The sequence below is a fragment of the Eptesicus fuscus genome, unplaced genomic scaffold, assembly GCF_027574615.1.
Source record: "Eptesicus fuscus isolate TK198812 unplaced genomic scaffold, DD_ASM_mEF_20220401 scaffold_71, whole genome shotgun sequence".
NCBI classification, from domain to species: domain Eukaryota; kingdom Metazoa; phylum Chordata; class Mammalia; order Chiroptera; family Vespertilionidae; genus Eptesicus; species Eptesicus fuscus.
Window position 1 is genome coordinate 25,053 of NW_026557635.1, and position 71,576 is coordinate 96,628.

A 71,576-nucleotide genomic window follows, 5' to 3' on the forward strand; every position below is an offset into this window, starting at 1 on the left:
ATTATATTATAAATTATTATATATATATTGCTTAAAAACACAGTAAGTAGGTACATAATTACATGAACATATTTTATTGTTAATTTATAAATTAAATTGATTTTTATAAAGTAACTATATTTTAAAAGTTATTTTAATCCTATATTTCTTTCTAAATAATAACAATACTAATTTTATTATTTTTCCTCTGAATTTGCCATAACGGAAGTTGTAAGTGTCACTTTCAAGGCCCGGCGCTAGACTATATAATATAAATAATACAAGTACTGTCTGCTAAATTCAAGAAAATGTATGTATTTATGAAATAAATAAATAAATAACTTACCCAAATTATCTGAATAGCTGATTTGTAATGACATCACTTGTTTAACTAGCTTACTAGCACGCAGTACGATGTGTATCATCTGAGAGACAGTTACAAAATGTTTTCGTCATTGCCAATCCCCAAAAATGCCATTTTTCATTAAGTCCAAACAATGGTCGTCGAATTCTAACAACTGATCAACAATGCGAACTTTGATAAGCAGTTCTCGATAATCAGCTCTCAACAATTATTTGTTACTATTAAAGTTTAACATTATAACATTAACAAAAATAATATAAAACTCATATCCTGGCTAAATAGCCACATGGCCGCCGAAAACCGTATATTCCCTTCCCGTTCTCCCGCCGTTCCCTTGCTTGTCGTGCATTCTTTCAAAAAATCGGGACTTTTTTAAAACGCCGTGGGACGCAGGACAAATTGTTAAAAATCAGGACTGTCCACCCAAAAGCGGGATGACGTCTGGTCACCTTAAGTATATGGTGTCAGAGAGAGACTAGATTTTGGGGTGGTGAGTGCACAACCCACTATACAGTGATGTGGTAATAGAATTGTAGTGTGGAAACTTGTGTAATGTTATTAACCAATGCCAGTCCAATAAATTGGAAAGAAAGGAAGAATAAATGAGTACCGGTGTGACAGACAGTTCACTACTGCTTATTTCTTTGTTTTCACTGGAAAACGAATGTCTTATCATACATGAAAAAACAGTAACCAATAGGGCTCATTCAAAGAACTGAATGTCTGGCCAGCCAGGCTTGGCCCATCGCTCATGTACATAATCAGAGCCACAATAAATTCTATTTATTAATAAAAAGTATGTAAAAAAATATCAGTGCAGAGTACTAAAAGTAAGCAGAACTCTGCTGTTAGATACATCAAAATTTCATGTCATGCTTTTATTTTTAAATATAAAATCCCAAGTCAACTTTTTCATTATTTACTTTGAAATTTGGTGTCTGATTTAAAGTACATGCAAATACATACAAAATGTTTAGGTGGTTGTTTAACAACAGACTGATGACTCTCAGAAGGAAGGAGGGAGCGGGGAGGGTGGGAAGAGATTAACCAAAGATCTTATATGCATACTTGAGGCCCGGTGCACGGATTCATGCATTGGTGGGGTCCCTTGGCCTCGCCTGCGGGGACCAGGCCAAAACTGGCAGTCAGAGATCCCCCGAAGGGTCCCAGATTGTAAGAGGGTGCAGGCCAGGCTGAGGGACCCCACTGGTGCACTGGACCTCTAGTAGTATATAAAAGCATAGCTTCCATAAATTGAGCAGCTCTCCTAAGTTAGGTTATTTTTCACCCTATATAATTAATTTCAGAATAACTCTACAAGTTAAGTATTTTCCCTCCCATTTAATGAGAGAGAGAGAGAAAGAGAGAGAGACAGAGAGAGAGAGAGAGAGAGAGAGAGAGAGAGAGAGAGAGACCTTATCTGGTATTATGGATATTAAATGGTGTTTCTTGATATTTCCTACCCGAGAAGCAAATCTGTTCATCAGCTACAAAAGAGCTGTAGCTAGAGTTCATGGCAGGTAAGAAAGTTTTTAACATAGCACCCTTTGGAACACTAAACCTGAATGGAGGTGCGACTATGGACATGCCACAAAGCTGAGAGGGACTTAAGGAGATTAGTGAATGGCTGTATCTTTCAGTAAAGTAGAGGTATTGGTGGCACCAGTGTCATGATGTCACCCCCTGCTGCACCCCAGGACAGAACAAGATTTTTGGGTATTTACAAGTCCCTGTGTCAAAAGGGAGCACATTGCGTCAATTCCTATAACAACTGTGTCAGGTTGGCCAGGATGGTATCCTAGGGGACTGTTGTAGTTCCTCCTGACTACAAAACAGACCTGGTATATGATTACTAACAACTCCAGCAAGATGGCACAGGCCATCTCTTTTACCTGTTATACTTCCTGAATCAGGTATTTTGCTTTCACAGATTACTCACATGATTTCTGATGAGAGTGCCAGTTTTATTTTTTTCTTTCAACTTTTGGTTTCAAGGCTAACCAAGTATGTTTTCCTGTCTATAATCCAATAGCCAAACAGTTGATAAGAATCACATCCCCAAACACTCTCTGCCTATTTTGCTACTCAATTCATGTTTAATATCTATCTCAGTGACCTCATTGCCCAAAGACATACTATTTTATGTCAGGTATGGCTTCTAGCTTATCACAGACTATATTTATTGTACATGTTGAATGGATGCTTAACAATAATGTGTATTTGGATTCAGGGTTCAAGGTTTATTCATTAAGTCATTTTTCATATGTTGCTTAAAACTTCTACATTGAGTCCATCTGAAATAAGAGGTGTGGGTGTGAAGGCCAATACTCATTCTAATACATCTGCCTGAGCTGGTTCCCTTGCATGGCAAAGTGAAAGGCTGTGTGAGACAGTTTTATCTCCTGCTATTTGGTGGTACAGAAGCAATTGGCTTTTTCAATCTTGTGAGGACACAATTCCTGGTCTCTGCAAACATCCCTTTATCTCCTTGTTAAATTGTTTTCCCATCTTCTCCAAGCTGCTATGCAGAACTTCTCAAGAGAAGACTAACATTCCTTCTTGCTCTTAGGTGCCCTTTTAGGCTTTATAGAGAAAACAAAAAACATCTGGAGGGAACACCTCAATTTCTCTGATATACTGTACACCTTCCAGAACAGTCTTTTTGTGTAAGGCCAATTCCCCAGTACACTTAAATTTCTCTAAATTTAAAATAATAATTTGAAAAGTCCCTGAAGTTCTTTTAAAATTAATTTCTGGATAAATTCAAAAGAATTGAAAACAGGGTCTCAAAGTGATATTTGAATGCCCATGTTCAAAATTGTCAAAAGGTGGAAGCAACCCAAATGTTCCTCAATAGATGAATGGATAAGCAAAATGTAGTATATCCGTACAAGGGAGTATTATTCAGCCTTAAAAAGAAAGGAAATATTGTCACCTGGCAGCAACATGGGTATCTATCTCTCAAAAAATGTATATACAGTTTAACAGGTGATAGCTCAATTTTGAAAATGAAATATATTTTAATAAACACTGCCTTTATAATTATTCAAAGTGTGTGTATATATATCCTTGAGGACATTATATTAAGTGAAATAATCTGGTCACAGAAAGACAAATATCACTTATTTGAGGTATTTAAAGTAGTTAAATTATAAGAAAAAGTAATATGGAGGTTGCCAGGGGCTGGGGGAAGGGAAAAATGGGGAGTTGTTTATTGGGTGTAGAGTTTCAGTTTTCAAGACAAAAATGTTCTGGATGTCTATTGCACAGCAATGTGGAGGTACTTAACACTATTGAACTGTATACTTAAAATGGTTAAGATGATAAATTTTTATTTTATGTGTGTTTTACCACAATTGAAAAAAGTACCTGGATCTCATGTTTCTTTTTATTTTGCAAGGACATTCTATGGTCATTGTCATCTGTCCTTTAACTCTCACTTCCTTTTGAAACCACTGTCATCTGACTTCTGTCCTCACTGTTCCACCAAAACTAATTTTTTGTTTGTTTGTTTGTTAATCCTCATATGAGGATATTTTGTCCATTGAGTTTGTTTTAGAGAAAGTGGAAGCGGGGGGGGGGGGGGGAGAGAGAGAGAGAGAAATGTGATGTGAGAGAAACACATCTCGCTCCTGCTCCACCAGGACGGGGATCAAACCTGTAACCCAGGTATCCCCTTGGCCTAGAATCTAACCAGAGACCTTTCCAAGTGCAGGATGACACTCTAACCAACGAACCATACTGTCCAGGGCCCAAAACCGTTCTTACTAAAGTTGTCAATGACCTCTTAATATTTCTGGTCTTAGTGTACTTAACCCAGAGTATTAGAGACTGTTCACCACTTCTTCCTGGAAGTTCTCTTATTCTTTGGCTTCTGTGAGACTCTCCCTTGGTTCTTTGCTGACGTCTCTCTGACAACTCTTTTTGCAGCCTTTTTTCCTTCATAAATAGTTCTGTCCTTGGCCTGAGCCTCTTTGTGTCTTTAGAGTTCGGCAGTCTCCTTGAGACAGCTGAATTAAACCTGAAGTATCAGCTGCCAGATTTATATCTCTGATCAGATTTCCCTCTGACTAGTCAACTCTATATTAGTGTCCCAGATTCTTCAAACACACCTTCTCAAACTAAATTCGTCATCCCTGTTGTGTTTTCTAGCTCAATGACATTCATCCCCGAATTCTATTCTGAAACCTGGAAGTAATACTGGAATCCTAATTCTTTATTATCCTCCATATCCAATAAATCAAAAAGTCCTATTGATTGCATTTCCCTTATTAATTCTCAAAATTCATCTTAACTGCCAGCACCTTGGCTTAAGTTTGCATTATCCAGTGCCTTTAAGTTGATCTTTCTGCCTCCAATTTTGCCTTCTGCAATTTTGTCATGCACAGTGATCTTCTTAGAACTTGTTTGATTGTGCGGTTTGTCTACTTAAAAGGCTCTCAGTAGCTTGCCATTGCTTTTAGGGTAAGTCTTTTTTTTTAAAAAAAAATATTTTTATTGATTCCAGAGAGGAACAGAGAGAGAGAGAGAGAGAGAGAGAGAGAGAGAGAGAGAGAGAGAGAGAGATGATGGGAGAGAATTATTGATTGGCTGCCTCCTGCACACCCCCACTGGGGATCAACTCTGCAACCGGGTATGTACCCTTAGGGAATCGAACCTGGGACCCTTCAGTCTGTAGGCAGAAACTCTATCCACCGAGCCAATCCAGCTAGGGCAGGGTGAAGTCTTTTTTCTTTTTTAAAAAAATATATTTTATTGATTTTTTACAGAGAGGAAAGGAGAGGGACAGAGAGCTAGAAATATCGATGAGAGAGAAACATCCACCAGCTGCCTCCTGCACACCCCCTACCGGGGATGTGCCCGCAACCAATGTACATGCCCTTGACCGGAATCGAACCTGGGACCTTTCAGTCTGCAGACCGACGCTCTATCCACTGAGCCAAACCGGTTTTGGCATGAAGTCTTAACTTCTTAATATTTAGCATACAAATCCCCTCTGCTCCTCCAAGTCATATATTACTACACTCTTAAAAAATTATATATATATTTTATTTTTATTTTTCAGAAAGGAAGGGAGAGGGAGATAGAAACATCAATATCAATGATGAGAGAGAGGGGATGGGGATCAGTCTGCAATCTTGGCAAGTGACCTGACTGGGAATCCAACGTGACTTGCTGGTTCATAGGTTGATGCTCTACCACTGAAACACACTGGCCAGACTTACTGCACTCTTTATCCAACTGTGCGCCAGTATTTGTTTGTGTCTGCATTTACAAATAGTGTGAATTCGATTCGCTGCTAGTATTCAGTGCAATGGGACCGAAAGCTGTATTATTTTTACTCAGGTTTTTCCCATGATCACAGATTTACTGAGTATTTAGGCGCCTCAGATCCCTCTAACAGCCCAGCCTAGCAACTAAGCAGCACTTTTGAGGGCGTGGGGTGCGTGAGCAGGGTCCAGGGACTACCGCCTCCAGGCGAGGGAGGTTGCGACTTGGCGCAGGCGCAGGCGCAGGCGCAGGCGCAGGCGCAGGCGCAGGCGCAGGCGCAGGCGCAGGCGCAGGCGCAGGCGCAGGCGCAGGCGCAGGCTGGTGAAAGCCATTCTTGCCCCGCCCTCCCTTCCCAGCGGACAACGGAAAGAGCTCAGGTAAAGTCATTTCCGGGAAGTGGAGCGGCGCTTTGTTAGCTGCAAAATGGAGGCGACTGGTGGAACTGAAAAGCCGGTGAGGCACTGCTCTGCGGTTGGGTGAATGGGGAAGTCGAGCTGACTCTAGCCTTGAACTCTCCCTCTCCTCCTCCTTTTTTCTTCCCAGGTTTCCGGGGAACTGGTATCAGTGGCACATGCTCTTTCTCTCCCAGCAGAGTCTTATGGCAACGACGTGAGTATGACACACACATTTTATCCATTTTGAGTTTATTCTTGTGTATGGTGTAATTTGGTGGGCTAGTTTCCAATTCACCTAGTCTGTGATGTCTGCAGGGCCTGCCACGAAATTGTAACCCCCTGCCCTGATATCTTACGTGTGCGCTACAAAATCGCGCCTTTCAGATCATTCTGATCCGTTTGGTCCACAAACGCAGGACTAATACCAATGGAAGTAGTTCCCAAACTTTGCTGCACATTAGAATCCCGTGTGAAGCATTTAAATATCCCGATGGCCAGAGCACAATCCGTTTCAATTAAATCAGAATATCTGGGACTGAGAGCCTGGTATCCATATTTTTAAAGGCCCTCGAGTGATTCCACTGTGCAGTAAAGTTGCACTGGCTTATGGTGTGTCTTGTTTAGATTCTTAACGAGGAAGCACATGATGTATTTGAGGTTTTATTTTGTTTTGTTGTTGTTGTTAATCCTCACCCAAGGATATTTTTGTTTTGTTGTTGTTAATCCTCACCCAAGAGTGGAAAGGAGGGAGAGACAGAAACGTCTCTATGAGAGACACATCCATTGGTTGCCTCCCACATGCATCCGGACCAGGGCCAGGGATCAAGCCTGCAACTGAGGTATGTGCCCTTGACTGGAATCAAACCTGAGACCCTTCAGTCCACAGGCAGAGGCTCTATCCACTGAGACAAATTGGCTAGGGCCCATGATGTATTTGAGATACAAAACGCAAGGTTATGAGAACAGTAGTAACACTCAAATAAGAATGTGATCTAAGCTAGATGAGTGAATCAGGGCATAAGATACAAAGCAGTTTAGTTCAAGAATAAGCATATAGAACCTAGACAGTAGATGAAGACTTCACTGTGATAGTGGATCTCAAATTTGATCCTCAAAGTGTAGGTTGACAAAGGACATGAATTAGCAGTCAGGCAAAGGGCCTGGAGATAAAACTGCAAAGGGATTCTTCTGGGATCAATGAAATAGATCCCTCCAATTTGAGTGGGAAATTCTAATGGAACAGGTGGTGGGTGCTTGGTAAGGGGTATTTATATATTAACCTGCTTCATGATACTGTTTCATTTCTAAGTGTTATAGGGTGGGAAATTGGCTATCAGATAAACAAGTGATGATTATGAAATGCCACACTCTTAAAAGTGAAGAATAATTTCACTTCCATTATTTTGTTGTTTCAAGAGTTCAGTTCTATATGTGTGTTTATTATTTCAATTTTGCAGTGATTTAACTCAGTCTTTTAAAAATGTTTTTAATTTACTGATTGGTTTTAGAGAGCACCCTATTTGTTGTTTCACTTATTTTTGCATTCATTGGTTGATTTTTGTATATGCCCTAACCAGAGATCTAAGCCACAACCTTGGCTATGGGAGACAACGCTCTAAACAGGGCCTAACTCAGTCTTGAGAATATTATCTACTGTTTTATTTAGTTTCTAACACTTTCATTAGCTTCCAGGAAAAGATAGTCCCTGGCTCATTCTATTTTTTAGACTGTGTAGGTAGTCTTTTGTTTGTCATAAGGACAGAAGAATTATTTTATTGCCCAAACCCATTAGTCTAGTTTTTATCCTTTAACGGTAACATCAGGTTTGGTAGCTCTCCTGAGCATACATAGGCTTCCTTAATTTGTTCTCTAATGGCAGGATTGGGAGATTTCAGACCTGGCATTTTTTTGACATTCCAAGGGGTGTCCAGGCATGGGTAGTTTTATTTTTTAAAAATAATTCTTTATAGTTGAAAGTATTACATATGTCCCCCCTTTTTCCCACATTGACTCCTTGTAGCCTGCCCCCCAAACCCTGCCCAGACCCTCAGGGCCCCATTGTCTGTGTCCATGGGCCAAGCATATATGTATACAAGGTCCTTGGTTGATTACTTCCCACCCACCCACCCTTCCTGCCTTCCCTCTGAGATTCCACATTCTGTTCCATGCTTCTGTCTCTGGATCCACTCCCTTCATCAGTTTATTTTGTTACTTAGATTCCACATATGAGTGTGATTGTATGATACTGGTCTTTCTCTGACTGATTTATTTACGTAGCATGATTCTCTCCAGGTCCCTCCATGCTGTCTCAAAGGGTAAGAGATTCCCCCCCCCCCCCTTTTTTATTTTTTCAAAAGTAGCATCTCCCTTGTGACTGGTTTCTAGTTTCTTTTTTTTTTTAATATATTTTTTTATTGATTTCAAAGAGGAAGGGATAGGAGGGTGAGAGAGAATCATTGATCAGCTGCCTCCTGTATGCCTCCAACTGGGGATGGAGCCTGCAACCTGGGCATGTGCCCTTGACTGGAATCAAACCTGGAATCCTTTAGTCTGCAGCTGACACTCTATCCACTGAGCCAAACCAGCTGGGGCGAGGTCCTCCTTTTTTACTGCTGCATAGTATTCCACGGTACAGATGTACCACAGGTTTTTATCCACTCATTTACTATGGGCCCTTAGGCTGTTTCCAGATCTTAGCTATTGTAAATTGTGCTACTATGAACATAGGCTGTGCATACATTCTTTCTGATTCAGTGTTTCGGGTTTCTTAGGATATATTCCTAGAAGTGGGATCACTGGGTCAAATGGCAGATCCACATTTAATTTCTTGAGTAAACGCCATACTGTTTTCCAAAATGGTTACACTCCCACCAGCAGTGTACTAGGGTTCCCTCTTCTCCACATCCTCGCCAGCACTTGTCATTTGTTGATTTGTCCTTTTAATTTGCACCTCTCAAATTATCAGTGATTTTGGGCATTTTTTCATAGGTCTTTTGGCCATCTGTATGTCCTCTTTGGAGAAGTGTCTATTTAGGTCCTTTGCCCATCTGTTTTAATTGGATTATTTGTCTTCTGTTAACTTTTATGAGTTCCTTATATATTTTGGATATTAACCCTTTATCAGGTGTATCAGTACTGAATATACTCTCCCATACAGTGGGCTCCATTTTTGTCTTGTTGATGGTTTCTTTTGAGGTGCAGAAGCTTTTTATTTTCATGTAGTACCATTTGTTTATTTTTTCCTGAGTTTTCTTTGCCCTAAGAGATGTATCCATAAACATATTGCTACGAGAGATGTCTGAGATTTTGCTGCCTATGGTTTCTTCTAGGATTTTTATGGTTTCACGACTTACATTTAAGTCTTTTATCCATTTTGAGTTTATTCTTGTGTATGGTGTAATTTGGTGGGCTAGTTTCATTTTTTCCCATGTATCTGTCCAATTTTCCCAATACCATTTATTGAAGAGACTGTCTTAACTCCATTGTATGCTCTTGCCTTCTTTGTCAAATATTAATTGAGCATAATAGCTTAGGTCGATTTCTGGGGTCTCTGTACTTTTCCATTGACATATATGCCTGTTCTAGAGCTAGTACTAGGCTGTTTTGATTATGGTGGCTTTTTAGTATAAATTGAAATCTGGTATTGTGATTCCTCCAACTTTGTTTCTCTTTCTCAAGATTGCTGTGGCTATTCAGAGGTCTTTTTGATTCCATATAAATTTTTGGAGTATTTGTTCTAGATCTATGAAATATGCTGTTGATATTTTAATAGGGATTGCATTGAATTTATAGTTTGCCTTGGGTAATATGGACATTTTAATGATGTTGATTCCACCAATCCATGAACACAGTATATTCTTCCACTTGTTTATATCTTCTATCTCTTTTTTCAACATTCTGTAGTTTTCCAAAAACAGGTCTTTTTTGCCTTCTTGATTAAGTTTATTCCTAGGTATTTTAAACTTTTTTGTTACAATGGTAAATGGTATTTCTTGTTTAGTTTTCTCTTTCTGAGAAGTCATTATTGGTATATAAAAAAGCCATCGATTTTTGGGTGTTGATTTTGTAGCCTGCTACATTGCCAAATTCATTTATTAAATCTAGTAGTGTTTTGGTAGAGTACTTATGGTTTTCTATGTACAATATCATATCATCTGCGAATAATGAGAGTTTTACTTCGTCCTTTCCAATTTGGATGCCTTTTATTTCTTTTTGTCTGATCACTGTGGCTAGGACTTCCAGGACTACTAGTATGTTGAACATACTAGTAGTGAACATACTAGGAGTGGTGAAAGCAGACATCCCTGTTTTGTTTCTGTTCTCAGCGGAAATGTATTAGTTTTGCCCATTGAGTATGATGTCCATTGTAGGTGTGTCATATATGGCCTTTATCATGTTGAGCTATGCTCCATTTCCACTTTGCTGAGAGTTTTTATCAAAAATGGGTGTTGGATTTTTGTCAAATGCTTTTTCTGCATCTATTGGTATGATCATTTGATTTTTCTCTTTCAGTTTATGTGCTGTATTACATGTATTGATTTGCAAATATTGTACCAGCCTCACATCTCTGGAATAAATCCCACTTGGTGATGGTGTATGATCTTTTTAATATATTGCTGGATCCGGTTTGTTAATATTTTGTTGAGGATTTTAGCATCTATGTTCATCAACTATATTGGCCTGTAATTCTCTTCCTTTGTAGTGTCTTTATCTGGTTTTGGGATTAGGGTAATGCTGGCTTCATAGAAAGAGTTTGGAAGTGTTCCTTCCTCTTGAATTTTTTGGAATAGTTTGAGAAGTATAGGTGTTAGTTCTTTTTTGAATATATGTTAAAACTGCCCTGTATGGGGGAGGGGGTTGATGACAAATATGTGATACCTTAATCAATAAAGTAATTAAAAAAAATAAAATAAAACTGCCCTGTAAAGCCATCAGGACCAGTGCTTTTCTTTGCTGGGAGTTTTTTGATTACTGCTTCTATTTCATCAGTTGTTGGCCTATTCAGAGAATAGGATTGGCCTATTCAGGTATTCTGATTCTTCTTGATTCAGTTTTGGGAGACTGTATTTTCCTAGGAATTAATCCATTTCATCCACATTGTACAGCTTGTTGGCATATAGTTGTTCCTAGTATTTTCTTTTTTTTTTCAAGTTTCTTTTTTTTATTTTAATGAATCTTTATTGTTCAGATTACAACTGTTTCTCCTTTTTCCCCCCATATCTCCCCACCACCCAGTTCCCACCCCTCCTCTGCCCTTACCTCCCCCCCGCTGCCCTTATCCATAGGTGTATGATTTTTGTCTAGTCTCTTCCCATACTCCCCACACAGACACCCCTTTCCCCCTGAGAATTATCAATCCACTCCCATTCTATGCCTCTGATTCTATTAAGTTCACCAGTTTATTCTGTTCCTCAGATTTTTAATTCACTTGACTTTTAGATTCACTTGTTGATAGATATGTATTTGTTGTTCATAATTTTTATCTTTCTTCTTCTTTTTCCTCTTTTTAAAGAATACCTTTCAGCATTTCATATAATACTGGTTTGGTGGTGGTGAACTCCTTTAGCTTTTTCTTATCTGTGAAGCTCTTTATCTGACCTTCCATTCTGAATGATAACTTTGCTGGGTAGAGTAGTCTTGGTTGTAGGTTCCTGCTATTCATCACTTTGAATATTTCTTGCCACTCCCGTCTGGCCTGCATGGTTTCTGTTGAGAAATTAGCTGATAATCGTATGGGAGCTCCCTTGTAGGTAACTAACTGTTTTTCTCTTGCTGCTTGTAAGTTTCTCTCTTTGTCTTTTGCCCTTGGCATTTTAATTATGATGTGTCTTGGTGTGGTCCTCTTTGGATTCCTTTTGTTTGGGGTTCTGTGTTCTTCCTGGACTTGTAAGTCTATTTCTTTCATCAGGTGGGGGAAGTTTTCGTTCATTATTTCTTCAAATAGGTTTTCAGTATCTTGCTCTCTCTCTTCTTCTGGCACCCCCATAATTCTGATGTTGGTTCGCTTGAAGTTGTCCCAGAGGTTTCTTACACTATCTTCAACTTTCTGAATTCTCTTCTCTTCATGCTTCTCTGGAGGAGTGTCCTTGGCCTCTTTGTATTCCAAATCTTTGAGTTGATTCTTGCGATCCTCTAGTCTGCTGTTGGGTCTCTGTATAATATTTTTATCTCAGTCAGTGTATGTTTAATTTCTAGTTGGTCCTTTTTCATATCCTCGAGGGTCTCATTGAATTTATCGGCCTTTTCCATGAAATTCTTGAAAAACCTTATAACCATGGTTTTGAACTCTATGTCCAGTCGCTTGTTCTCCTCCATTTCTTTGGTTTGTGATCTGTTACCTTGCCTCCTCATTTTCTCTGCTTCCCTGAGTTGGTAGGGTAGTTTTGTGTACTAGGTGTCCTATTGGTTCAACGGGTCAGCCTCCCAGTTACTTGAGGTGGACACTCTTGGTGTACCCTTGTGTACTGTGTGTCCCCCAGCAGGAGCTACAGCAAGAACTAGTTTTCTCCTCCTTTGCTTGGGCGGTTTTGGAGCAGTCTGACTGGAGCTGCAGTTAATTTGGTTGAGCTGCCACAGAACAGGCCATTTATATGCAAAAGCCGTTGTGTGGAGCCTGGGCGGGTTTGTAGAATGTGCGGGGCGGGGTCTCAGGGCGGGGCGGGGTCTCAGGGCGTCACTAGGCTAGGGCGTGGCCAATGGCGATGGCTGGCGTCAGCCGCCTCTGCCTTTCCACGTTTCCAAGTCCCTGCGCCCCGCGCTCCAGTGCAGTAAAACAATGATTGCTGGGCGCACCTCTGCAAAAAAGTCACTCTCACTTTCCGACCTGATGGCCGAGAGTCCAGCTTCTCCCCATAGGTGTCTGGGTCCCCCGAGTGTCCCCAGAAACTGGATTTCAGAGTGATCGGGAGCTTGTCTCCCTTTGGGTTGAAGAAAAGCCGCGCACCCAGTCGCCCGCCGCCAGCCCGATTCTCGTGCCTCCGTACCTCACTCAGCTTTTCAGCGTTTGTGCTCCTTTCTCTCCTTAGTTGTAAATCTACCACTTAGCCAGCTTTCCCGTGGTTCTGGGTGGTAGACGTTTTGTCTTTTAGTTGTATTTTTGAAATTGTTGTGTGAGGCAGCAGATTAGTTGTTTAACTATGCCGCCATCTTGGTTCCTCCTGTTCCTAGTATTTTCTTACAATCCTTTGTATTTCTGTATTGTCAGTGGTTACTTCTCCACTTTTGTTTCTGATTTTATGTATTTGGGTCCTCTTTGTTTCTTGATGAGTCTGGCTAACGGTTCATCAATTTTGCTTATCCTTTCAAAGAACCAGCTCTTGGTTTCATTAATTTTTTTGTATTTTTTTTTTTTAGTCTCTATGTCATTTATTTCTGCTCTGATCTTTATTATTTCCTTCCTTCTACTTACAGTGGGCTTTTCTTGCTGTTCTCTTTCTAGTTCTTCAAGTTGTCGGGTTAAATAGTTTATTGTTAAAAAAATAAATAAATAGTTTATTGTTGATATTTCTTGTTTGTTTTTTTTAAATATATTTTATTGATTTTTTACAGAGAGGGATAGAGAGTTAGAAACATCGATGAGAGAGAAACATCGATCAGCTGCCTCCTGCACACCCCCTACTGGGGATGTGCCCACAACCAAGGTACATGCCCTTGACCGGAATTGAACCTGGGACCCTTGAGTCCGCAGGCCGACGCTCTATCCACTGAGCCAAACCGGTTTCGGCAGATATTTCTTGTTTTTTGAGGTAGGCCTATAGTGCTATGAATTTCCCTCTCAGGATGGCTTTTACTTTGTCCCAGAGATTTTGGGTTGTTGCTTGTTCATTTTCATTTGTTTTCAGGAAGTTTTTGTTATTTTCCTTGATCTCATTGGTAACTCATTCATTGTTTATATGTTATTTAGTCTCCATGTGTTTGAATGTTTCTGGGTGTTTCTACTGTAGCTGATTTCTAATTTCATTCCACTGTGATCTGAGAAGAAGCTTGATATGATTTCAATCTTCTTGAATTTGTAGAGACTTGTTTTGAGTCCTGACATGTGGTCTATCTTTGTGAATGATCCATGTGCACTTAGAAGTATATATATTCTGCAGCTTTGGGGTGAAAAGTTCTGTAAATGTCAACTAAAACCATCTGATCCAGTGTATCCTGTAGAGCAGTGGTCGCCAGCCGATGGTCCCCGGACCACTGGTGGTCCGTGAGGTACAAAAGGTTGGCGACTGTAGCATTAGTGTCACTGTTTCCTATTGACTTTTTGTCTGGAATATCTATCCAGTAAAGTTGTTGCAGAAGACCAAAGAAAAACCAAGCAACGCTTTTAGAGAAAAGGAGTTACACTGTTTATTTACGCCGGTGTACCCAGAGAAATAACTTCCCAAATCTGAGTAAAGTAACATGCAGGGAGCGTCTCTTTTATATCTTTCTGGGGTCTTTGTCCCGTAAATATGGATTATGCTTCTGGTCTTTTTGCGGGTTTTGCCAAAAGGCCCCATGTGTTGGGGTCTCCAGACCATATCTGATGGTCTGGCCTGGCGCCAGCACTAATAACCCCCCTGCCCGGGCAGTGCACTGTTCCCAGTTTTATGGCCTCTGTATTTATTTAATTTTATTTTAATTTTATTTTATCTTATTTTATTTTTATTATTTAAAGTATTAAATATAGTAGTACATATATCTCCTTTTTTTTCTCCCATTGACTTTCCCCCAGCCTTCCCTACCCCCTGTCGCATGCCCTCATCCCACCCCCCCAAGTGTCTTGTGTCCATTGGTGTGCTTATATGCATGCATACAAGTCCTTTGGTTGATCTATCCCCCCCCCTCGCTTCCCCAACACTCCCCAGCATTCCCGCTGTAATTTGACAGTCTCTTCGGTGCTTTACTGCCTCTGTATCTATCTTTTTTTTTTTTTTAAATATGGAATGCTTCACGAATTTGCGTTTCATCCTTGTGCAGGGGCCATGCTAATCTTCTCTGTATCCTTCCAATTTTAGTATATGTGCTGCCGAAGCGAGCACTGTATCTATCTTTTTATTCATCAGGTTATAATGTTCATTATTTTCCATAAATGAGTGAGATCATGTGGTATTTTTCTTTCATTGCCTGGCTTATTTCACTTAACATAATGCTCTCCAGGTTCATCCATACTGCTGCAAATGGTGAGAATTCCTTCTTTTTTATAGCAGCGTAGTATTCCATTGTGTAGATGTACCATAATTTTCTAATCCACTCATCTGCTAATGGGCATTTAGGCTGTTTCCACATCTTAGCTATAGTGAATTGTGCTGCTATTAACATAGGGGTACATATATCCTTTCTGATTGGTGTTTCTAGTTTCTTGGAATATATTCCTAGAAGTGGGATTACAGGTTCAAATGGGAGTTCCATTTTTAGTATTTTGAGGAAACTCCATACCGTTCTCCACAGTGGCTGCACCAATCTGCATTCCCACCAGCAGTGCATGAGGGTGCCTTTTTCTCCGCATCCTCGCCAGCACTTGTCGTTTGTTGATTTATTGATGATTGCCATTCTGACAGGTGTGAGATGATACCGCATTGTCATTTTGATTTGCATCTCTCAGATAATTAGTGACTTCCAGGATGTTTTCATATGTCTTCTTGGCCTTCCTTCTGTCTTCTTTCAAAAAGATTCTATTTAGGCCCGTTGCCTATATTTTTATTGGATCATTTATCTTCCTTTTATTAAGTTGTATAAGTTGTCTGTAGATGTTGGAGATTAAACCTTTATCAGTGATAACATTTGCAAATATGTTCTCCCATACAGTGGGCTTTCCTGTTGTTTTGTTGATGATTTTTGTTGTTGTGAAAAAGCTTTTTATTTGGATGTAATCCCATTTGTTTACTTTCTCTTTAGTTTCCATTGCCCTAGAAGTGGTATCGGTGAAGAAATTGCTTCGGCACATGTCTGAGACTTCTCTGCCTGTGGATTCCTCTAGTATTTTTATGGTTTCCGATCTTATGTTTAAGTCCTTGATCCATTTTGAATTTATTTTTGTGTATGGTGTAAGTTGATGGTCTAGTTCAGTGCTCGGCAAACTCATTAGTCAATAGAGCCAAATATCAACAGTACAACAATTGAAATTTCTTTTGAGGGCCAAACTTTTTAAACTTAAATTTTTTCTAACGCCACTTCTTCAAAATAGACTCGCCCAGGCCATGGTATTTTGTGGAAGAGCCACACTCAAGGGGCCAAAGAGCTGCATGTGGCTCACGAGCTACAGTTTGCCGACCACGGGTCTAGTTTCATTTTTTTGCATGTATCTGTCCAATTTTCCCAACACCATTTATAGAAGAGACTGTCTTGACTCCATTGTTTGTTCATGCCTCCTTTGTCAAATATATATTTTTATTTATTTTATTTTATTTTTTTAAAATTTCTTTATTGATTAAGGTATCACATATTTGTCCTCATTCCCCCCATTCCCATCCCAAACCCCTACCCATGCATGCCCCCACCCCCCTGTTGTCCGTGACCACTGGTTAGGCCAGTGATGGGCAACCTTTTGAGCATGGTGTGTCAAACTTTGCCAAAAAGCTGAGCATAACTCGGGTAGTGTGTCACTTTGAGGAAAAAACTAACTCCAAGACTCTAGTCGCAAATGTTTCATCCTCAGGAGCAGCAAATGTTTCATCCTCGGCATGCAGCCGCGTGTCATCAGAAATGGCTACGCGTGTCAGTGCTGACACGCGTGTCACAGGTTCGCCATCGCTGGGTTAGGCTCATATGCGTGCACACAAGTCCTTTGGTTGATCTCTCTCCCTTATCCACACCCTCCCCTACCTTCCCTCTGAGGTCCGACAGTCTGATCGATGCTGTTCTTGTTCATCAGTCTATGTTGTTCATCATTTCCCCTAGATGAGTGAACTCATGTGGTACTAGAAATACACTTACAAGAACCGAAAATGAGACAAGCAATAATGGTTATGCTGACAGGCAAATGAATCATTCTATAGTAAGTTTCTTTCTGGGCCAACAGTTCTTTTGAGTCCCATTTTCTATGTCAAACAGTTCCTTATGTGTACATGTCAGCAATGATATTTCAGTTATGGATGGTGGACAAATGGTGGTAATGTAGGTCCGACCCTCTCTGGTTTGGTCCTGGGCAACCTGCAGTGACACACAGCTGCTGACTGCTAGTATGGCAAGGCATCATCAGCGTCTTCCATCTCTGGACTGTTTCTCTTCTGTCTTCATGGCTGGAGCACTCCTGTCAATTGCTCTCTGTTGCCAGAATCCACATGGTCTGGGAGTTGTTTTCTGAAAATATACAAACATATTCTCGACCAAAAATTAATAAAGGAATCTTTTCTATAAATTTGACTTGCGATCCTTTTTCATTTTTTGCCCAAACGATTTTCCTTTGGCTTGTTTTGACACCATGTATGTTTTATATGGGTGTCTTGCTGTTAGTATTACAAATGAAAGTTAATTTTCTAAAGTAAAAATTTTCTAGATGTAATTTACTTACAGCAGTGATGGCGAACCTATGACACGCGTGTCAGCACTGACACATGTAGCCATTTCTGATGATACGTGGCCGCTGAGGCGGCCGCATGCCGAGGATGAAACATTTGCTGCTCCTGAGGATGAAACATTTGCGAAATAATGTTTTTTCCTCAAAGTGACACACTACCCGAGTAATGCTCAGTTTTTTGGCAAAGTTTGACACACCAAGCTTAAAAGGTTGCCCATCACTGACTTACAGGATATTTTTCCTTATATGATATTCTTCTACTATCCTCCCTTTTTTGATTTAAATATTAGGAGGCTTTTGGAAATTTTATAATGTAATCTTGATAGCTTTTAAATTTTAATTTTTTGCACTAAAATGTGACTGCTTTAGGTTCATAACATGTTGCACAATTTTACCATGAGATGAACTACCAATAAAAATTTTAGTTAACACTTTAGGAACAGCTTTTTTGTCCAGTACAATTGGTTTTTCTAGAATATTCTCTTATTTCAATTAGCCAATTTAAGTTAGCTTGAAAACTTGACTACTATTTTACTGTCAAATTTAATACTCTAACAACCATCTTATTTTACCCTGTAAATATTAGTGGAAAGGATTATTTGCCTTCTTGAGTAGGCCCTGAGCATTCCTGGTGCTAGGCTGGGTTTAGATATCAAAAACCCCAGTTACCTGCACCATGGGTACAAGACATCTCCATCAAGTCTTGTTGCAGTGAGAGGGCAGCTGCTGTCGGCCAAGTCTCTGTCTGTTACCTGGGTCCCGATTTGAGCTGAGCATGGGAAGTTAAACAGCCATGGGGGCAGGACACCTCCCTCAGCAGGGGTGAGGGTTCAGGCCCCTGCAAAGTTGGAGGGGTGAAGGTCTGTGCCCCACCTCTGTTAACCCCCAAGTACTCTCCTGATGGCCCCTCTGAGACTGTGCCTGTCTTAGGTTGTTCCTTCCCCGAGGAATCTTACCTGTTTCTGGCTAACCAGCCATCCTCCAGGGCCAAGCAGGGTGATGTGAGGTTCAATTCTGTCTCCTCGGTAGCCTACGCCCCCGTGGCCTCCATGCCCAGCACCTGCCTTGGGATCCCCTCACCTGCTGGGAGGGCCCTAGCACTGATCACATATCTTGTGAAACCCAGGTTTCTTCTCCAGCGAGGGACCAGCTCACCCGACTGGGCGAGAGACAGACCCATGGTACCAGCCATCACGAGGCTTCAACCTCGGAATGAACAGAAAGCTCAGACAACAGCTGTGGACAATTGGATTGTGAGAAGGGCAAGAGGGGCCAATATAGAATGCTCAGGTGCCTTCCCAGGAAGTCCTCTACACAGTGGAAGGGATTAAATCCTTTCATGTCCTTTTAAAATTGCTGCCAGACATTCAAAGAATTAGTAAGTTTGTTTGGGATAATTGTACATTATGCTGTTGTAATTCTAAAATATCTAGAGATATGTTACCTTTGTCTCCAAGCACCAAAAAGATGATTTTTTATTGATACCCAAGGGTGCGAGGTACTATTATAGGTAATGGGGATAACACAAATCTGGGAAAAATTATAATGACATTGTAGAATAATATCATGTAAAGATATTCTTTGCTCTAGGCCATGGCTATTCCATTTCAAACTGGCTGCCAATATCTTTTTATATAGACAAGGTCTTAGTTACATTTTCTCTCCCAGGAGAAAGTAGTGATATTCCCTTTCTTTGGTGTCCACACAAGCCAAAAACCTCTTTAATTTTACATACAAAGGAGCAATGGTTTGATTTTGTGTCATACAAAAGGGAAGCTGGGTGGAGACCCCTATTTAATTATACATCCTTGTGCCACCCATGGTCCTCCTGGATGACCAAGGTGTTTGGTATTATTGGTGACTACATTAGGAGGGGGATCAGCCCACGTAAGGGCTCTTACCCATGAAGGGTCAGGAACATAAGTCCAAAATACTTCCCCATTTGCCCCAGGTAATATTACCATACAACTGATGACTGCTAGCATGGTAAGAAAGATGTTCTCAGGCATCCTTGGGGTTCTGGTTACCTCACAATTTCTTTTTTATTTTTTAAATTTTTTATTTTTATTATGATTATGATTTTTTATATGTGTCCTTATTCCCCCATTACTCCCCATCCCCAATTCGTGCCCCACCACCCTGTTGTCTGTGTCCATTGATTAGGCTCATTGCATGTACACAAGTCCCTTGGTTGATCTCTCCCCCTTTCTCCTACCGATCCCCTCCTTCCCTGAGGTTTGAGGTTCTGATCGACATTTCTCAGTCTCTGGATCTGTTCTTGTTCATCAGTGTATGCCGTTCATTATATTCCACAAATGAGTAAGATCATGTGATATTTATCTTTCTCTGCCTGGCTTATTTCACTTAGCATAATGCTCTCCATCACCATCCATGTTGTTGCTAATGGTAGGAGCTCCTTTTTTACTGCAGAATAGTATTCCATTTTGTAGATATACCACAGTTTTTTAATTCACTCATCTGCTGATGGGCATTTGGGTTGTTTCCAAATCTTAGCTATGGTGAATTATGCTGCTGTAAACATAGGGGTACATATATTCTTTCTGATTCGTGTTTCTAGTTTCTTGGGATATATTCCTAGGAGTGAGATCACTGGGTCAAATGGGAGTTCCATTTTTAGTTTTTTGAGGAAACTCCGTACTGTTCTCCACAGTGGCTGTACCAGTCTGCATTCCCACCAGCAGTGCAAAAAGAGTTCCTTTTTCTCTGCATCCTCGCCAACACTTGCTGTTTGTTGATTTGTTGATGATAGCCATTCTGATAGGTGTGAGATGGTACCGCATTGTTTTGATTTGCATCTCTGATGATTAGTGACTTTGAGCATGTTTTCATGTGTCTCTTGGCCTTCCTTCTGTCTTCTTTTGAAAAGTGTCTATTTAGATCAGTTGCCCATTTTTTCATTGGGTTGTTTATCTTCTTTTTGTTAAATTGTATGAGTTTTCTGTAAATGTTGGAGATTAAACCCTTATCGTTGATATCATTGGCAAATATGTTCTCACTTGCAGTGGGCTTTCTTGTTGTTTTATTGATGGTTTCCTTTGCTGTACAAAAGCTTTTTATTTTGATGTAGTCCCATTTGTTTATTTTCTCTTTCGCTTCCATTGCCCTAAGAGCAGTATCAGTGAAGAAGTTCTTTAGGCATTTGTCTGAGATTTTGCTGCCTGTGGATTCCTCTAGTATTTTTATGGTTTCCAGGCTTATGTTTAAGTCCTTTATCCATTTTGAGTTTATTTTTTGTGTATGGTGAAAGTTGGTGATCTAGTTTCATTTTTTTGCATGTATCTGTCCAATTTTTTCAACACCATTTGTTGAAGAGACTGTCTTCACTCCATTGTATGTTCATGCCTCTGGGTTCTCTATTCTGTTCCATTGATCAATGTGTTTGTTCTTGTGCCCGTACCAGGCTGTTTTAAGAACAGTGGCTTTGTAATACAGCTTGAAATTTGGTATTGAGATCCCACCTACTTTGTTCTTCTTTCTCAGGATTGCTGCAGGTATTCGGGGTATTTTTATTCCAGATGAATTTTTGGAGAGTTCTTTCTTTTTTTTTTTTATTTCTTTATTGATTAAGGTGTCACATATTTGTCCTCATCCCCCCATTCCCATCCCACACCCCTCCCCCCGGATGCCCCAACCCCCTGTTGAACTTAACCGTTGGATAGGCTCATATGCATGCACACAAGTCCTTTGGTTGATCTCTCCCCCCTCCCCCCAACCTCCTCTATCCTCCCTCTGAGGTCCGATAGTCCAATCGATGCCTCCTTGTTTCTGGTTCTGTTCTTGTTCATCAGTCTATGTTGTTCATCATTTCCCCTAGATGAGCGAGATCATGTGTCACTAGAGATATACTTATAAGAACTGAATGTGAGACGAGCAATAATAGTTATGCTGACAGGCAAATGAATCAGTCTGTAGTGAGTTTCTTTCTGGACCAACAGTTCTTTAGAGACCCAATTTCAATGTCCACCAGTTCCTTATGTGTACATGTCAGCACTGACCCCTCAGCTCTAGATGGTGGACAAATGGTGGTAACGAGGTCCGACTTCCTCTGGTTTGGTCTCAGCCGGACCCAGGGGCACGGCTTCATCCGGACTCAGGGGCACGTGGCAGTCATTCTTCAGTTGACCTCTGTTAACCTGAATTTTCCTCTCTGTCCATTCCTTGGACCTTGCCAACTACTTTGTCAATACTCTTTAACAGCAACACAGGGCCTTTGGTTCGTTTCATCTTTATATTCCTTCAGCCGTCCATTGATATTCAATAAATGCTTATGGATACTATCATGGTTGTCCTTTTTGATAGTCATATGGTCATCTCCCTCAAGGCAAGGCACTAAGAATTAACTCTATAAACCTCAGCAAACACTCAGTTTTCATCTCAGACACGTCTGTGCAGGCCATGTGATCATCTGACTTTGAGGCCTGCACTTTCTCCCTCACCCTCTCCTTCACCAGGAGTCCAGCCTCCAACCATTAAGCACCTGAAATCCCACCTCTTCTGAGGATGAAGTCTTATTGCTTTTCTGAACTCATTCGACATGGAACTCCAGGCCAAGAATCTACACTGAAAATTTTGTGTGTGGATATAATGCATAAGCAGATTTCTATCTTTGGGGATTTTTAAACACCAGCATCTTTAGTATTGATTTCTTCATAATCACAGAGTACAGTTTACAAAGCAGTTTCAACATACATTAACTAGTCTGATCCTCATGATAGCCTTGGAGGTAGGCAGCCTTTGTTATTATCCTCAATTTTCAGAAGAGGAGATTGAGCCTGAAAAAAGATTGGTGAGTTTGGAAGTGTTCCTTCCTTTTGAATTTTTTGGAATAGTCGGAGGATAGGTTTTAGTTCTTCCTTAAATGTTTGGTAAAACTCTCCTGTGAAGTCGTCTGGCCCCGGGCTTTTGTTTGCTGGAAGCTTTTTGATGACTACTTCAATTTCTTCCATAGTTATTGGCATGTTGAACTGTTTAGATTCATCGTGATTGACTTTTGGAAGGTTATATTTTCCTAGAAATATGTCCATTTCCTGCAGGTTGTCCAGTTTGTTGGAATAGAGTTATTCGTAGTATTTTTGAACAATCCTTTGTATTTCAGTGGGATCGGTAGTTATTTCACCTCTTTGATTTCTGATTTTGTTTATTTGGGTCCTCTCTCTTTCCTTCTTGGTGAGCCTGGCTAGAGGTTCATCAATCTTGTTTATCCTTTCAAAGAACCAGCTCTTGGTTTTGTTGATCTTTTGTATTGTTTCTTTGGTCTCTATGTCGTTTATCTCCGCTCTGATCTTTATTATTTCTTTCCTTCTGCTTACACTGGGCTTATCTTGTTGCTCTCTCTCTAACTCTTTGAGTTGTTGGGTTAGGTAATTTATTACCATTGTTTCTTGTTTTTTGCAGTAGGCTTGTAGAGCTATGAACTTCCCTCTCAGGACTGCTTTCGCTGTGTCCCATAGATTTTGGATTGTTTTGTTTTCATTGTCATTTGTTGCCATGATGTTTTTTATTTCTTCCTTGATGTCTTTGGTAACCCAGTCATGGTTTAATAGCATGCTGTTTAGTCTCCAAGTGTTTGATTTCTTTGGGTTGTTTTTATTGTAGTTGATTTCCAGTTTTATGCCACTGTGATCTGAGAAGATACTTGATATGTTTTCTATCTTCTTGAATTTGGAGAGACTTTGCCTATGTCCTAACATATGGTCTATCTTTTAAAATGACCCATGTGCACTTGAGAAGAATGTATATTCTGTGGCTTTGGGGTGAAATGTTATGAAGGTGTCGATTAATTCCATCTGTTCTAGTGAGTCATTTAGGATTGATGTTTCTTTGCTGATTTTTTGTTTAGAGGATTTGTCCAATGGTGATAGTGGGGTATTGAAGTCTCCTACTATGATTGTATTGCTGTCAATCTCTCCTTTGATATCTTCCAGGAGTTTTTTAATGTATCTTGGTGCTCCTGTATTGGGTGCGTATATGTTTACCAGAGTTATTTCTTCTTGTTGGATTTCTCCCTTTAGTATTATGAAGTGGCCTTCATTATCTCTTGTTATGTCCTTCACTTTGAGATCTAATTTGTCAGATATAAGTATTGCTACCCCAGCTTTTTTTTCATTTCCATTCGCCTGGAAAACCTTTTTCAAGCCCTTTACTCTCAGTCTGTATGCATCCTTTTTTTTGAGGTGGGTTTCCTGTAATCAGCAGATATCTGGGTTTTGTTTTCTTATCCAGTCTGTTACCCTGTGTCTTTTGATTGGGGCATTCAATCCATTTACATTTAAAGTTATTATTGATAGGTACTTATTTGACGCCATTTTTATTCTATACCCCAGTGTTCCTTCATTGCTTCCTATTTCTTTCTTTTTTTATTTTTTACAGCAGACCCTTTAGCATTTCTTTCATTGCTGGTTTGGTGGTGATAAACTCCCTTAGTCCTTTCTTGTCTGTGAAGCTCCTGATTTCACCTTCAATTTTGATTGATAGCCTTGCTGGGTACAGTATTCTTGGATTTAGACCCTTCCTTTGCATGACTTTGTGTATTTCATTCCATTCCCTTCTGGCCTGATGAGTTTCTGTTGAGAAATCAGTTGCTAGTCTGATGGGGTTTCCTTTGTATGTAACTGTCTGTCTCTCTCTGGCCGCTTTTAAGATTCTTACTTTGTCGTTGGTGTTTGCCAACTTAATTATAATGTGCCTTGGCGTCGGTCTTTTGGGGTTCATTTTGCTTGGAACTCTGTGAGCTTCTTGGATTTGTGTGGGTTTTTTCTTCCCTATATCAGGGAAGTTTTCTGTTATTATTTCTTTGAACAGGTGTTCTATTCCTTGCTCAGTTTCCTTTCCTTCTGGCACCCCTATTATCCTGCTGTTGTTTTGTTTTGTGTTGTCCCGAAGTTCCCTTAGGCTCTCTTCAGTCTTTCTAATTTTTGTTTCTAGAAGCTGTTGTAATTGGGTATTTTTTTCCATCTTGTCTTCTAGCTCACTTATGCGGTCCTCTGCTTCTTCTAGTCTACTCTTGATGCTTTCTATTGAGTTCTTTATAGCAGCGATGTCATTTTTCATTTCTTCTTGGTTCTTCATTTCTTCTTGGTTCTTACTCATATTGTCGAATTTGTCTTCCATCCTTTTCAGCCACCTTATGACCATTTCTCTGAATTCTTTCTCTGATAGGTTGTTTGCCTCTAAATAGTTTACTTCCTTTTCTGGTGATGCCTGCTTTTTCCTGTGGGGCTATTTCTTTGTCTCCTCATGGTCTCTCTTCTCTGGATGTCTGGTTATATAGATCTCTCTCTCTGGCGTTGATTTAAAGGTACAAAATACAACACAACCAGACACAACAGACAAGGCACTGAACAGAATTGTATTCATGATATTAATAACCTCCAATAAAGGTAACCACCAGAGAAAGACAAATTAGGGAATAGGAGTGGAAGAGGGAGAGTAAAAAGAAAGAACAACAAAAAAAAGTGTGAATCTGAACTTGGGAAAGAGAAGAAAGAACGAAAAAAAAAAAGAAAAGAAAAAGAAAAGGAAAAAAAGTAAGAGAGACAAGAACGATACTAAGAGAGAAAAGGGGAACAAACTACATATATGGGGAGTAAACTCCACTAGAACAACCACTATTCCCAGCAAATTCCAGCAACACGAGCCTGGAGATTAATACAAACTGCAACACCAGCTAATATCAAGTGAGGCAAGGGAAAACAACAGTAAAAAACAAACAAAAACAAAGCAAACAACAGAACCGACCAAACAAACAAAAAGAATAATCAAAACAATCTCATAAAAAAGCATAAAAGTTCAATCTAATCAACATTCAAGCAAACAACAACAATAGGCCAGAGAGAAAAATAATTTTTTTAAGGTAGCGTAGAGAGAGGTTTGTATGGATTTGGAGCAGGAGGTTGGGAATTAGATATATAAGTAGGGTGAACTTTTAGCAGAGTGTAAACTGAAAAAGTAGGGAAAATCTAAAGCCAGAAAGGGTTAAGATAAACAGGAGACCAAAAGGGGAAAGGTTAGGAGGAGAGTGATGGCATAATGTTAGCTTTGAGATAGGGTAAAACGATTGTAAGGGAAAGATGCAAATAGAATGTAGGACACTAATCCAAAAATAAAAGAAAGAGAAAATCAAATGAAATTAAAAAAAAAACAAGTAAAATAATAGTAATAATAATGCTGATTGAAAATAAAAATGTAATAATTAAAAAGGTGAAAATCGAGTGAGGAAAAAGAAAAAAATTTAGTTTCTTAAGTAAAAGATGCAAAAAATGAAAATAAAAAAAATGAGAATAAAAAATTAAAAAAATTTAAAAAAGAATTTAAAATTAAAAAATAGGAAGACTAAAATGTGCAGTAGCAGCTGTCATTCACTTCCTCTATTATTCTGTTTGGTACGCCTGTTTCCCAGTCTGGGCGGTATTTCAGTTCAGCTTCATTCCACGGCTCCTCAGTGTTGGAAACCAGTCCTGCTTTTTAAGCCGGCCATGTCTTAATTTCTCGTATTTATTTTTTATTACACCAGAGACAATTAGCGTTTCAGCCCCTGGGTGGCAGTGTTTCTGAATTGACTTCCGGGCCTCTCTAGCTTTTTTTTTTTTTTCCCCTCTATGGCACTCACTACAGGTTTGTGGAGGTGTGCGCCTCAGAGCTGCCTCTCCGATGGTCACACCCAGCTCTGCTCCCAAGGTTCCGAAAAAACAACTTCCCCCTGCAGTCTTTCAGGGCCTTTCCACCTGGGTTTTCCTATGTATTGGGCTTAGCAATCAGAGTCGGAAAGAGCCCAAGTGTGTGGACAGTGGGTCTGTGCGTCAGACTAAGGATCCTGCACTCCTTTGAAAATTCTTAGTCTGACCCTCCTCGTCAGATTAAAATGAGTTGCTTTCAAGAGGTCACTTCTGTTAGCAGCTCAGAAGACCCCCCTCCACATTCACGGATCACGGCAGTTCCAACTGCCGCCGGTTTTTCTAGGCACAGACCTCCCGGTTCCTTCCGGTCCTGCGGCTGCGGCTGCCTTGCTTCCCTCACCCAGCGCTTCCCTCACCCACCGCGGGAATTAGAAACCACACCTTATTTCAGGCGAAATCTGACCTTTCCGTGGTGCAGTGAAGAGTTCCTTTGAATCCGAATGTTTGCGCCGATAGGGGACCAGTGGTCTGGTGCTCGCAGCCGTTCAGTGTTTGCAGTTGTCACGGAAAGTCAGGTTTCCAATAAAATCCTCCTTTCATTGCAAGATGGCGAGGCGCCCGGTGAGCCCGCAGCTCCGGGAGGGGACCCAGCCCCTGTCGGTGCTGCCCGGTCAGTCAGGTTTAGTAGTTTTTTGATGGAATCTTTGGGTTTTTCTTTGTAGAATATCATGTCATCTGAAAATAAGGACAGTTTTACTTCTTCCTTTTCAGTTTGGATGCCTTTTGTTTCTTCTTCTTCTTCTTGTCTGATTGCAATGGTTAATACTTCCAGTACTATGTCGAACAGGAGTGGTGAGAGTGGGCATCCCTGTCTTGTTCTTGTTCTTAGGGAAATGGTTTTAGTTTTTGTCCATTGAGTATGATGTTGGCTGTGGGTTTGTCATATATGGCTTTTATTATGTTGAGGTATGATCCTTCTATTCTTACCTTTTTGAGGGTTTTTATCAAGAATTGGTGTTGCATTTTGTCAAATGCTTTTTCTGCATCAATGGATATGATTATATGGTTTTTTATCTCTGTTTGTTTATATGGTGTATCACATTTATTGATTTGTGGATATTGTACCATCCTTGCATCCCTGGGATAAATTCCACTTGGTCATGGTGTATGAACCTTTTAATGTATAGCTGGATTCGATTTGCTAGAATTTTTTTGAGGATTTTGGCGTCTATGTTCACGAGGGATATTGGCCTGTAATTCTCTTTCATTGTGTTGTCTTTATCTGGTTTTGGGATTAGGGTAATGTTGGCTTTGTAGAAAGAGCTTGGAAGTGCTCCTTCTTGAATTTTTTTTGAATAGTCTGAGGAAGATAGGTTTTATTTTATTTTTATTTTTTATATATTTTATTGATTTTTTACAGAGAGGAAGAGAGAGGGATAGAGAGCTAGAAACATTGATGAGAGAGAAACATTGATCAGCTGCCTCCTGCACACCCCGCACCGGGGATGTGCCCGCAACCAATGTACATGCCCTTGACCGGAATCTAACCTGGGACCTTTCAGTCCGCAGGCCGACGCTCTATCAACTGAGCCAAATCGCTTTCGGCTATTTTTTCTTTGAATGTTTTATAAAACTCCCCTGTAAAGCCGTCTGGTCCAGGCCTTCGTTTGTTGGAAGTTTTTTGTTTACTGCTTAATTTTTCTCCATAGTTATTGGCCTATTCAGATTTTTTTTTTCTTCATGGTTGTGTTTTGGAAGGTTGTATTTTTTTAGTAATATGTCCATTTCTTCTAGGTTTACCAGTTTGTTGGAGTAGAGTTGCTTATAGTATTTTTCTTTTTTATGATTTTTCATATTTCTCTGGGGTCTTGTTATTTCACCTCTTTTGTTTCTGATTTTGTTTCTTTGGGTCCTCTCTCTTTGCTTCTTGGTGAACCTGGCTAGAGGTTCATCAATCTTGTTTATCCTTTCAAAGAAGCAGCTCTTGTTAGTTTCATTGATATTTTGTATTTTTTTTCTCATGTCCTTTATTTTTGCTCTGATCTTAGTTTTTCCTTCCTTGTGCTCACTCTAGGCTTTTCTTGTTGCTCCCTTTCTAATTCTTCAAGTTGCAGAGTTAGATGTTTTATTATCAGTTTTCTTTTCTTTTTTTTTTTTTTTTGAGGTTGTCCTGTAATGCTATAAACTTCCCTTTCAGTACTCTTTTCATTGTGGCTCAATGATTTTGGATTGTAGTGTTTTCATTGTTTTTTGTTTCCAGGATGTGTTTTATTTCTTCTTTGATGTCTTTGGTAACCCCCTCATTGTTTAATAGTGTGCTATTCAGCCTCCAAGTGTTTGACTTGTTTTGATTGTTTTTACTATAGTCGATTTCTAATTTTATGCCATTGTTATCTGAGAAGATGCTTGATATAATTTCAGTCCCCTTGAGTTTGGAGAGACTTTGCCTGTGTCCCAATATGTGGTCTGTCTTTGAAAATGTCCCACATGCGCTTGAGAAGAATGTATATTCTGTAGTCTCGGTTGGAATGTTCTAAAGATGTAGATTAAGTCCATCCGTTCTAGTGAGTTGTTTAGGAATGATGTTTCTTTGCTAATTTTTTGTCTAGAGGATTTATCCAGTGATGTTAATTGGGTATTAAAGTCTCCTATTCTGATTGTGTTGCTTTCAATCTCACCCCTGATATCTTCTAGAAGTTTTTTTTATGTATTTGGGTGCTCCTGCATGGGGTGCATATATATTTACCAGAGTCATATCCTCTTGTTGTACCGTTCCCTTTGAATTATTAAGTGGCCTTTCTTGTCTCTTGTTATAGTCTTCACTTTGAGGTTTATTTTGTCAGATATAAGTATTGCTACCCCAGCTTTTTTTTTTTTTTCATTTCCATTTGCCTGATAGATTTTTTTCCATCCCTTCACTTTCAGTCTGTGTGAGTCCCTTGTTCTGAGGTGGATCTCCTGTAGACAGCATATATATGGGTCATGTTTTCTTATCCCTTTACTCACTTGATGTCTTTTGTTTGGAGCATTTAATCCATTTACGTTTAATGCTATTAGTGATACGAACTTGTTTGTAGCCATTTCTGTATTTCATGCCTGTCTTCCTTCCTCCCTTTCTATTTCTTCTTTTTACAGCATTCCCTTTAGCATTTCTTTCATTGCTGGCTTGGTAGTGATAAATTCCCTTAGTCTTTTTTTGTGTGTTAAGCTCCTGATTTCCCCTTCAATTTTGATTGATACTCTTGCTGGATTCTTGGATTCAGTCCTTTGCTTTGCCTCACTTTGTATACCTCCTTCCATTCCCTTCTAGCTTGATGTGTTTCTTTTGAGAAGTCATTTGATAATCTGATGGGGGCTCCTTTGTAGGTAACTCTCTGTCTCTCTCTTGGAGCCTTTAATATTCTCTCTTTGTTGTTAACATTTGCCATTGTAATTATGACGTGTCTTTGTGTGGGTCTTTTGGTATCATCTTGCTTGGGACTCTCTGTACTTTTGTAACATTTTCTTCCCCATATCAGGGAAATTTTCTGTCATTATTTCTTCAAATAGATTTTCTAATCCTTGCTGCTCTTCTTGTCCTTTTGTCAGCCTTATTGTACGTATCTTCCTTTGTTTTGCATTGTCCCAAACCTCCCTTAGCTCTCCTCCTGTTTTTAAAATTTTTTTTCCAGTTGCTGTTCAGATTTGGCTTGTTTCTGTACCTTATATTCTAACTCACTAATTCATTCCTCTGATTTTTCTAGTTTGCTGTTGAAACCTTCCATGGTGTTTTTGATTGTAGGTATATCACTTTTTATTTCTTCCTGGATTTTGCATAGGTTGTTGATTTTCTCGTCCATCCAGTGTATGAACTGCGTGACCATTACTCTGAATTTTTTTCTGTCATTTTGCATGCCTCGGTTTCACTTTTTTCCTTTCTTGGCAATGCCTCCTTTTCTTTCCTCCGGGGATTATTTTATTGTCTCCCTATTCTGTCACCAGAAGGTTCAAATGTTGAGTTGTGGGGATCAATGTTGTATGCATTGGGAGCTTCGCACCCCCCGAGTGTCACTGAAGAACTACCACCCCAAGATGTGTGGCTATCATGGGTTGGTGGGAGCCAGGCTCGCTCAGGATCAGAGTCACCAGTGCTTTTGTGGCTTCGTGTGTGCACCTAGAATCAGGGACCCCTCCTGTGCCATGCAGAAGCAGAGACCCTACTCGCACATGCCCAAACTCAGAGTCCCCTAGCGCATGTCAGGGGTCAGAGACCCCCTGTGCCCACCCCAAGAATCGAGTATCAGAGTGTCTGTTGCTTGGTGCAGTCTCCCGCCAAGAATCAGGGTCCCTGTGTGCACATGCGCCAAGAATTGGAGTCACTGGCTCTTAGTGTGAATACACTGGGAATCAGGTATCCCAGGCGCGCAGGATGAGAAACAGCAAGTTGTTGGTGCTCAGTTCTGCCTCTCGCGAAGATAATCAGGGTTCCTGATGCTTGCGGGACCGGGTTGCCCAGTCGCCCTGTGTCAGCAGGAGGTCCACTCCTGTTCTGAGGAAAACAGCCTTCCGTGTGTGCTTTCCCTGAATTGAAGTTAGGTGGCACTGTCGCCCTGTGGGGTTGGTCGTGGGAAACAAACTCCCTGAGTTCGAGCTCCCAGGCTCAAATTCAGTGCAGCTTCCTGTGTGGGCGCGGGGTCTGGTAACGTGGGTGTGCACTGTGGGAGACAAACTCCCCGTGTCCATGCACCGAGGCTCAAATTCAGTGCAGCCACCCTGTGTGGGCATGGGGTCTGGTCGCGGGAAACAAACTCCCCAAGATGACGTGCCCAGGCTCAAATTCAGGTAGAACTATTGCAGCTGTGTGTGGGCAGGAGGCCTGTTTGCGTGGAGAGGGTCTTACAGTTCCTATGCCACTGCCGTGGGCCCGCGGGGAGGGGGATTGGCTCTGTGACTCACAGAAATCTGCGGCTGGGGTGCCTGGAGTCTAGGTGTCTGTGAGTCTACAGCTGTGGTCGCAGGTCTTTTACCCGAGTGGCTATAGGGTTCCCATTTACGACTGAGAACAGATTAGGTAGTGGCAAGGCTAGGATTCTAGTCTCAAGCAGTTCTGTTCTTCAAGATGGTGTGGTCTCTGTGCTGGCGTTTCCTGGTTTGGGGCTGGGACTCCTTGCTCCTCCAGGCAGCCTCTGCAGAGGCAATCTCCCTCCCAATTAAAAAGCGTCACACCTGGGTGATGGACCAGCCCATGCTGCGTCTCTGCACCTGCTACGAGTCTCATTGCATTTTCTTCTTTACCTCTCTATTTGTAGTACTTCCACTCAGCCAGCTTTCCTGCGGTTCTATATTTTAGTTGTAATTTTGATATGGTTGTGGGAGGCAGCAAGTACAGGAGTTTACCTATGCTGCCATCTTGGTTCCTCCAAGAGCCTTTCTTATAATGTTGGCTTGGTGATGATGTACTCCTTTAGCCTTTTTTTTTGTCCAGGAAGTTCTTTATTTGACCATCTATTTTGAATAATAGCCTTCCTGGATATAGTAATCTTGGTTTTAGAGACTTGCTTTCATGTTATTATTTTTTGGCCTGTAGGATTTCTGATGAGATGTCAGGTGTCAGCCTTATTGGAGCTCCTTTGTAGGTAATCGTTTGCTTTTCTCTTGTTGCCTTTAAGATTCTCTCTTTGTCTTTAATTTTTGGCTTTTTAATTATGATGTGTCTGGGTGTGGGCTTGTTTGGGGTTCTCTGTGCCTCCTGAACTTGTGTGACATTTTCCTGTATCAGGGAAATTTTCTTCCATTATTCTTCAAACACCTTCTCTATGCCTTTCTCCCTTTTTGCCTCTTCTGGCACACCTGCTATTCTTATATTGTTATGTTTCACATTGTCCCACATCTCCCTTAAGCTGTCCTCCTGTTTTTTAATTGTTTCTTTTTCTGGTTTTCTGATTGAGTGATATTTTCAACTCTGTCTTCTAATTCACTGATTTGATCCTCAGCTTCCCCTAATCTGCTGTGTAGTCCTTCCAATGTGTTCTGTATTTGTGCTATGTCATTCTTTATTTTTGTTTTCATAGATACTATATCTTTCCTCATGTTGTTGAGCATCTTTATCATCATTATTTTGAACTCTGTATGAGATAATTTCTTTTTTTTTAGTATACTTTTATTCATTTCATAGAGGAAGGGAGAGGGAGAGAGATAAAAACATCAGTGATGAGAGAGAATCATTGATTGGCTGCCTCCAGCACTCCTTTTACTGGGGATTGAGCCCATTTCCTGGGCATGTGGCCTTAACCACAATCTAACCCAGGACCCTCATTCTGCAGGCTGACACTCTATCCACTGAGCCAAACCGGCTAGGGATGAGATAAATTTCTTTTTTAAAAAAATATATTTTATTGATTTTTTACAGAGAGGAAGGGAGAGGGATAGAGAGTTAGAAACATCGATAATAGAGAAACACCGATCAGCTGCCTCTTGCACAACCCCTACTGGGGATGTGCCCGCAACCAAGGTACATGCCCTTGACCGGAATCGAACCTGGGACCTTTCAGTCCGCAGGCCGATGCTCTATCCACTGAGCCAAACCGGTTTCGGCAGGGATGAGATAAATTTCTTATCTACATTGTATTTTGCTCTTCTTCTTGAGAATTCTCTTGTTCTTTCATTTGGGGGTTGTTTCTTTATCTTCTCATTTTGACTGCTTGTTTGGGCATGTGACTCTGTATTAAGTAGATTTGTGAAGTCTCTCAAAATCTGGTACAGGACAGTGTCAAACGTTGTTTCTGACTAGTTAGATCAGACAGACTTATAGCCTCCAGAAACTGCCTCTGTCTACAGACTGATAGGATTTTGTCTTGATTGCCCCCAGGCAATCATCCACAGGCTTGGCAAGAATTTTTTTTCAACAGGGTACAGCAGTTGCTTCTGTCTGGAGACTAACTTATTCTCAGTCTCTTTTTTTTTTCATTTTTTTTTTTTAATAAATCTTTATTGTTCAGATTACAATTGTTTCTCCTTTTTCCCCACATATCTCCCCACCACCCAGTTCCCACCCCCCTCTGCCCCTACCTCCCCCCCGCTGTCCTTATCCATAGGTGTATGATTTTTGTCCAGTCTCTTCCCATACTCTCCACACAGACACCCCTTTCCCCCTGAGAATTATCAATCCACTCCCATTCTATGCCTCTGGTTCTATTAAGTTCACCAGTTTATTCTGTTCCTCAGATTGTTAATTCACTTGACTTTTAGATTCACTTGTTGATAGATATGTATTGTTGTTCATAATTTTTATCTTTCTTCTTTTTCCTCTTTTTAAAGAATACCTTTCAGCATTTCATATAATACTGGTTTGGTGGTGATAAACTCCTTTAGCTTTTTCTTATCTGTGAAGCTCTTTATCTGCCCTTCAATTCTGAATGATAACTTTGCTGGGTATAGTAGTCTTGGTTGTAGGTTCCTGCTATTCATCACTTTGAATATTTCTTGCCACTCCCGTCTGGCCTGCATGGTTTCTGTTGAGAAATTAGCTGATAATCGTATGGGAGCTCCCTTGTAGGTAACGAACTGTTTTTCTCTTGCTGCTTGTAAGATTCTCTCTTTGTCTTTTGCTCTTGGCATTTTAATTATGATGTGTCTTGGTGTGGTCCTCTTTGGATTCCTTTTGTTTGGGGTTCTGTGCGCTTCCTGGACTTGTAAGTCTATTTCTTTCATCAGGTGGGGGAAGTTTTCGTTCATTATTTCTTCAAATAGGTTTTCAGCATCTTGCTCTCTCTCTTCTTCTGGTACCCCCATAATTCTGATGTTGGTTCGCTTGAAGTTGTCCCAGAGGCTTCTTACACTGTCTTCAACTTTCTGAATTCTCTTCTCTTCATGCTTCTCTGGAGGAGTGTCCTTTGCCTCTTTGTATTCCAAATCTTTGAGTTGATTCTTGCAATCCTCTAGTCTGCTTTTGGGTCTCTGTATAATATTTTTTATCTCAGTTAGTGTATGTTTAATTTCTAGTTGGTCCTTTTTCATATCCTCAAGGGTCTCATTGAATTTATCGGCCTTTTCCATGATATTCTTGAAAAACCTTATAACTGTGGTTTTGAACTCTATGTCCAGTCGCTTGTTCTCCTCCATTTCTTTGGTTTGTGATCTGTTTCCTTGCCTTCTCATATTCTCTGCTTCCCTGAGTTGGTAGGGTAGCTTTGTGTACTAGGTGTCCTATTGGTTCAACGGGTCAGCCTCCCAGTTACTTGAGGTGGACACTCTTGGTGTACCCTTGTGTACTGTGTGTCCCTCAGTAGGAGCTACAGCAAGAACTAGTTTTCTCCTCCTTTGCTTGGGTGGTTTTGGAGCAGTCTGACTGGAGCTGTAGTTAATTTTGGTTAAGCTGCCACAGAACAGGCCATTTATATGCAAAAGCCGCTGTGTGGAGCCGGGACGGGTTTTTAGAATGTGCGGGGCGGGGCCTCAGGGCGGGGCGGGGTCTCAGGGCGTCACTAGGCTGGGGCGTGGCCAACGGCGATGGCTGGCGTCAGCCGTCTCTGCCTTTCCTGTTTCAAGTCCCTGCGCCCCGCGCTCCAGCGCAGTAAACAATGATTGCTGGGCACACCACTGCAAAAAAGTCACTCTCACTTTCCGACCCGATGGCCGAGAGTCCAGCCTCTCCCCGTAGGTGTCTGGGTCCCCCGAGTGTCCCCAGAAACTGGATTTCAGAGCGATTGGGAGCTTGTCTCCCTGCGGGTTGAAGAAAAACCGCGCGCCCAGTCACCCGCTGCCAGCCCGATTCGCGCGCCTCCGTACCTCAGCTCCCCAGCGTTTGTGTTCCTTTCTTTTCCTAGTTGTAAATCTTCCACTCAGCCAGCTTTCCCGTGGTTCTGGGTGGTAGATGCTCTGTCCCTTAGTTGTACCCTCGAAATTGTTGTGTGAGGCAGCAGATTAGCTGCTTAACTATGCCGCCATCTTGGTTCCTCTCCGAGTCTCTATTCTCAGTCTCTTAATGGGCCTGAGCAACTTTGCACTGCGGGGAGAGAGGGGGTGTTTTCCAATAGGTGGATCAACTGCCTTCCCCCCAGGCAAGGTTGCCTGTATAGCAAATGTCTGCATGAGAAAGATGATCTCTGCAGCATGAGCGAATGACTTGGCACAGGAAACGGGGTGTCTGCTTTCTAAGCTCTAACCTCAGAGCCTCCTATCCTGACTTCTGCTTACACAGCTCCAGTCCACTCTGCCCTCCCTCTGCCACAGCACAGGTGAGTGTCCACAGGAAATTTTGTGCATTGGCCCTTGTAGAGAGGACCTGCATTTCCAACTGTCTCTCCCTGGCAGACAGCAACCCTGCTGCTTTTCAAAGCCAGGTGTTATGTGGGTATCCTTCTCAGTTCTGGTGCTCTCTGCTTGGGGGCCCAGCTTGGGGATTAGACCCCAGAGTTCTCAGTGGCATCCCCCCACAGCTGAGATATCTCTCCAGAACTTTAGTTGCTGTCTGTGGAAGCCTGGCCAGCCCTTTTGTGCCTCCGCCCCTCCTCTCAGTCTTTATGCAGTCTCTACTTTCCATCTTTGGTTATCAGGGTTCTCTCTAGTGAATCTTCTGGTGATTATTCAGGAAGTTTTTCTGTATTTTAGTTGTAATTTCCATTTGGCCCTGGGAGCATGTTCGTGCAGCATCTACTTACTTTGACGCTATTTTTAATGTCCCTGACCTGTCATTTTTTACTCCTTTGCAGCCTGATATTGAAATGGCATGGGCCATGAGAGCAATGCAGCATGCTGAAGTCTACTACAAGGTGAGTTGTCTGTCATCATTATTAAGCAGAATTAAACATGTACTGTTTGATTTTCTGCTAATCACTATTCTCAGCAATTTAAACAATTGTGTTTTGGAGATAATTTTTATTACTATAAGATCTTACCTACAGAGAACAGGGGTGTGGAAGTGAATTTTGTCTTGACAATGAGGAGGTGAGCTTCTTTTCCCATATTTCTGTTGCTAACTGAGAAAAGGGTGCTGGGCCCATAGTAGGCACTTAATAAATACTTGTTGACTGAATGGATGAACCACAGAGGGCAATAGCCAGGCAGTGCCAAAGCCAAAAGTATCTGAATTGGTGAAATGGACTGTAGGGTATTATGACCCTTTAAAACTATCTCATGATTTCATCTCAAACCTAAGCTGTTTATATACTTCCTAATGAACTCTTCTGCCCTGAAAACCATAAGTTTTTTGAGGAAGGGGGAATAGAAGTGTAGTAAATTAGAGACTAGCATATGTATGTTGTCTTATTGTCTGGCAGCTGATTTCATCAGTTGACCCACAGTTCCTGAAACTCACCAAAGTGGATGACCAAATCTATTCTGAATTTCGGAAAAATTTTGAGAAACTCAGGATAGATATATTGGATCCAGAAGAACTTAAATCAGTATCAGCTAAAGAGGTAAGAATTCTCTCTCTTAAATATTGCCTAGCATCTGACCAACAATTATTGATGATGAATACATTTTTATACATTTAAAACTGGAGGGGAGTGTTTTAAGGAAAATAAATAAAGAATCAGGGCTCTTATGTAGTCATCAACCAATAAGTAAGTTATGAAATGACTGTTTTCTTGGTTTATGTTTTTTTATATGTTCATTGAGTCTATTTTTCTACCTTTTGGACTTGGTCATTTCATTCCTAACCACCCAGCCCTTTCAAGAGAGGAGGAATAAATTTACCTGTGAGTATAACCAGAATACTTGGAAGGAAGATTGGCAAATAGGGTACAGGGAGGTGTTTGGATTCTCTGGATTTAAGTTGACATTATCACAGGCCATGCTAAAATTTGTGTTTCTCATTGTTTACTTGATTAGCTTGTACTTTTATAGAGCACTGTCTATATCATAAAAGGCTTGTTGTCGTGATGCTGTTATGGCATCATGACCAAATGAGCAGCGGCTCTCGCAGTATGTGGATGGGTGGGGCGCGTGTGGGTGGCCGGGGCTGCGACGCTGCCAGGCACCCGCGGGTGGGCAGGGACTTGATGCTGCATACCCGTGGGCGCTGACAGGGACTGGCCCAGTGGGGTGGGACTCTGGGACTCAGGGGAGTCCCCCAGCGCTGGCTCTCCGCAGGCTCTCCAGGGGTCGTAGGGTGAAGAAGGCGCAGGGGATGGGCGACAGGCAGGCGGGGGTGGGGAGCGCGGCGCGGGTCCCCAGGTGGCGAGCGGAGGTGTTCCTGCTGGGGGGTGGGGCGGGGGCACACGCGACCTGTGGTGGCGGGAGGCTGCGCACAGGGGAAGGGCGCAGGCTGGGAGAGGAATTGAGGCCCAAGGTCAAAGCTGTTACTAAGGGAAAGAGCCAAACGGTTCAGAGCAGCCTACAGCTCTACCAGCCAGGCACAAATGAGCTCGTGAGGCCCGCCGCAGCTGGCGGCGGGCGCAGCAAAACAAACCCGATGCTGCACGATTTCGCACACTGGGCTTTTAGTAACTCATAATTGGAAAAAAATTTCTCTGAGAGTAGGCTCTTGGCTGATGAAGAATATAAACTTTTAACTCTTATAAGGATGTTAACTGATCTTTGGAAAATTGCTTCTATTGAATAGACTTCTTTCTTACAATTTAACTTTGTGACTTTGGGCCAAATTCCCTCCTCCTTTGTCTTATTTGTGCTTCAGTGGGGATGAATAGTCATTTAGCCAATAACTAAAAACTCCAATAACTAAAAACTCTATTTTGCCCTAGCCGTTTGGCTCAGTGGCTATAGCGTCGGCCTGCAGACTAAAGGGTCCTGGGTTCGATTCCAGTCAAGGGCACGTATCTTGGTTGCAGGCTCAATCCCCGGTTCCTAGTTGAGGCTGTTCGAGGCTCTGTTCCTGGTCGAGGCTCGTGTGGGAGGCAACCAATTAATATGTCTCTCTCATGTCAATGTTTTTCTCTGTCTCTCCCCCTCCATTTCACTCTCTCTAAAAAAAAAAAAAAAAAAAAAATCAATGGAAAAAATATCCTAAGGTGAGGATTATTAAAAATAAGAAATCAAATTTTGGTTCTGTAGTAAAGGATCTAAGTACTTTGTCAGGTAAAATTATTGTTCATGTTGGGAAATATCAGTCTAAAGACATAATAGGTAGCATATAAATTTGTTGCTAATGAAACAAGCAATCAGCCCTAGCCAGTTTGGCTCAGTGGATAGAGCATTGGCCTGCGGACTGAGGGTCCCAGGTTCAATTCCATTAAAGGTCACATGCCCGGGTTGTGGGCTTGATCCCCATTAGGGGGTGTGCAGGAGGCAGCCGATCAATGATTCTCTCTCATCATTGATGTTTCTATCTCTCCCTCTCCCTTCTCTGAAATCAATAAAAATATGTTTAAAAAAGAAAAACAAGCAATCAGCTCAAACCTAGTCTTTTTTTACTATGGTTATTTTCCTTACTGAGAAAGTGGTTCTGACTTCACTAGCCTCCTGCATTAGTTAGATAAGGCATCTTTGTTTATGTGATGTATCACATTTATTGATTTGTAAATATTATACCATCCTGCGTCTATGGACTAAACCCCACTTGGTCATGGTATATGATCTTTTTAATATATTGATGGATCCGATTTGCTAATATTTTGTTGAGGATTTTATTTATTATTTAAATATTTTTATTGATTTTAAAGAGGAAGGGAGAAGGAGAGAATGATAGGAACATCAATGGTGAAAGAGAAACATTGGCCCCAGCCAATTTGGCTCACTTTATCAGTGGATAGAGTGTCAGCCTGCAGTCCAAAGGGTCCTGGGTTTGATTCTGGTCAAGGGAATGTACCTTGGTTGCAGGCCCTGGTCAGGGCTCTTGCAGGAGGCAACCAGTCAATGTGTTTCTCTCACATTGATGTTTCTCTCTTGTCAAGGGCACATGCCCTTGACACATTGATTGGTTTCTATCTCTTCTAATCTCCCTAAAAATCAAAGGAAAAATATCCTTGGGTGAGGATTAACAACAACAACAAAATGAGAATCATTGATTGGCTCCCTTCTGCATATCTGGGGATCGAACCCACAATTATTGCATGTGCCCTGCCCAGGAATCGAACTATGGCCTCCTGTTTCATAGGTCAATGCTCAACCAGTGAGCCACACCAGCCAGGCTTGTTGAGGATTTTAGCATCTGTGTTCATCAGGGATATTAGCCTGTAATTCTCTTTGTAGTGTATTTTTCTGGTTCTGGAATTAGGATAATGCTGGTCTCCCTCATAAAAAGAGCTTTGAAGTGTTCCTTCCTCTTGAATTTTTTTGGAATAGTTTGAGGAGTACAGGTGTTAGTTCTTTGAATGTTTGGTAAAACTGCCCTGTGAAGCCATCAGGACCAGCGTTTTTGTTTGCTGGGAGTTTTCTTGATTACTGCTTCTATTTCCTCAGTTGCTATTGGCCCATTCAGGTTTTCTGAATCTTCCTGATCCAGTTTTTGGAGATTGTATTTTTCTAGGAATTTGTCCATTTCATCCACATTGTCCAGCTTGTTGGCATATAATTATTCAGAGTATTTTCTTACAAGCCTTGGTATTTCTGTGGTGTCAGTTGTTACTTCACAACTTTCATTTCTGATTTTATTTATTTGGGTCCTCATTGTATCTTTTTAAAATTTTTTAAAAATATATTTTTATTGATTTCAGAGAGAGGAGGAGAGATATAGAAACATCAATGGTGAGAGAAAATCATTGATTGATTTTCACCTGCACGCCCACTAATGGGGATCGAGCCCGCAACCCGGGCATGTGCCCTTGACAAGAATCGAACCTGGGAGCCTTCATTCCACAGGCCGATGCTCTGTCCACTGAGCCAGATCAGCTATGGCTCTCTTTGTTTCTTGATGAGTCTGGCTAGCAGTTCATCAATCTTGTTTATCCTTTCAAAGAACCAGTTCTTGGTTTCATTGATTTTTAAAAAAAATTTTTTTTAGTCTCTATGTCATTTATTTGTGCTTTAGTCTTTTTTTAAAATACATATTTAAAAATGTTTTAAATTGATTTTGAGAGAGAGGAAGAGGGAGAGGGGTAGAGAGATAGAAACATTGATGACAGAGGAACATCATAAATCGGCTGCTTCCCGTATGTCCCCCACTGGAGATCAAGCCCACTACCCAGGCATGTTCCCTGACTGGGAACCGAACTGGCAAACTCTTGGTTCCTGGCTCGAAGCTCAACTGCTGAGCCACACAGGCAGGGCTCTGCTCTAACCTTTATTATTTTCTTCCTTCTACTTGGGGCTTTTCTTGTTGTCCTCTTTCTAGTTATTTAAGTTGTAGGGTTAAATAGTTTAATATTTCTCTCTCTCTCTCTCTCTCTCTCTCTCTCTCTCTCTCTCTCTCTCTCTCTCTCTCTCTCTCTCTCTGATGTAGGCTTGTAGTGCTATGAAATTTCCTCTCAAGATTGCTTTTGCTGTGTCCCAGAGATATGGGGGTGTTGTATGTTCATTTTCATTTGTTTTCAGGAAGTTTCTGATTTCTTTCTTGATCTCATTGGTAACCTATTTATTGTTTAATAACATGCTATTTAGCCACCATGTGTATGAATATTTCTGGATATTTTTACTGTAGTTGATTTCTCATTTCATTCCACTGTGTTCTGAGAAGATGCTTGATATCATTTCAATTTTCTTGAACTTGTAGAGACTTATTTTGAGTTCTGACATGTGATCTATCTTTGTGAATGATCCATGTGCACTTGAGAAGAATGTGTATTCTGCAGCTTTGGGGTGAAATGTTCTATACATGTCAATTAAATCCATCTGATCCAGTGTGTCCTTTAGAGTCACTGTTTCTTGTTAATTTTTTGTCTGGAAGATCTATCCAGTAAAGTCAGTGAGGTTTTAAAGTCCCCTACTATGACTTTATTGTTGTCAGTTTCTCCCTTAAAGTCCTGTAAAAGTTGTTTTATATATTTGTGTGCTCCTACATTGGGTGCATATATGTTTAATAGGGTTATATCCTCTTGTTGGATCAATCCTTCTAGTATTATATAGTGACCTTTGTTGTCTCTTGTGATGGCCTTTGTTTTGAAGTCTATTTTGTCAGATAAGTGCATTGCTACCCCAGCTATTTTTTATTTTCTATTTGCATGGAAATTTTTTTCTATCCCTTCACTCTCATCCTTTATGTGTCTTGTTCTGAGGTGGGTCTCTTGTAGATAGCATATAGTTGTATTATATATTTTTTATCCATTCAGCTATCCTATGTCTTTTGATTGGAGCATTTAATCCATCAACATTTAAGATTATTATCAAGAGGTACTTATTTTTTGCCATTTTAATTCTGTATGCCTAGGTTTCTCTCTCTATTTCTTCTCATTATAGGAGTCCCTTTAGCAAAACTTTTAATTCTGACTTGATGGTGATAAACTCCTTTAGCCTTTTTTGTCTGGGAAGCTCTTTATGTCACCATCTATTTTGAATGATAGCCTTGCTAGATATAGTAATCTTTGTTTCAGATCCTTGCTTTTCATTACCTTGAGTACTTTATGCCATTCCCTTCTGCCCTGTAAAGTTTCTTATGAGAAATCAGGTGTCAGTCTTATGGGAGCTCCTTTATAGGTAACACTAGTGGCCCAGAGCACAAAATTCATACACGGGGGTGTGTCCCTCAGTCCAGTCTGCACCCTCTCCAATCTGGGATCCCTTGGGGGCAGTTGGACATCCCTCTCACAATCCGGGACCATTGGCTCCTAATTGCTCGCCTGCCTGCCAGCTTGATCGCCCCCTAACCGCTCCCTTGCTGGGCTGATTGATGCCTAACTGCTCCCCTGCTGGCCTGATGACCCACAACTGCCCTCCCGTGCCAGCCTGATCGCCCACAACTGTCCTCCCCTGCCACGACCCGCCTCCTCAGCCAGGACCTGCCTCCTCCACGCGATGCGGCAGAGACGCCGGGACCGGCCTCCTCCGCGCTGTGCGGAGCCGCGGGACCCCCAGGCCTCAACACACGGAGCGGCCATTGGGCCCCGCCTCCACTGTGCCATGAGGCCATCTTGTGGCGCCCATCTTGTGTCCATCTGGTGACGCCGTTGCACGCAAGGACCACCTAGGCTTTTATTAGTATAGATATTGCTTTTCTCTCGCTGTCTTTAAGATTCTCTTTGTCTTTAATTTTTGGTATTTAATTGATGATGTGTCTAGGCGTGGGCCTGTTAGAGGTTTTCTTACGTGGGACTCTACGTGCCTTCTGAACTTGTGTTCCTTTTTCCTTCACCAGATTAGGGAAGTTTTCTGCCTTTTTTTCTTCAAACATGTTCTCTATTCCTTGCTCACTTTCCTTCTCGCCACTTATTATGTGAATACTGTTAAGTTTCATGGTTATCCACTGCTCCCTTAAGCTGTACTGTTGTTTAATTGTTTTTTCTTTTTGTTTCTCTGATTGCATGATTTTTTTTCTACCCTATCTTCTACTTCACTTATCTGATCCTCAGCTTTCCCTATTCTGCTGTGTTTTCATTCCACTATGTTCTTTATTGTTGCTATGTCATTCTGCAGTTATTATATCTTTTCTTATGCTGTTGATCATCTTTGCCATCATTATTCTGAGCTCTATGTCTGATAAATTTCTTATCTCTATTTCATTTAGCTCTTCTGGAGAATTCTCTTGTTCTTCCTTTTTGGGGGTTGTTTTTATTTCCTCATTTTGTCTGTCTATTAGGTAGATGTGCTACGCCTCTCAATCTCTAGTGCAGGACAGCATCAAACTGTTTCTGACTAATTAGATTAGGCAAAGACTCAAAGCCTGCTAGACCTGCCTCTGCCTGCAAACTGATTGGAGTCAGTCTTGGGTAGCCTCAGGCAATGGTCCACAAGTGGGGTGAGAAGTTTTCTAACAGGATGTGTTAATTGCTTCTGCCTGGAGCTAATTGTTATTCTCAGTCTCTTAATGGGCCTCATAAACTCCACAGTGTGGAGCAAGGGGTTTTTCAATATGGTTGGGTAACTGTATTCCCTCACAAGGCAAAGACTGCCTGGATAGCAAAGGTCTGCCTGAGAAAGATGTCCTCCACAGTGTGAGAGAATGACTCAGCACAGGAAACTGGGGGGTGTGCCCCATCCCTGGCTTCTGCTCACGTAGCTCCAGTCCACTCTGCCCTCCCTCTACTGGCTGCACACAAAATTTTGTGCTTTGGCCCTTTAAGAAGGTGCCTGACTCTCCTTGGCAGACAAAAACCCTACTGTTTTTCATAGCCTGATGTTATGTGGGCACTTTTTTTCAGTTCTGGTGCTCTCTGCTGGGGGACCCAGCTTGGAGTTTAGACCCCAGGGTTTTTAGTGGCAACTCCCAATAGATGAGATATCTCTCTGGAACTTTAGCTGCTGTTTGTGGGAGCCTGGGGAGCACATTCTCGCCTCTGCCCTTCCTACCTGTCTCTATGCAGTTTCCACTTTCCTTCATTGTTTTTCAGGGATCTGTCCAGCTAGTCTGCAGTGGATTATTCAGGTGAGGCATCTTTTTTGCCTTTTTTAGAAGTGGAGGCCATTTTGTTTGAAGTTTGATGGGGTTATAGAAGACTTCAACTATGGTACTTTGCTGCGACTGGATTGTTCTCAAGGCTACACTGAGGAAAACACTATCTTTGGTGAGTTTCTTGCCTCTTGAATTGTTTCTGTATAAGGTGAATGGAAGATCTGACTTTACTGATGAATAGTTTATATAGATGGTTAATTTGGGATCATCTTATTTGTTAGTAGTGGCCCAGTGCACGAATTCGTGCACATTGAAAGGAAATTAATTAGAATAAATATTTTAATATTACTATTCGCCCTTTCTCTATATGATAGAAGTGTCAACCAAATTCACGATCGACAATGACAGATGGAAACACACATGTGCGATTGGTGCCAGCGAGAGCTTTATATGTATCAAGCATGCACGAGTCAACTTAGCCATTTATAGATATAGAACAAACTTGCTTATTAATTAGACCTGCTTTCTGATTTAGCTAAACTTTTCCAATCCAGTGAAGCACCCCAACTTCTCTTTCAGCAACACAGCAGTAAATATCAACACAAAGCAGATTATTATTGTAGATCATGAAGGGAGAACAAGGGGTAAAATATTTAACTGCAGAGTGTTTGACTATATTCTGTGCATTGAGAAAACCTGAAGTCACTTTCAAGGTCCACCATTTCTTCTTTTCAGTTGGGTCAAGTTTCTAAGCTTTCTAAATTTCCATTTTCTGGATAATGAATAGAAAATAGGATTCCATCAAGTCTCCTATCTACCTACTCCACGACTTCTGTGAGGATCAAATGAGATGAGGCATGGGAAAACGCTTCACAGACATTTGGTTACAGTGTAAAGCGTTTTCACCTGGTTATAAAGCAAGTCATGTTCCTGGACTAAAGAAACTGTAAGGAGGCTAGTTGTAGCTAGGGAGAGGAAGCCTGGCATTGCTAAGTGATGTCATTACCCAGTCGGAGGGAAGGACACTTAGCATATTAGCCTTTTATATATATATAGATATCTTTAAAGATTATGTTAACTCTCTGGCTGGTGTGACTCAGGTGTTCAGCATTGACCTATGAACCAGGAGGTCACGGTTTGATTTCTGGTTAGGGTACATACCCAAGTTTCAGGCTGAATCCCTGATGGTGGTGGGGGGTGGTGGTGTGCAGCAGGCATCCAATCAATGATTCTCTCTCATCATTGATATTTCTATCTCTTCTCCTTTTCTCTCTGAAATCAATAAAAACATATATATTTTTAAAAGATCATGTGATTAACCTTTTGCACTCGGATGTCAAGTGTGACTCGACACGGTTAGCATCGGTAGCAGCTCTTTTTATACTCTTTGAATGTATCAATAATTTGAAATATAAAAAAATCCAAATAAATAAGTTTGTATGAAAAGAAACTCCAGTTTTTTACTCTACTGCTGTGCTTTGTAAAATCTGGGGTATTTAAAAAATTAAATCCCGAGTAGAATAAAGGAATCGAGAAAAAAGCAAGTGAGTGCAAAGGGTTAATTCTTTTTATTTTTATTTATTTTTATTTTTAATTTCTTTATTGATTAAGGTATCACATATTTGTCCTCATCCCCCCATTCCCATCTCACACCCCTCCCCACACATGCCCCCACCCCCCTGTTGTCCTTAACCACTGGTTAGGCTCATATGCATGCACACCAGTCCTTTGGTTGATCTCTCCCCTTTACCCCAATGGGTTAATTCTTGTATAACTGTGAGATAAGATAGTTAAGTATTTTCAGCCTTATTTATTATAGGACTAGAGGCCCGGTGCATGAAATTCGTGCAAGGTGTGTGTGTGTGTGTGTCCCTCAGCCCAGCCTGCACCCTCTCCAATCTGGGACCCTTTGAGGGATGTCCAACTGCCTGTGGGATCGGGCCTAACCGGGCAGTCGGATATCCCTCTTACAATCCAGGACTGCTGGCTCCCAATCACTTGCCTGCCTGCCTGCCTGATTGCCCCTAAACACTTCTGCCTGCCAGCCTGATCACCCCTAAACACTCCCCTGCCAGCCTGATCGACACCTAACTGCTCCCTTGCCGGCCCGATTGCCCCTAACTGCCCTCCCTTGCTGGCCTGGTCACCCCTAAATGCCCTCCCCTGCTGGCCTGGTCACCCCTAAATGCCCTCCCCTGCCGACCTGGTTGCCCCTAACTGTCCTCCCCTGCAGGTCTGGTCGCCCCCAACTGCCCTCCCCTGCTAGCCCGGTCATCCCTAACTGCTTCCCTTGCCAACCTGGTCGCCCCTAACTGCCCTCCTCTGCCAGCCTGGTCGCCCCCAACTGCCTCCCCTGCAGGCCTGGTCACCCCTAACTGCCCTCTCCTGCTGGCCCGGTCACCCCTATCTGCCCTCCCCTGCTGGCCTGGGTCCCCCCCCCCAACTGTCCTCCCCTGCAGACCTGGTTGCCCCCAACTGCCCTCCTCTGCCGGCCTGGTCATCCCTAACTGCCCTCCCTTGCAGACCTGGTCCCCCCCAACTGCCCTCCCCTGCAGGCTTGATCCCCCCCCAACTGCCCTCCCCTGCTGGCCTGATCGCCCACAACTGCCCTCCCCTGCCAGCTATCTTGTGGTGGCCAATTTGTGTCCACAGGGGGGTGGCCATCTTTGACCACATGGGGATGGCCATCTTGTGTGTTGGACAATTTGCATATTACCTCTTTTTTATATAGGATTAAAATTTCACATCTCTGAAAATTATGATTATATTTGAATACTTCGCATGTTAGTTAAGGTTTGTCAATCGATTTCTAGTAGGTCTAGAAAACTGTGACCAGGACAATAATAAATTCTATTCACTTTCCAGCTCCCAGGATACAATTTTTTGCCATTGAAATTGCTCGGAACCGCGAAGGCCATAACAAAGTAGTTTACACCAGTGTTCAAGACAAAGAAGAAGAGAAAGGAGCCAACAGAGGAGAAAAAGAGAAAACCAGCAAAGGAGGAGAAAAAGAAAATGAAGCCAACAAAGGAATCAACAAACATGGTGAAACATCTATGTAAGGTAGAAAGGGAAAAACACTCTAGAAACTGTGACTCAAGTGAGTCTACAAGTACCATGATGTTACTTATACAGATCCTGTGGTTAAATGTATGTTCTTGTTCAATTGAGGGAAATGTAGAAGGACATTTTTTTAAGCCTAATTATCAGGAGCTGCTCTGGTTGTATGAACTGGGTTAAAGACTATTTGTGGGGTCATAGTTGATTGTTTCTTGGTATATTTTTTTCTTGGTTCTTCACTGGTCAAGTAAGAAATTTTGTAAATAAATTTATTTTGGTTCTTATGACTGTGTATATCTGATTAAATTTTAAAAGGTATTTAAAATTTTTTGACACTTTAATCTCTATGCTACAGCATATATAAAATGATCAATGCTTGTTTCTACTTAAAAAATTTTTTAACAATTACAGTCAACATACAATACCATATTAATTTCACTTGCACAGTACAATGATTAGACATTCATATAACTTAAGTAGCAGTCACTCAGACAAGTCCAGCACTAATCTGTTACCAGACATAGCCATTACATTATTATTGACTACTAGAGGCCCGGTGCACGAAATTCGTGCACGGAGGGGGTTTGTCCCTCAGCCCAGCCTGTACCCTCTCCAATATGGGACCCACTGGGATCGGGCCTAAACGGGCAGTTGGACATCCCTCTCACAATCCAGGACTGCTGGCTCCCAACTGCTTGCCTGCCTGCCTTCCTGATTACCCCTAACTGCTTCTGTCTGCCAGCCTGATCACCCCCTAACCACTCTGCTGCCAGCCTGTTTGCCCCCAACTTCCCTCCTCTGCCAGCCTGGTCACCCCTAACTGCCTTCTCCTGCAGGGTTGAGCACCTCCAACTTCCCTCCCTTGCAGGCCTGGTCCTTCTCAACTGCCCTCCCTTGCAGGCCGGGTGCCTCCCAACTGCCCTCTCCTGGTGGCCATCTTTTGGTGGCCATCCTGTGTCCACATGGGGGCAGCTATATTGTGTGTTGCAGTGATGATCAATCTGCACATTACTCTTTTATTAGATAGGATAGAGGCCTGGTACAGGGGTGGAGGCCAGCTGGTTTGCCCTGAAGGGTGTCCCGGATCAGGTGGGGGTTCCCTTGGGGCGTGGGGCAGCCTGAGCGAGGGGCCTGTGGTGGTTTGCAGGCCGGCCACACCCCCTGGCAACCCAAGCGGAGGCCCTGGTATCAAATTTATTTTCCTTCTACAATTGAAACTTTGTAGCCTGGAGCGGAGCCAAGCCTGGGGCTCCCTCCGCGGCGGCAGCCATTTGTGTTGGGGTTATAATTGAAACTTTGTTGCCTTAAGCGGGTGGGCCTGGCCAGGGTGTTCGGAAAGCTTTGCTTGCCCTTTTGCCGGTGGCAACCCTGGCCTGCTCTCTCAAGCTCCAGTCTGACGCCGTTTGTTTGAATTTGTTTACCTTCTATAATTGAAACTTTGTAGCTTGAGTGTAGGCTTAGGCCTGGCAAGGGCAGGAGTAAAGCTTGGCTTCTTCTGTTACCTAGGAAACCTTGCTCTCTGTGGCTGTAGCCATCTTGGTTTGGGTTAATTTGCATGCTCGCTCTGATTGTATGGTGGGCGTGGCTTGTGGGTATGTCGGAGGTATGGTCAATTTGCATATTTGTCTATTATTAGGTAGGATATTCCATATGCTCTATCCCACATCCCCATGATTTTTGTAACTACCAATTTGTACTTCTTAATCTCTTCTACTTTTTCACCCATCCTCCTAGCCCTGCTGCCATCTAGCAACCATCAAAATGTTCTCTGTACCTATGAGTTTGTACTAGTATATGTTATGTTTGTTCATTTATTTTTTTCTTTAGATCCCACATGTATGTGAAGTCATATGGTATTTGTTTTTTTCTGTGTGACTTATTTTGTTAGCACAATAACCTCTAGATCCATCCTTATTGCAGGTAGAAATATTTCATTTTCTATGGCTGAGTAATCTTCCACTATATATAATATGTGCTACTTCTTTATCTGTTCATCTACTTTTAATACATATATTTTTTACTTCAGAGAGGAAAGGAGAGGGAGGGATAAATAGACATATCAATGATAAGAGAGAATCATTGATCGGCTGACTCCTGCATGCCCCACACTGGGGATTGAACATGCAACCTGGGCATGTGCCCTGACTGGGAATTGAACAGTGACCTCCGATCAAATTTTTTTAATATTCACCTAAGGATGTTTTGTTCATTGCTTTTCAAAGAGAGTGGAAGAGGGGGAGGGAGGAAGGGAGAGAAAGAAAGAGAGAGAGAGAGAGAGAGAGAGAGAGAGAGAGAGAGAGAGGTGAGAACCTGAAACCCAGGTGTGTTCCCTTGTTCGGAAATTGAACCCGAGACCCTTCAGTGTGCAGGCCGATGCTCTAACAACTGAGCAACACTGGCCAGGGCTATCCATTCATCTATTGATGGACACTTGGGTTACTTCCATATCTTCACTATGGCAAATAATGCTGCAGTGTACATATGGATGCATAGAGGTTTTTTTGATTTAATGTTTTTGGGTTTCTTTGGATAAATACCCAGAAGTGAAATTTCTGGGTTCTTGTCTCTTGTTATAGCCTTTGTTTTATAGGGTATTTTCTCCCATATAAATGTTGCTGCCCAAGGTTTTTTGTTTCTGTTTACATGAAATATCATTTTTATTCCTTTGCTTTCAATCTGTGTGTGACTTTCAATCTGAAGTGGGTCTCTTGTTAGACAGCAGATGTATGGGTCTGGTTTTGTATCCATTCACTATCCTATATCTTTTGATTGAAGCATTTAATCCATTTACATTTAAAGTAATTGTTGATAGGTGTGAACTTATTGCTGTTTTATTATTAATATTTTTATTTTCTTTTGGTCTTTTTTAAATTTATTTTTAATTTTTAAAATAATCCTTTATTGTTGAAAGTATTACATATGTCCACTCCCCCCCCCCCCCCATTGATCCCCTCCAGCCCACCTCACCACCCCATGGTCTGTGTCCATGTGCCATGCATATATGCCTACAAGGTCATTGGTTGATTACCTCTGACACACACACCCTCCCCTACCTTCCCTTCGAGATTCTGCACTCTGTTCCATGCTTCCATGTCTCTGGATCCACTCCATTCATTAGTTTATTACGTAGATTCCACCTATGAGTGAGATCATGTGATACTTGATTTCTCTGACTTATTTCTCTTAGCATGCTCCTCTACAAGTTCTTCCATGCTCTCAAAGGGTAAGAGATTCTTCGTTTTTACTGATGCATAGTATTCCGTGGTATAGGTGTACCATAGCTTTTTTATCCATTCATCTATGATGGGTACTTGGGCTCTTTCCAGATTTTAGCTATTGTAAATTGTGAATTGTGCTGCTATGGACATAGGGGTGCATATATCCTTTCTGATTAGTGTTTCGGGTTTCTTAGGATATATTCCTAGAAGTGGGATCACTGAGTCAAATGGCAGTTCCATATTTAATTTTTTGAGAAAACTCCATGCTGGCTGCACCAGTCTGCATTGCCACCAGCAGTGCATTAGGGTTCCCTTTTCTCCACATCCTCGCCATCACTTATCATTTGTTGATTTGTTGATGGTAGCCATACTGACTGGTGTGAGGTGATACCTCATTGTTGTTTTAATTTGCATCTCTCTGATGATCCGTTACTTTGAGCATTTTTTCATATGTCTTTTGGCCATCTGTGTATCCACTTTGGAGAAGCATCTATTTTGGTCCTTTGCCAATTTTTTAATTGGGTTGTTTGTAGGAAGGAGAATCTTTCAACAGATTGAGATTACCCTCCGTAGAATTGCAGGAGATTGGATTTTTGTAGGAACTTGTCCATTTCATCCACATTGTCCAGCTTGTTGGCATATAGTTGTTCATAGTATTTTCTTGCAATCCTTTGTATTTCTGTGGTGTCAGTAGTTACTTCTCCAGTTTTTTTGAATTTAATTTTTTTAAGTTTATTTTATTGTTTAAAGTATGACACGTAGTAGTACATATATCTCCTCCCCCCCCATTGACCTTTCCCCAGTCTCCCCTACCCCTTGATGAATGCATGCCCTTATCCCCCCCCCCCAGTGTCTTGGTTCCATTGGTTGTGCTTATATGCATGCATACAAGTCCTTCGGTTGATCTCTTTCCCCCCCTCCACAACACTCCCCAGCTTTCCCGATGTAATTTTTTTTTAATTTCTTCTTTTAAAATTTTTTATTTTTTTTACATACATTACCCCCCACCCCCCCACTAATGCCACACCCCCCTGTTGTCTGTGTCCATTGATTAGGCTCATATGCATGTACACAAGACCCTTGGTTGATCTCCCCCCTTACTCCCACCGACCCCCACCTTCCCTGAGGTTTGACGTTCTGATTGACATTTCTCAGTCTCTGAATCTGTTCTTGTTCATCATTTTATGCCATTCATTATATTCCACAAATGAGTGAGATCATGTGATATTTATCTTTCTCTGCCTGGCTTATTTCACTTAGCATAATGCTCTCCATCTCCATCCATGTTGTTGCAAATAGTAGGAACTCCTTCTTTTTTACCGCAGCAAAATATTCCATTGTGTAGATGTACTATACTTTTCTAATCCACTCATCTGCTGATGGGCATTTAGGCTGTTTCCAAATCTTAGCTATGGTGAATTGTGCTGCTATAAACATAGGAGTGCATATATCCTTTCTGATTGGTGTTTCCAGTTTCTTAGGATATATTCCTAGAAGTGGGATTACTGGGTCAAATGGGAGTTCCATTTTTAATATTTTGAGGAAACTCCATACTGTTCTCCACAGTGGCTGCACCACTCTGCATTCCCACCAGCAGTGCACAAGGGTTCCTTTTTTTCTGCATCCTCGCCAGTACTTGTAGTTTGTTGATTAGTTGAGGATTGCCATTCTGACAGGTGTGAGATGGTACCGCATTGTCGTTTTGATTTGCATCTCTCAGATAATTAGTGACTTTGAGCATGTTTTCATATGTCTCTTGGCTTCCTTCTGTCTTCTTTCAAAAAGATTCTATTTAGGTCCGTTGCCCATGTTTTTATTGGATCCTTTATCTTCCTTTTATTAAGTTGTATAAGTTCCCTGTAGATGTTGGAGATTAAACCTTTATCAGTGATAACATTTGCAAATATGTTCTCCCATACAGTGGGCTTTCCTGTTGTTTTGTTGATGGTTTCTTTTGTTGTGAAAAAGCTTTTTATTTGGATGTAATCCCATTTGTTTACTTTCTCTTTAGTTTCCATTGCCCTAGTAGTGGTATCGGTGAAGAAATTACTTCAGCGTATGTCTGAGACTTCGCTGCCTGTGGATTCCTCTAGTATTTTTATGGTTTCCCGTCTTATGTTTAAGTCCTTGATCCATTTTGAGTTTATTTTTGTGTATGGTGTAAGTTGGTGGTCTAGTTTCATTTTTTTGCATGTATCTGTCCAATTTTCCCAACACGATTTATTGAAGAGACTGTCTTGACTCCATTGTATGTTCATGACTCCTTTGTCAAATATTAATTGAGCATAGTGGTTTGGGTCGATGTTTGGGTTCTCTGTTCTATTCTATTGGTCTATATATCTGTTCTTGTGCCAGTACCAGGCTGGTTTCAGAACAGTGGCTTTGTAATACAGCTTGAAATCTGGTATTGAGATCCCATCTAGTTTGTTCTTCTTTATCAGGGTTGCCGTGGCTATTGGCGGTCTTTTTTTTATTCCAGATGAATTTTTGGATAACTCTTTCTAGGTCTGTGAAATATGCCTTTGGTATTTTAATGGGGAGTGTATTGAATCTATAGATTGCTTTGGGATTTTAATGATGTTGATTCTACCAATCCATTAACATGGTATGTTCTTCCATGTGTTTATGTCTTCCTCTATCTCTTTTTTCAGTGTCCTGTAGTTTTCCGCGTATAGGTATTTTACTTTCTTATTAAGTTTATTAATAAGTAAGTTTATTACTTTCTAGTTAAGTTTATTCCTAGGTATCTTAATTTTTCTGGTGCGATGGTAAATGGGATTGCTTTTTTAGTCTCTCTTTCTGTAAGTTCACTATTGGAGTATAGAAATGCCTTAGATTTCTTGGCGTTAATTTTGCATCCTGCTACATTGCCGAATTCAGTTATTAAGCCTAATAGTTTTTTGATGGAGTCTTTCAAGTTTTTTATGTACAATATCATGTTATCTGCGAATAAGGACAGTTTTACTTCTTCTTTTCCAATTTGGATGCCTTTTATTTCTTCTTCTTGTCTATTCGCAATGGCCAATACTTCCAGTACTATATTGAACAGAAGTGGTGAGAGTGGGCATCCCTGTGTTGTTCCTGTCATGGGGGAAATGGCTTTAGTTTTTGCCCATTGAGTATGATGATGGGTGTGGGTTTGTCATATATGGCTTTTATTATGTTGAGTTATGATCCTTCTATACCCACCTTGCTGAGAATTTTTTTTTTATCAAAAATGGGTGTTGGATTTTGTCAAATGCTTTTTATGCATCAATTGATATGACTATGTGATTTTTATCTCTCAATTTGTTTATGTGATGTATCACGTTTATTAATTTGTGGATTTTGTACCATCCTTGCATCCCTGGGATAAATCCTACTTGGTCATCTTATATGATCTTTCTGATGTACTGTTGGATTCGATTTGCTAGAATTTTGTTGAGGATTTTGGCATCTATGTTCATGTGGGATATTGGCCTGTAATTCTCTTTTATTGTTTTTTCTTTATCTGGTTTTGGTATTAGGGTGATGCTGGCTTGGAAGTGTTCCTTCCTCTTGAATTTTTTGGAATAGTCTGAAGAGGATAGGTTTTACTTCTTCCTTGAATGTTTGGTAAAACTCCCCTGTGAAGCTGTCTGGCCCCGGGCTTTAGTTTGCTGGAAGCTTTTTGATGACTACTTCAATTTCTTCCATAGTTATTGGCATATTGAGACATTTAGATTCCTCCTGATTGAGTTTTGGAAGGTTGTATTTTTCTAGGAATATGTCCATTTTCTCCAGGTTGTCCATTTTGTTGAAATAAAATAGTTCATAGTATTTTTTTTTAAATATATTTTATTGATTTTTTACAGAGAGGAAGAGAGAGGGATAGAGAGCTAGAAACATCGATGAGAGAGAAACATCGATCAGCTGCCTCTTGCACACCCCCTACTGGGGATGTGCCCGCAACCAAGGTGCATGCCCTTGACCGGAATCGAACCTGGGACCCTTGAGTCCGCAGGCCCACGCTCTATCCACTGAGCCAAACCAGTTTCGGCCATAGTATTTTTTAACAATCCTTTTTATTTCGGCGGGATCTGTTGTCATTTCTCCTCTTTCATTTCTGATTTTGTTTATTTGGGTCCTCTCTCTCTGCTTCTTTTTTTTTCTTTAATTTCTTTATTGATTAAAGTATCACATATTTGTCCTCATCCCCCCATTCCCACCCCACACCCCTCCCCACACATGCCCCCACCCCCCTGTTGTCCTTAACCGCTGGTTGGGCTCATATGCTTGCACACAAGTCCTTTGGTTGATCTCTCCCCTTTACCCCCACCGCCCCCTATCTTCCCTCTGAGGCCCAACAGTCTGATCCATGCCTCCTTGTTTCTGGGTCTGTTCTTGTTCATCAGTCTATGTTGTTCATTATTTCCCCTAGATGAGTGAGATCACGTGCTATTAGAAATACACTTATAAGAACTGAAAATGAGACAAGCAATAATGGTTATGCTGACAGGCAAATGAATCAGTCTGTAGTGAGTTTCTTTCTGGGCCAACAGTTCTTTTGAGACCCAATTTCAATGTCCAACAGTTCCTTATGTGTACATGTCAGCACTGACATTACAGTTCTGGATGGTGGACAAATGGTGGTAATGCAGGTCCGACTCTCTCTGGTTTGGTCCTGGGCAAGCTGCAGTAATGCACAGCTGCTAACTACTAGTATGGGAAGAACAAGTCAGCGTCTTCCATCTCTGGACTGCTTCTCTTCTGTCTTCATGGCTGGAGTAGTCCTGTCGATTCCTCTCTGTTGCCTGAATCCACATGGTCTCAGAGTTGTTTTCTGAAAATATACAAACATATTCTCGACGAAAAGTTAATAAAGGAATATTTTCTATAAATTTGACTTGGGATCCTTTTTCATTTTTGGTTCAAATGATTTTCCCCTGGCTTGTTTTGACACCTTGTGTGTTTTTCATGGGTGTCTTGCTTTTAGCCTTACAATTAATTTTCTAAAGTATTAATTTTCTAGATGTAATTTACTTACTATAGATGCCATAGTATATTTTTCCTTACATGATATTTTTCCTTACATGATATTCTTCTACTGTCCCCTCCTTTTTTGATTTAAATGTTAGGAGGCTTTTGAAAATTTTATAATGTAGTCTTGATGGCTTTTAAATTTTAATTTTTTGCACTATAATATTACTGTTTTAGGTTTATTACATGGTGCACAATTTTATCATTAGTTGAAGTACCAATAAAAATTTTATTTTATTTATTTATTTTTTTTTTAAATTTCTTTATTGATTAAGGTGTCACATATTTGTCCTCATCCCCCCATTCCCATCCCACCCCTCTCCCCACGCATGCCCCAATCCCCTGTTGAACTTAACCGTTGGATAGGCTTATATGCATGCATACAGGTCCTTTGGTTGAACTCTCCCCCTCCCCCCACCCTCCCCCTACCCTCCCCTATCCTCCCTCTGAGGCCCGATAGTCCGATCGATGCCTCCTTGTTTCTGGTTCTGTTCTTGTTCCTCAGTCTATGTTGTTCATCATTTCCCCTAGATGAGCGAGATCATATGTCACTAGATATATACTAATAAGAACTGAATGTGAGACGAGCAATAATAGTTATGCTGACAGGCAAATGAATCAATCTGTAGCGAGCTTCCCCCTGGACCAACAGTTCTTTTGAGACCCAATTTCAATGTCCAGTAGTTCCTTATGTGTACATGTCAGCACTGACCCCTCAGCTCTGGATGGTGGACAAATGGTGGTAATGGAGGTCCGACTCCCTCTGGTTTGGTCTTGGCCGAACCCAGGGGCACGGCGTCACCCGGACTAAGGGGCACGTGGCCTCACCCATACCCAAGGGGCGCGTGGTCTCACCCGGGCCTGGGACCCAGCCTCACCCGGATGGATCCAGGGGCGCACGGCCTCACCCGGACCCAGGATCTGGCTTCACCCGTATCCAGGGACGCTTGGCCTCTCCCAGACCCAGGGGCACGTGGCCTCACCCGGGCCTAGGTGCATGAGGCCTCATCCGGATCCAGGGACACATGGTCGCACCCGGACCCAGGGACGCTTGGCCTCTCCCAGATCCAGGGCCACTTGGGCTCACCCGGGCCTAGGTGTACGAGGCCTCACCCGGATCCAGGGACACATGGTCTCACCCGGACCCAGGGACGCTTGGCCTCTCCCAGACCCAGGGCCACTTGGGCTCACCCGGGCCTAGGTGCACGAGGCCTCATCCAGATCCAGGGACACATGGTCGCACCCGGACCCAGGGACGCTTGGCCTCTCCCAGACCCAGGGCCACTTGGGCTCACCCGGGCCTAGGTGCACGCAGCCTCACCCAGATCCAGGGACACATGGTCTCACCCGGACCCAGGGATGCTTGGCCTCTCCCAGACCCAGGGCCACTTGGGCTCACCCGGGCCTAGGTGCACGAGGCCTCACCCGGATCCAGGGACACATGGTCTCACCCGGACCCAGGGACGCTTGGCCTCTCCCAGACCCAGGGCCACTTGGGCTCACCCGGGCCTAGGTGCACGAGGCCTCATCCGGATCCAGGGACACATGGTCGCACCCGGACCCAGGGACGCTTGGCCTCTCCCAGACCCAGGGCCACTTGGGCTCACCCGGGCCTAGGTGCACACGGCCTCACCCGGATCCAGGGACACATGGTCTCACCCGGACGCAGGGATGCTTGGCCTCTCCCAGACCCAGGGCCACTTGGGCTCACCCGGGCCTAGGTGCACGCGGCCTCACCCGGATCCAGGGACACATGGTCTCACCCGGACCCAGGGATGCTTGGCCTCTCCCAGACCCAGGGCCACTTGGGCTCACCCGGGCCTAGGTGCACGAGGCCTCACCCGGATCCAGGGACCAATAAAAATTTTAGTTAACACTTTAGGAACACCTTTTTGTCCAGTACAATTAATTTTCTAGAATATTTGCTTGTTTCAACTAGCCAATTTAAATTTGCCTGAAAACTTGACTACTATTTTACTGTCAAATTTATTACTCTACCAACAATCTTATTTTACCCTGTAAATATTGGTGGGAGGGATTATTTGCCTTCTTGAGTAGGTCCTGAGCATTCCTGGTGGTAGGCTGGATTTAGATATCATAAACCTACTTCCCCACACCATGGGTACAAGACAACTCAAACAATTCTTGTTGGAATGAGAAGGCAGCTGCTATTGGCCACGTCTCTGTCGGTCACCTGGGTCCTGATCTGAGCTGGGCATGGGAAGCATGAAGCAGCCATGGGAGCAGGAGACCTCCCTCAGAAGGGTCTAGCGTCCAGGCCCCTGCAATGTTGGGGGGGGGGGGGTGAGGGTCTGTGCCCCACCTCTGTTGATCCCCAAATTCTCTCCTGATGGCCCCTCTGCAACTGTGCCTGTCTTAGGTTGTTCCTTCCTTGAGGAATCTTACCTGTCTCTGGCTAACCAGCCATCCTCCTGGGCCAAGCAGGGTGACGTGAGGTTCAGTTTTGTCTCCTTGGTAGCCTATGCCCCCGTGGCCTCCATGCCCAGCACCTGCCTTGGGATCCCCTCACCTGCTGGCGGGGTCCCAGCACTGATCACATATCTTGTGGAACCCGGGTTTCTTCTCCAGGGAGGGCTCAGTTCTCCCCACTGGGTGAGAGACAGATCCATGGCACCAGTCATCACGAGACTTCAACCTCGACATGAACAGAGAGCTCATGCAACAGCTGTGAGCAATTCAGTTGTGAGAAGAGGGTCTCTCTTGGCCTAAAGGGTAAGAGGGACCAATAGAGAATGCTCAGGTGCCTTCCCAGGAGGCCCTCTACACAATGAAAGGTATTAAATCCTTACATGTCCTTTTTAAATTGCTGCCAATCAAAGAATTAGTTTGTACGTTTGCTTGGGATAATTGTACATTATGCTGTTGTAATTCTAAAGTAGCAAGAGATGTGTTAAGTTTGTCTCCAAGCACCAAACAGATGATTTTTTTTTATCCCCAAGGGTGTGAGGAACTATTATAAGTACTGGGGGTGATCCAAATCTGGGAAAAATTTTAATGACAGTGTAGAATAATATCATGTAAGGATATTCTTTGTTGTAGTACATGGCAATTCCCTTTCAAACTGGCTGTTCATTTCTTTTTATATAGACAAGGTGTTAGTTACATTTTCTGCATCTCTACCGGTGGCAAGTAGTGATAGTAGTGACACCCTTTCTTTGGTGTCCACACAAGCCAGTAACCTCTCTTTAATTGTATACACAAAGGGGCATTGTTTTGATTTTGTGTCATACAAAAGGGAAGCTGGGTGGAGACCCCTGTGTATTTATGCTTTCTTGCCCCACCCATGGACCTTCTGGATGACCAAGGGGTTTGGTATTATTGGTAACTACATTAGTCAGGGGATTATCCCATGTAAGGGGTCTTACCCATGAAGGGTCAGGAGTATAAGCACAAAATACTTCCCCTCTTGTCCCAGGTAAAATTACAGTACATCTGATGATTGCTAGCATGGCTAGAAAGACGTTCTCAGGCATTCTTGGGTTTCTCGTTACCTCACAATTTCTTCCCTGAGGTTTGATGTTCTGATTGATGTTTCTCTGTTTCTGGATCTATTTCCCCCCCCCCCCCCATCAGTTTATGTTGTTCATTATATTCCACAAATGAGTGAGATCATGTGATATTTATCTTTCTTTGCCTGGCTTATTTCACTAAGCATAATGTTCTTTATCTCCATCCATATTGTTTCAAATGGTAAGAGCTCCTTTTTGACTGCAGCATAGTATTCCATTGTGTAGATGTACGACATTTTTTTAATCCACTCATCTGCTGATAGGCACTTAGGCTGTTTCCAAATCTTAGCTATGGTGAGTTGTGCTGCTATGAACATAGGGGTGCATATATCCTTTCTGATTGATGTTTCCAGTTTCTTGGGATATATTCCTAGAAGTGGGATCATTGGGTCAAATGGGAGTTTTATTTTTAGTTTTTTGAGGAAACTCCATACTATTCTTCACAGTGGCTGCACCAATCTGCATTCCCACCAGCAGTGCACCAGGGTTCCTTCTCCACTTCTTCGCCAGCACTTGTCATTTGTTGATTTGTTGATAATGGCCATTCTGACAGGTTTGAGATGGTACTGCATTGTTGTTTTGATTTGCACCTCTCTAATGATTAGTGATTTAGAGCAGGTTTTCATATGTCTCTTGGCCTTCCTTATGTCTTCTTTCAAAAAGTGTCTATTTAGGTCAGTTGCCCATTTTTTGATTGGGTTGTTTATCTTCATTTTGTTAAGCTGCATGAGTTCCCTGTAAATGTTGGAGATTAAACCCTTATCGTTGACATCATTGGCAAATATGTTCTCACATGCAGTGGGCTTTCTTGTTGTTTTATTGATGGTTTCCATTGTTGTGCAAAAGCTTTTTATTTTGATGTAGTCCCACTTGTTTATTTTCTCTGTAGCTTCCATTGACCTAGGAGCAGTATCAGCGAAGAAGTTCTTTTGGCATATGTCAGAGATTTTTCTGCCTGTAGATTCCTCTAGTATTTTTATGGTTTCCTGTCTTATGTTTAAGTCCTCGATCCATTTTGAGTTTATTTTTGTGTATGGTGTAAGTTGGTGGTCTAGTTTCATTTTTTTTGCATGTATCTGTCCAATTTTCCCAACACCATTTGTAGAAGAGACTGTCTTGACTCCATTGTATGTTCATGCCTCCTTTGTCAAATATTAATTGAGCATAGTGATTTGGCTCGATTTCAGGGTTCTCTATTCTATTCCATTGATCTATATGTCTGTTCTTGTGCCAATTTTAGGCAGTTTTGAGAACAGTGGCTTTGTTATATAGCTTGAAATCTGATATTAAGATCCCTCCTACTTTGTTCTTCTTTCTCAGGATTGCTGTAGCTATTCGGGGTCTTTTTTTATTCCAGATGAATTTTTGGAAAGTTCCTTCTAGGTCTGTGAAGTATGTCATTTGTATTTTAATTGGAAGTGCATTGAAATTATAGATTACTTTGGGTAGTATGGACATTTTGATTATGTTGATTCTATCAATACATGAACATGGTATGTTCTTCCATCTGTTTATGTCTTCCTCCATCTCTTTTTTCAATGTCCTATAGTTTTCCACGTATAGGTCATTTACCTCCTTAGTTAAGTTTATTCCTAGGTATCTTAATGTTTTCGGTGTGATGGTAAATGGGATTGCTTTTTTAGTCTCTCTTTCCATAAGTTCATTATTGGTGTATAGAAATGCCATAGATTTCTTAGCATTTATTTTGTATCCTGCTACTCTGCCAAATTCATTTATTAATTCTAATAATTTTTTGATAGAGTCTTTAGGGTTTTCTATGTACAGTATCATGTCATCTGCAAATAAGAACAGGTTTACTTCTTTTCCAATTTGGATGCGTTTTATTTCGTCTTCTTGTCTGATTGCAATGGCTAGTATTTCCAACCCTGTGTTGAACAGGAGTGGTGAGAGTGGGCATCCCTGTCTTGTTCCTGTTCTTAGGGGAAATGGTTTTAGTTTTTGCCCATTGAGTATGACGTTGGCTGTGGTTTTGTCATATATGGCTGTTATTATGTTGAGGTATGATCCTTCTATTCCCAGCTTGCTGAGAGTTTTATCAAGAAAGGGTGTTGGATTTTGTCAAATGCTTTTTCTGCATCAATTGATATGACTATATGGTTTTTATCTCTTCATTTGTTTGTGTGATATATCGTGTTTATTGATTTGGTGAATATTGTACCATCCTTGCATCCCAGGGATAAATCCCAGTTGGTTGTGGTGTATTATCTTTCTGATGTACTGCTGGATTCGATTTGCTAGAATTTCGTTGAGGATTTTTGCATGTATGTTCATGAGGGATATTGGCCTGTAATTCTCTTTCATTGTGTTATCTTTATCTGGTTTTGGTATTAGGGTGATTCTGGCTTCATAGAAGGAACTTGGAAGTGTTCCTACTTCTTGAATTTTCTGGAATAGTCTGAGGAGGATAGGTTTTAGGTCTTCCTTGAATGTTTTGTAAAACTCCCCTGTGAAGCCGTCTGGCTCCGGGCTTTTGTTCGCTGTTAGCTTTTTGATAACTGCTTCAATTTCTTCCATACTTATCAGCCTATTGAGATTTTTAGTCTCTTCCTGAGTAAGTTTTGGAAAGTTTTATTTTTCTAGGAATGTGTCCATTTCCTCCAGGTTGTCTAGTTTGTTGGAGTAGAGTTGTTCATAGTTTTTTTTTGACAATCCTTTGTATTTCTGTGGGATCTGTTGTTATTTCACCTCTTTCATTTCCGATTTTGTTTATTTGGGTCATCTCTCTTTGCTTCTTGGTGAGCCTGGCTAGAAGGCTCATCTTGTTTATCCTTTCAAAGAACCAGCTCTTGGTTTTGTTGACCTTGTTTATTGTTTTTTTGGTCTCTATGTCATTCATTTCCGCTCTGATCTTTATTATTTCCTTTCTTCTGCTCACTGTGGGCTTTTCTTCCTGCTTCATTTCTAATTCTTTGAGTTATTGTTTTAGGTGATCTATTACCATTTTTTCTTGTTTTTTGAGGTAGGCCTGTAGAGCTATACACTTTCCTCTCAGGACTGCTTTCATTGTGTCCCATAGGATTTGCAATGTTGTGTTTTCATTGTCATTCATTTCCAGGATGTTTTTAATTTCTTCTTTGATCTCATTGATAACCCAATCATTGTTTAGTGGCATGCTATTCAGTTTCCAAGTGTTTGAGTTGTTTTGTAATGTTTTTGTTGTAGTTTATTTCTAATATTATGCCTTTGTGGTCTGAGAAAATGCTTGATATAATTTCAATCTTTTTGAATTTTGGGAGACTTTACATGTTACCCATTATGGGGTCTATTTTTGAGATTGTCCCATGTGCACTTGAGAGGAACGTATATTCCCTGGCTTTGGGGTGAAATACTCTGAAGATGTCAATTAGGTCCATCTGATCTAGTGTGTCATTTAGAATTGCTGTTTCTTTGCTGATTTTTTGTTCAGAGGATTTATCCATTGATGTCAGTGTTGTATTAAAGTTCCCTACTATGATTGTATTGATTTCGATCTCTCCCTTGACATCTTCTAGAAGTTGTTTTATGTATTTGGGTGCTCCTGCATTAGGTGCATATATGTTTACCAGAGTTATATCTTCTTGTTGAATTGCTCCCTTTAGTATTATGTAGTGGCCTTCCTTATCTCTTATTATGGCCTTTACTTTGAGGTCTATTTTATCTGATATAAGTATCGCAAACCCAGCTTTTTTCTCATTTCCATTTGCCTGAAAAATGTTTTTCCATCTCTTCACTCTCAGTCTGTGTGAATCCTTTGCTCTAAGGTGAGTCTCTTGTAGACAGCAAATATATGGGTCATGTTTTCTTATCCATTCAGCTATCCTATGTCTTTTGATTGGTGCATTTAATCCATTTACGTTTAATGTTATTATTGATAAGTACCTGTTTGTTGTCACATTTTTCTTAGTGTTTGTTTTTCTTCTTGCCTTTCTCTTTCTTCTTTTCACAGCAGTCCCTTTAGCATTTCTTGCATTGCTAGCTTGGTAGTTATGAACTCTCTTAGCCCCCTTTTTTTTTTTCTGTGAAGCTTCTGATTCCGCCTTCAATTTTGAATGATAGCCTTGCTGGGTATAGTATTCTTGGATTCAGTCCCTTGTTTTGCATCACTTTGTATATTTCATCCCATTCCCTTCTGGCCTTGTGTGTTTCTGTTGAGAAATCAGTTGATATTCTAATAGGAGATCCCTTGTATGTTACTTTTTGTCTCTCTCTTGCAGACTTTAAGATTCTTGCTTTGTTGTTGGTGTTCTTCAATTTAATTATGATGTGTCTTGGTGTCGATCTTTTGGGATTAAATTTGTTTGGCACTCTGTGTACTTCTTGGACTTGGATAGTTTTTTCCTTGCCAATATCAGGGAAGTTTTCTGTCATTATTTCTTCAAACAGTTTTTCTATTCCTTGCTTCTCTTCTTCTCCTTCTTTTATCCCTATTATTCGAATGTTGTTTCGTTTTGTGTAGTCCCATAGCTCCCTTAGGCTCTCCTCTTGCTTTTTCAGTCTTCTTTCCAGTTGCTGCTGTGTTTGTGTGTTTTTTTCCACCTTGTCTTCTAATTCGCTGATGTGGTCCTCAGCCTCTTCTACTGTACTCTTTAGGCCTTCCATTGTGTTCTTTATTGCAGCTATGTCGTTCTTCATCTCCTCTTGGTTTCTTTTCATGTTTATGACATTTTCATTCAGCTCCTTATAGTTCTCATTGAGTTGTGTGTATTTGTCATCCATCCACTTAAACATCCTTATAACGAATACTCTGAATTCTTTCTCTTTTAGGCTGCTAGCCTCAAGTTCATTTAACTCCCTTTCTGGTGATTCTTCTTTTTCTTTCCTTTGGTGATTTCTTTTTTGTCTCCCCATGTTTTCCTCTAATGTTTTATTTGTAGATTCAGTTGCTTTGCTGCCCAAGTTCTTTTGGGGATGGTGCTACTGGATTAATCTCAGTTTTCCTGGGTTTGTTAATCTAGTGTAGCTCCTACTCGAGCTATTTGGGTTCTCTTGATGTAGGCCTGCGAGCTTGAGAGGCACAACTGTGGCGTCTAGATGTCAGCAGCTGTGGGTGGGAGTGTTTCAATTTTTGCTGTTTTGCACCCTTAATTGTAATCACACATGCCCAGCAGGGACTCACAGTGGCCCCCAGGTACCATCTTTTGGGGTGTTGGCGCTCAGAGGATCTGGTCTTTGTCTGGCGTGTCTGTTGTCCCCTGAGATCTGCATTCGTGGGGTGAGCAGACCCAGCTTTTTCTGTTGCACCTGGGGTGGATAGGTGCTTACTCCCAGTGGTGTTTTACAGGAGCACCCTCGGTGCTTTTGCCAGTGATGCACACTGAAGGGCTCTGAAGGGCCCTGGCAGTGTGTCTGGGTAATTGGGGTGCCTGTGGACCGGTATCCATGGTAAGTGAATTCAAAGCTTCTACTGCTGGAGGGGCGTGCACCCCCTGCTTGTTCAAGATCATACCTAAGGAGAGCTCTCAGTGGCTCCCACTAGCGCCCTGTGGTTGGTTGGGCTCAGTGTGTTAGTATCTGTGGAGGCGCGCTCTCTGGTCGCAGAGCTCTTATGCACTCCGAGGGGTCCTGGCACTGTGGTTGAGTAGCTGGGGTTAATGAGGGCAACCTTCCAGGAAGAGGGAATTCAGAATTTCCACTTAGGGGTCGCATGCCCCCGTCTGCACAGAATCACAACCTCGGGTGCAAACCCGAAGTAAAGTGACCTGGGGCTGAGAACCGAAAGTGTGTGCGCAGCTGGGGTTCATGTTGGCAACCGTCCAGGAAGAAGGAATTTCCACTGCGGGGCCGGGCGCCCCATTTGCACAGAATCTCACAGTCGGTTGCAAACCCGGAGTGAAGTGTCCTGGGAATGAGACCACATGAGTGCGTTTTCGTGTGCGCGCGGGCAGGAACCAGGGGTTCTGCTGTTGGGTGGGGGGAGTTGCACTTACAGCTGCGGAAAGCTGTGTCTTTGGAGGTGGAGGTATCACGTTCTGCGAGTCTGCAGCTGGGGTAGCAGGATATTCGCTGGAGTGGGTGCTGGGTCACGGGGCAGTTCCAAGGCCTGTCTTGGTGGTGTTGATGAGTTTCTACATAAGATTGTTCTCCACTCAAGATGGCATGGGCTCCCTCTGTGCTAGGGTCCCGCCGTCCCGGGAGTGCCCACAGCGGTGGTAGTCTCTCTTTGTCAAGGAGTGGCTTTCTGCCAGCCCCTGCTGCTCCTACGAGATTTAACTTTCCCTCACTTACTCTCACACACCCCACTCACAACCACACACTCTCCTTTTATACACTCACTCACTCACTCCCTTTCTCTCCACTCTGTCCTGCCAGCCGCCATCTTCCTGTCCCTCTTTGCTTCTTGGTGATCCTGCCTAGAGGTTCATCAATCTTGTTTATCCTTTTAAAGAACCAGCTCTTGACTTTGTTGATCTTTTGTATTGTTTCTTTGGTCTCTATGTCATTTATCTCCGCTCTGATCTTTATTATTTCCTTCCTTCTGCTTACACTGGGCTTTTCTTGTTGTTGTCTTTCTAACTCTTTGAGTTGTAGGGTTAGGTGATTTATTATAATTGTTTCTTGTCTTTTTGCAGTAGTCTTGTAGAGCTTTTAACTTCCCTCTCAAAACTGCTTTCGCTGTGTCCCATAGATTTTGGAATGTTGTGTTTTCATTGTTGTTTATTGCCATGATGTTTTTTTATTTCTTCTTTGGTCTGTCTGGTAGCCCAGTCATTAATTAATTGCATGCTATTTAGTCTCCATGTGTTTGATTTTTTTGGATTGTTTTTATTGTTGTTGATTTCCAGTTTTATGCCATTGTATTCTGAGAACATGCTTGATATGATTTCTATCTTCTTGAATTTGAAGAGACTTTCCCTGTGACCCAATATATGGTCTATCTTTGAAAATGACCCATGTGCACTTGAGAAGAATGCATATTCTGTGGCTTTGAGGTGAAATGTTCTGAATATGTCAATTATTTCCATCTGGTCTAATGAGTTATTTAGGATTGATGTTTCTCTGCTGATTTTTTGTTTAGAGGATTTGTCCAATGTTGATAGTGGGGTATTAAAGTCCCCTACTATGATTGCTTGCTGTCTATCTCTCCCTTGATATCCTCCAGGAGTTTTTATGTATTTGGGTGGTCTGTATTTGGTGTGTAAATATTTACCAGAGCTATTTCTTCTTGTTGGATTTCTCCCTTTAGTATTATGAAGTGGCCTTTCTTATCTCTTGTTAATCCCTTCACTTTGTCATCTAATTTGTCAGATATAAGTATTGCTACACCAGCTTTTTTTTTCATTTCCATTTGCCTGAAAACCCTTTTTCCATCCCTTCACCATCAGTCTGTCTGCCTCTTTTTTTCTGAGGGGGGTTTCCTATATACAGCAGATATATGGGTCATATTTTCTTATCCAGTCCGTTACCTTATGTCTTTTGATTCGGGCATTCAATCCATTTTCATTTAAAGTTATTATTGATAGGTACTTGTTTTTCACCATTTTGATTCTTTACCCTTGTGTTCCTTCTTCACTTCATATTTTTTCTTTTTACAGCAGACCCTTCAGCAGTTCTTGCATTGCTGGTTTTGTGGTAATAAACTCCCTTAGTCCTTTTTTGTCTGTGAAGCTCCTGATTTCACCTTCAATTTTGATTGATAGCCTTGCTGGGTATAGTACTCTTGGATTCCGACCCTTCCTTTGCATGACTTTGTATATTTCATTCCATTCCCTTCTGGCTTGATGAGTTTCTGTTGAGAAATCAGTCGTTATTCTGATAGGGTATCTTTGCGGGTAACTTTTTGCCTCTCTCTGGCCATTTTTAAGCTTCTCAGTTTGTTGTTGGTGTTTGCCAGTTTAATTATAATGGGCCTTGGCATCGGTCTTTTGGGGTTAATTTTGTTTGGGACTCTGTGAGCTTCTTGGATTTGTGTGAGTTTTTTCTTCCTTATATCAGGGAAGTTTTCTGTCATTATTTCTTCAAATAGGTTTTCTATTCCTTGCTCAGTTTCCTCTCTTTGTGGAACCCCTATTATGTGGATGTTGTTTTGTTTCGTGTTGTCCCAAAGTTCTCTTAGACTGTCCTGCTTTTTAATTTTTTTTCTAGAAGCTGCTCTTCTTGGGTATTTTTTCCTTCTTTGTATTCTAGCTCACTGATTTGGTCCTCTACTTCTTCTAGTCTACTCTTCGTGCTTTGTATTGAGTTCTTTACAGCAGCGATGACATTTTTCATTTCTTTTTCGTCCTTCTTCATTTCCTCTTGGTTTTTACACATACTGTCGAATTTGTCTTCCATTCTTCCCATCCACCTAATGATTATTTCTCTGAATTCTTTCTCTGACAGCTTGCTTGCCTCCATTTCATTTACTTCCTTTTCTGGTGATGTCTGCTTTTCTTTCATATAAAGGTTGTTTCTTTGTCTTCCCATGATCTCTCTTCTCTTGGTGTCTGGTTATGTAGTTCTCTCTCTCCTGCATTGATTTAAAGGCACAAAATACAACACAACAAGGCACAATGCACAAGGCACTAAACACAAATGTATTCATGATACTAGTAACCCGAATAAAGGTGACCACCAGAGAAAAGAGAATTACGGGATAAGAATAAAAATAAAATAAAATGACAGTTTAAAAAAAAATGTAGAATAGTAGTGGTAATAATACTGATTAAAAATAAAAATGTAATAATTAAAAATGTAAAATGAAGGACGGAAAAAAGAAAAAATTAGTTTCTAAAGTAAAAGATGAAATAAAAATAAAAATGTTCCGTAGTTAAGGTCATTCACTTCCTCTACTCTTCTGTTTGGCTCACCTCTTTCATAGTCAAGACAGTATTGAAGTTCCCTGCATTCCACTGCTCCTCAGTGTTGTAGGCCACAGTCCTGATTTTCAAGCAGTCAGTACTTTGTTTCTTATATTTCTTTATTTGTGTTTATACAAGAGTCAATTTGAGCTTCAACCCCTGGGTGGCAGTGTTTCTGGATTGACCTCCGGGTCTATAGGTCTTCTCTCACTAGCGTTTAGATTTTGTTTTTCCTGTGGCGCTTAATACCGGTTTGGGAGAATGGGCTGCCCCAGAGCTGTTTCTATGATTGTTATTCCCCACTGTGATCCCTAGGTTCCACGAAAACAACTTTCCCCTGCAATCTCTTCGAGTGTCCCCAATTGGGTGATCTTATGTATTGAGCTTAGTAATCAAAAGCAAGGATTTAAATTGGGGTAAATAAATGAGCCAGAGTAAGTGTGCGAACTCCGGCGCTGTGTTGCAAGTCTGTGTAGTCTTTTTTTCCCTTGGGTCTAAGCAGCCGGCACACTGTTAACATTTTTAGGCTGGTCTTTTGCGCACAGGTTAGTTATGTGTTGCTTTTTAGAGTTCCCTTCTTTTAGCAGCCTTTCAGATCCCCTTCCACATTCGCGTATCACGCCAGCCCCAGTAGCTGCAGTCTTTTCTGGTCAGAAACTTCTCCAGATCCTCTGGCTCCCACGTGCACGTTTACCTCTCCTGCCTGGACCACAGTCCTAACCTTATCACAGGCGAAATCTGAGCTTCCCTTGCGGGGATGTAGAGCTCCTCGGAATCCGTGTGTTCGTTCTACTTGGGACTAGTGTTCCCGGGTTTGCAGCTGTTTGCTCGGTGCAGTTGTTGTAGATTCCCAGGAATTTCAGGCTTCCAAAAACATCCACTCTCCCCTTCAAGATGGTCCAGTCTCTGCGTCAGAGCCGGTTGCTCCGGGAGGGATTCCAGCGTCAGTGGAGGATGCCCGGTCAGGGGAACCCTGTCCAGCAGTCCCCCACAGTCCCCTGGAGTATTGCTGTTCCTCAACTCACAAACACTCCCTTCAGTGGGTCCACACACTGTCCCTTCATTGTCTCAATCACACACTATCTTGCAGTCTGCCTTCCCATCGACAGCCATCTTCCTTCTCACTTCTCTGCTTTTGTTTCTGATTTTATTTGATTGGGTCCTCTTTGTTTCCTAATTATTCTATTTTTTCTTTCCATTTAAATTCTTTATTGTTTAAAGTATTACATATGTCTCCTCTCCCCCCATTTCTTTCTTGATGATTTTGAGTAATGGTTCATCAATCATGTTTATCCTTTTGAAGAACCACCTCTTGGTTTCATTGATTATTTGTATTGTGGTGTGTGTTTTTTTAAATCTCCATGTCATTTATTTCTGCTCTAATCTTTTTTCCTTCCTCCTACTTTGGGCTTTTCTTGTTGTTCTTTTTCTAGTTCTTTAGTTGTAACGTTAAATACATTATTGTTAATAATAGAGGCCCAGAGTGCGAAATCTTGTGAGACTCAGATCTGCTGCGTTGCTGCAGGATCCCAGGACGGCTGTGTTGCTGCAGGACCCTAAGCCTGCCACGCTGCGAGACCCATCAATGCACCTCCTGTTGACATGTCGTTTGTCATTATAGCGTTACAGCCACTGGCCGTTTATAATATAGTTTTCTTTTTTGGGCGAAGGCTTATAGTTGTATGAATTTCCCTCTCGGGACTGCTTTAGCGGTGTCCCAGAGATTTTGGTTGTTGTATGTTCATTTTCCTTTGTTTCCAAGAATTTTTTCTTGATCTTGTTGGTAACTCATTCATTGTTTAATAACATTCTATTTAGGATCCATATGTTTGAATGTTTTTAGTTGTTTTGTTTGCTTTTTTACTGTAGTTGATTTCTAATTTCATTCCACTGTGATCTGAGAAGATGCTTGATATGATTTCAATCTTCTAGTAATTTTAGAGACTAGTTTTGTGTCATAACTTGTGATCTATCTTTGTGAATGACCCATGTCCACTTGAGAAGAATGTATATTCTGTAGATTTGGGGTCAAATGTTCTATAAGCATCAATTCAATCCATCTGATCAGTGTATCCTTTAGAGTCACTCTTTCCTTCTTAAGTTTTTTTCTGAAAGATCTATCCAGTTATGTCAGCAGGTTGTTTAAGTCCCCTACAATGACTGTCTATCTCTCCCTTCAGATCCTTGCTTTCCATTACCTTGAGTACTTCAAGCAATTTCCTTCTGGCCTATAGAATTTCTGATGAGATATCAGGTATCAGCCTATGGAGCTCCTTTGGAGGTAACAGTTCGCTTTTTTCTTGCTGCCTTTAAGATTCTCTTTGTCTTTAATCTTGGCATTTAAATGATGATGTGTCTGGGTATGGGCCTGTTTATGTTCTACTTGCTTGGGGTTCTCTGTGCCTCCTGATCTTGTGTAACTTTTTCCTTTACCAAGTTAGGGAAGTTTTCTGCCATTATTTCTTCAAATACATTCTCTATCTATTTCTCCCTTTCTGCCTCTTCTGGCTTCTTAATATGTGAATACTGTTACATTTCATAGCTTACTACAGCTCCTTTAAGCTGTCCTCCTGTTTTTTAATTGTTTTTTCTTTTTGGTTCTCTGAATGATTTTTTTTCAATTTTGTCTTCTAATTCACTGATTCATTCCTCAGCTTCCCTTAATCTGCTGTGTATTCCTTCTAATGTGTTCTTTATTTGGGCTATATCATTCTTTATTTCTGACTCTTCTTTTTTCATCGTTACTACTAGTGGCACGGTGCATGAAATCCGTGCACATTCAAAGGGGATTAATTAGAGGAAATATTTTAATATTGCTATTTGCCCTTTCTCTATAATAGAAGTGTCAGAGATTCAAGAAAATTAGTAAAATGTATATGAAAATCTTCCTCCTGTCAAGAGTCTGGTGCATGCTGCGGGACCCAGAGTCAAGTTCCCGCCCACCTGTGGCGCCTCAAAATCACACGAGACCCAGACCCAGTCAGCCCCACCCTTGTCAAGCTCTGCTGGGCAAGGGGCGCAGCCTCACATCCCCTGACCTGTTGCTGGTTGGGGGGGGGGCACAGCCTCAGGTCCCCCATCAAGCCCCACAGGGTGGAGGGCACAGCCTCAGGGTCCCCATCAAGCTCCGCAGGGTGGGAGGGCGTAGCCTCAGGTCCCCCATCAAGCAGCGCCAGGCGGGGGGCACAGCCTTATGTCCCCTGGTGCACGCCGGGCATGGTCACAGCCTCAGGTCCCCTGGCCCAGCACCAGGGAGGGGGGCACGCCTTGAGGTCCCCCATCAAGCCCCGCCAGGTGGGGGGGGGGCACAGCCTCAGGTCCCTCGTCAAGCCCCGCTGGGCGGGGGTGGGGTGCAGCCTTGGGTCCCCTGGCTGGGGCAGGGGGCTCAGCCTGAGGTCCCCTGTCCAGCCCTGCCAGGTGGGGGGCATGGCCTGCAGTCCCTTGCCAAGCCCCGCTGGGTCGGAAGCACGGTCTCAGGTCCCCCGGCCTGTTGTCGGGGTGGGGTTGTGGCCTGAGGTCCCCCTGCCTGGGACCAGGGCAGGGGGCACATCTGAGGTCCTCTGTCAAGCCCCAATGGGCAGGGAGCATAGCCTCAGGTCCCCTGTCCCGGCCCAGTGCCACGCAGCCTCAGTTCCCTGCTGACTGCTCGTTAAGGCTCGTTTCGGGTACTTGGCCTCTGCTGTGGGTGCAGCCATCTTGTGTTTCAGAAATCCCGCCTCCACTGTGGGTGCAGCTATTTTGTGTTATGGAAACCCAGCCTTCACTGTGAGCGCCACCATCTTTGTGATGGTCAATTTGCATATTCCCTCTTTATTAAATAGCATATCTTTTCTCATGATGTTCAGCGTCTTTACCATCATTATTCTGGATTCTGTATCAGATAAGTTTCTTACCTCCATTTCATTTATCTCTTCTGGAGAATTCCCTTCTTCTTTCATTTGTGGGTTGTTTCTTTGTCTCCTCATTTTGACTGCTGTTTTTGGTTTGTGACTCTGTATAAGGTAGATCTCTACACCTCTCAATCTCTGGTGCAGGACCGTGTCAAATGCTGTTTCTGGCTAATTAGATTATGCAGAGTCTAAAATCTTCCAAAGACCACCTCTGACAATAGACTGTTAGTATTCATTCTGAATTGCCCTCAGGCAATCGTCAACAGGTGTGGCAAGAGTATTTTTTCAACAGGGTGGAGCAGTTGCTTCTGCCTGGAGGCTAATTGTTACTCTCAGTCTCTTTTTAATTTTTTTAAAATATATTTTATTGATTTTTAGAGAGGAAGGGAGAGAGAGAGAGATAGAAACATCAATGATGAGAATGAATCATTGATTGGCTGCCTCCTGCATGCCCCCTACTGGAGATCGAGCTTTCAACCCAGGCATGTGCCCTTGGCCAGAATCAAACCTGGGACCCTTGAGTCTGCAGGGTGACGCTCTATCTATTGAGCCAAACCAGCCAGGGCTACTCTCAGTCTCTTAATGGTTCTCAGAAACTGCACTTT

General features: G+C 41.8%; 1 protein-coding gene and 1 non-coding gene across 3 annotated transcripts; one reads left to right on the forward strand and one right to left on the reverse strand.

The window, feature by feature from the left end:
- Positions 1–5,986: 5,986 nt before the first annotated feature.
- Positions 5,987–46,842, forward strand: PBDC1 (polysaccharide biosynthesis domain containing 1). 2 transcript variants are annotated; one of them, XM_008160854.3, is made up of 6 exons: positions 5,987–6,067; positions 6,158–6,223; positions 35,826–35,885; positions 36,393–36,533; positions 43,559–43,670; positions 46,364–46,842. In XM_008160854.3, the coding sequence occupies exons 1-6, from the start codon at positions 6,038–6,040 to the stop codon at positions 46,558–46,560; spliced, it is 606 nt and encodes a 201-aa protein (XP_008159076.1). In that variant the 5' UTR covers positions 5,987–6,037; the 3' UTR covers positions 46,561–46,842. The 2 variants fall into 2 exon arrangements, with proteins under 2 accessions (XP_008159076.1, XP_054569476.1); XM_054713501.1 differs by lacking the exons at positions 5,987–6,067; positions 6,158–6,223 and adding an exon at positions 6,763–6,848.
- On the reverse strand, positions 14,917–15,023 carry LOC129148510 (U6 spliceosomal RNA). The gene has a single exon (XR_008555481.1). It is a non-coding gene; the product is annotated as a U6 spliceosomal RNA (small nuclear RNA).
- Positions 46,843–71,576: the final 24,734 nt, after the last annotated feature.

Bases quoted from the DNA above. Each gene is read 5' to 3' on its own strand.
- PBDC1 (XM_008160854.3), top strand. From the start codon at position 6,038: ATGGAGGCGACTGGTGGAACTGAAAAGCCG. The intron at 35,886-36,392 runs GTGAGTTGTCTG...ATTGTCTGGCAG, and splicing joins ATGCTGAAGTCTACTACAAG to CTGATTTCATCAGTTGACCC. The intron at 43,671-46,363 runs GTGAGTTTCTTG...TTCACTTTCCAG, and splicing joins TGAGGAAAACACTATCTTTG to CTCCCAGGATACAATTTTTT.